The sequence below is a fragment of the Watersipora subatra genome, chromosome 1 (assembly GCF_963576615.1).
Source record: "Watersipora subatra chromosome 1, tzWatSuba1.1, whole genome shotgun sequence".
Classification (NCBI taxonomy): Eukaryota; Metazoa; Bryozoa; class Gymnolaemata; order Cheilostomatida; family Watersiporidae; genus Watersipora; species Watersipora subatra.
In genome coordinates, this window is record NC_088708.1 from 3,997,832 (window position 1) to 4,064,671 (window position 66,840).

Consider the following 66,840-nt stretch of genomic DNA (forward strand, 5'->3'; position numbering starts at 1 on the left):
GCATCTTAATCATTCACTGAGACTAGCTAGAGATATAGCTAGCACCATCATCCTCTACAAAAACTAGCTAAAGATATATAGCTAGCATCATCATCTTCTACTAAGATTAGCTAGAGATATATAGCTAGTATCATCATCCTCTACTAAGACTAGCGAGAGAGATATAGCTAGCACCATCATCCTCTACTAAGACTAGCGAGAGAGATATAGCTAGCACCATCATCCTCTATTAAGACTAGCGAGAGAGATATAGCTAGCACCATCATCCTCTACAAAAACTAGCTAAAGATATATAGCTAGTATCATCATCCTCTACAAAAACTAGCTAGAGATATATAGCTAGTATCATCATCTTCTACTAAGATTAGCTAGAGATATATAGCTAGTATCATCATCCTCTACAAAAACTAGCTAGAGATATATAGCTAGCATCATCATCTTTTACTAAGACTAGCTAGGGATATATACTAGCATCTTCTGTTGGAAGTGGCTAGAAGCTTGCTACATTGAGAGGAGAAACTGAAACTAACAGTAGCAATTTCTATGATTGTTTGCTATTTCATAGCCAGTTTATAACCAACTCCTTTATAACACCAGTTATATATTCAAAATTCACAACTAAAATACAAAGAAAAATCATATATAATCCCAAATATAGATTACTGCCTGTCACATTTCAAATAAACCTTAAAATAAAACAAACATCATACTTGAGTGATAAGCACAAACAAAGGGTATATACACTACAAACAGCTGATGTTATGCAACAGCATAGTCCAAGCTAGAAGGCCTGCACTCATTTCCACATTGCTTAGAGAAGTATATACATGTAATGCTATTAAAGGGTATCAACCACTTGTCATTATTCATTACCTGGCAGAAGTCAGTCAAGCAAAAGTACATTGTATAATGACCCGGCTTATCCCAAGACTAACTCTGCTTCATATTAGTATAGTTGAAAATTTCTTTCAATAAGTCTAATCTTTGCAGCTTCTTTTGCAATGGTAAAGAGTTGCACGGCTCCAGGTGTAAGTAATGGGTATATGAAATGATGCATGCTGGTGGTACCACAGTAGTATTAATTATGCAGCTGGGATGCATTGAAAAGGCAACTTTATTGCCTTGAAACTAAATTGTGTCCATGTGCCACTTGCACACTGTGGTGCTTACGGTGTCAAAATTTAGTTTGTAGAGTAAATAACAGAGCTGTTCATGCTATCCAAAGCCAATCAGAAAAGAAAACGTGGTAGGATGACTCTAATAAAAAATAACTACAACTAAATCCAAATACATGTATGCAGACTGTTTCAACCAAGTCAAACCTAACAACAAAAAGACAGATTATGAATTATTATACATATTAAATACAGAAATCAAAAACATCACCTTGGGTTATAATTAAACTCGAATAAAAATTCCTTTCAAATTGGTGCTATTGGTTATAGAATGTAATTAATTTGTTTAAATTTTAACCTCATCGCAGATTACCTCAAATTGGTTCACTTTGCTGGAAAAACAAATTCACCCACTCGTAATTGAATGGCCTAAAAATAACAGTAGATGAAAAGCTAAAGCTGTAAGGCTATAAAGCTGTAAGGCTATAAAGCTGTAGTTAAGCTCATTACCTCATCTGATATGCCCACTACCCCTTGCATGACAGGTATAAGGAAATCTTGCAAATCATCTGGCTTTTTCATAATCTTGGTCCATAAAGACAGTCTCCCGGATAGTGCAATTAAGCTGAGAGAAGCATGCTTGCATAGAAGCAATGACAGCAAGTCTAGGCTATGGTGAATGGCAGAAGATAAATTGATGTGAAATGGAAACTAGATAGAAATAAAACGGAGAGGGCTGAAATGCTACATGTATTTACTGTGAGTGCTGGTTGAAATTCCGGCCTGCTGTTTGGATGAATGATTGAGCTAAAATTTTGACCATGGTTGACCATACCTGAATTTCTAAAACTAGTGATGCCAAATTATCAGCGTCTTGCCTGACTTTAGGCCTGTTCTAGAGACATTATGCAAGTTCAAACCTAATCTAAAACTAGTGAGTGCCGCATTTAAGGACAGAGCGTGAAAACACTTCGAACGTTACTCTAGCATACATTTATCACCAATGTATTTTATATCCATGTTATATTTGCATTGACAATAAGTAACTCAAAAAATGCTATACAGTAAGTATATTGTATATATACATATATATACTATATATATATATAGTATATTGAGCCTGCTGCCTTCACGAGGCTTACTTGCATAAAGAGAAGACAACTCTGAAAGTTCTTGTTTACTATATTATTGGTTTTCTGAACTTGTATTAGTACTACGTACATGCAAATGAACAAAATCTAAGAAAATTTAACGGCTTACAAAGCTAGTTGCAGTGTCAGCAAAAGATGAGATCTTAAAGTGAAAGACTTCATCTTTATGTGAAGTGACACTTCAGCAATAGGACTCCGTTTTTGTAAATCTTCGCATGTTTAATGCTATGCTGGTAGTACTCCTTTGACATGGTTTTTAACATTTTAGCAAAACCTGTGCAAGTTAATTCTTATTTTTCATATTAAAATGATACATTTTAACAGAAATTTCTTCGTAATTGCATTTATCTCCCTTACCTGTCATATGCGTGTCACATTTTGATATTACCATTAAATTAATCGTAGTCTGTTGTACCTATCAATATTACTTTTAGACAACTGGTGATATTTAGAAAGGAAATTATATATCTTGCAGGAGTGTTAAATTTTCTAATTTGACACTTGGATTGTATTAATTACCCTTTTTACGAATATACATATAATTATAGGCCTTCAAGCATGAACATGTGCTGCGTAAATGTTGGTGATTTTGAAATGGAAAAGGTTGTTATGTCAAATGCACAATCGATCTAAGCTAAATATTCCTATTTCACTGAGGATAGCTCTGCGATCCTGCTGCTAGTGCTTGCGGTGTATATGAGAAGCCGGCTTTATCTGCGTAAAGCTCAATACATGTACACAAACATGATACAAAGACATTCGCTTTTTTCTCTGTAATTACAGCTTTTCAGTACCTCTAATTTAATTGGCTATTTATATGCTTTTCCCAGAATAAAGATTAGCTCCATAATACAAGCACTGGAGTTAAGCCACCATCTCATGCAATTGAACATATTGGTGTGCATTTCAAGAACTCAACATTGATGCTCAAGCTGTCAAAGACAGGATCAATAAGTAACCAGATGCAGCATGAGCTTAGCAACAGAATGACATGACAGGAAGGGCAGTTTATACACAGTAGGAGCCAATGGGCACATTAGTCTTCATTTGCAAAGTACTAACTGGCATGTCTGTGATTGGTCAATTAAGTTAATTTCCATCAAGATATGTTAAGATTAGTGTGTAGAATGAATGCCTAAACTTTACAGCACCAGAATTTTTGAAGAAAGTGAAACTTCTATCAACCATCTCTCCACGTTAATTCAGTCTATCAGGACAAGTCCCCCATGAAAACTCTTCCAGCTGTGTTTGATAGCTACATGTAACTATAGGTATGATAGTTATAACTCATTCAGCTATATGTATGACAGCTGAATGAGTTATAGCTATCATACCTATAGCTACATGTACCTATCATACATATAGCTGAATGAGTTATAGCTATCATACTTATAGCTACATGTAGCTATCATACATATAGCTGAATGAGTTTTCATGGGTGACTTGTCCTAATAGGCTGAATTAACGTGGAGAGATGGTTGATAGAAGTTTCACATTCTTCAAAAATTCTGGTGCTGTAAAATTTAGGCATTCTACACACTAATCTTAACCTATCTTGATGGAAATTAACTTCTTTGACCAATCAGAGGCATGCCAGTTAGTATTTTGCAAATGAAGACCAATGTGCCCATTAGCTCCTGTGTATAAACTGCCTTTCCTGTCATGTCATTCTGCTGTTAAGCTCATGCTGCATCTGGTTACTTATTGATCCTGTCTTTGACAGCTTGAGCATCAAAGTTGAGTTCATGAAATGCACACCAATATGTTCAATTACATGAGATGGTGGCTTAATCACAGCGCTTGTATTACGGGCTAATCATTATTCAGGAAAAAGCATATAAATAGCCCATTAAATTAGAGGTAATGAAAAGCTGTAATCACAGAGAAAAAAGCGAATGTCTTTGTATCATGTTTATGTACATATATTGAGCTTTACACGGATAAAGCCGGCTTCCCATATACGCCGCAAGCACCAGCGACAGGATCGCAGAGCTATCCTCAGTGAAATGGGAACCTACGTGCCGAGTACCACCGGTAGTTGCCGGCGGTCAACGCAAGAGTTCAACGCTGTTCAACTTTCACAAGGAGCTGCAGGCAAAACCTTCCCGAAATGCACTGTACAGGTGAAGGTCAGCACTTCTGAAACGGCATGGCGAGCAGCTATTTTTATTTGATAATCAGTGATGCAGTTTTATGTGAACATAGCCGCCGAGCCTAGCGCCACAAGTGGTTTGCTGTGCGAGCTTACCGCTGAGGTCTCGCAGCCGAGGAACGATGCTTAATGAACATATTATACAAAGATACAAATATCTTTTGGTTCAGTCTATATTGAGTGGGAAGAAATTATTGCCCATTGGTTTGTGTTTTCTCAGCATGAATTAGAAATATAGAGAAAAACAGTGATGAAATGGGAATAAGTATATTATTTGTAACACGTTTGAGTGTGGCCAATGAGTTTCATATAGATAGACAACTAAAAAGCAGAAGTAATCAATAACAAAAGCAAAAAGCTACCACAATACATTAGTCCTAAATGTATGAGTAGATTTATAAAACAAGCAAAAAAGTTGTGAATCACTGAACACAGAATTTTAGATTTTGTGTAAAAAATGGTAAAACTAACAATTACAGGAATGAACAAGTAACAACTTAGTTGATAAACTAATTTAAAAAATAAACGAAATAATCAAACATACTTTAAAACCAATAGAGAGTGCTAAATAGCCAAATTTTATTTTCGCATGTAAATAATTTAAAATACTTGAAGCTGGTGGCTAGCAAAGATAGTATTTTGATTTAATTGAGATTAAATTTAGCAGTTGGAATTCTGTAAGTTGTATTTCTAAAACTTTCCCTGAGTAGTTGCTTACATGCCAATTTTCACTAAATTTGGTGCAGCAGTTTAGAAGTCTATATGAAACCTGGATATTTGAAAGTCTAGCTCATAGAGGAGCATTTATTATATTTTGAAGATCACAAACAAAACTTTAAAAGCAAACTACATGTAACCTAATTAACCCCACTAAATTAAAAACAGGAAAGATCTGTAAAACAAGGTTTTGGACCAGTCGAGACAATTAAAAAAACAATTTAATAATTGGAAAAATTCATATTTAGTAATTTAGTGGTTTAATACATTAATTATAAAATAACTTCTATGACATTTAAATTTAATATACCGCAAAGCCTTCAACTGAACGCTACCTCACCTCTATTTGACAACCAGTATGGGAGAAGGGTTGAAAAATAGAGCGCCACCCTTCAATTGAACGTCACCTTCATTTGACCGCCACTTTGACATTCTTTGATCTTTACGAACCCATAATAGCAAGTGATCAGTAGAAGTGTCCACAAAATCGTGTTAATAATGAATTGCTTACATCAATAACAATTCTCTTGTTGTCCAACTCTAAGGCTTTTCATTTTTTTGCTAAAACTTTGAAAGCAACACTATAGAAATAATTAATAACTACATCAGGCTAATAGTAGTTTCTCGTTTAACGCGGTCTTGATACTTCGATATACATGTATGTAAAAAACAGTTTAAATTTATGATGGTATATGAGTTTTGCTACTACATTGGTAGTTGGTGGTATATGCTAGTTTTAGGCTAAAAGTTGTGCTTAAAGCGCATGCGGCTAAAAGTTTATCACTATTTGTGCGAAATGCAACACATAAAAGCTTTGTTCTGCTAAAAAAACTGTTTCGATGATAATATCGACTAGTTCAGCAGTGCATAAGAAGAGTTGAGGGCAGAAGACATTGTGGAAGGTATTGAACAACCAAAAAATCTTCATTCAATCAAAAGCAACAATTAGAACGCAACTGGTTGAACAGATAAAGTAAATATTTTTGTTTCAAAAACATGAACTTTTGTTTCCGGATGTATTATAAGTATGGTTCGTTTATGTCACTTGCTCATGAATATATATTTGTAGCATTTGATAGATTATTGTTATATAACTTATAAACTTGCAGATTTATAGCATATTATTTGATAGGATCATTGCAGTCATCTCATTTTACAATGGATCGATGGTCGTAACTCCTCTTCCATTGCACATAAAAGCTAGTTTTAGCTGCAAACTGTAGCAAACATATCAATGAGTGCAATGAGCTTTTATACAACATTGTTAAATAAAGATATAAAATAAAAATATGTCTTCAAATTTAGAATGAAAAGAAAATTGCAAATTTTGCAAATTGCAAAACAGCAAATTGCAATCCAGGCTATAAGATCATCATAGGTTAATTGCAATAGATATCAATTGGTAGAGATATTTCTCCGTTTCTCAATGCATTTATCAAGAGGTCTTTGACAAGTTAGAGGTAAAAAATATAGTGTTGAGTTGGGGTTGAAAAATAGAGTGCCATGGCATTCAATTAGAGATTTTACAGTATATGAGAACTTTGATGTAGAAGAAACAGATTATGATAAAGTGATGAAAGTTTTCGATGATTTTTGCAAACCACAGGATGAAACCGTTATAACAAAACATAGGTTGCTGAATATGAAACAGAATAGACAAAGCATCGAAGAATTTGGAACCAAACTGAAAACACAGGCGAGACTATGCAAGTTCGCTACATTAACCGATGACCCAACATGCCATACTTTAGTACAGGGATTTGATGATATTAGATTAAGAAACAAACTGCTTATCTAGGCTTGTGAAGGGCCTCTCTTTAGATGTGGCACTCAAAATGGCTAGGGAGAGTGCTGTTGCCGCTACACACATGAAAGAATTGGGGGTAGAACACCGACAGAGGTGGTACACAAAATGGGATTGTATGATAGAAGAAAACAACCACAAAATAGAAAATACGTACAGCAAAGCCTAAATGAAAATTTCAACACGAGCAAATGTGAATTCTGTGAAACTTAATACAAGAGAGGCTCATCCAGCTGCCCAGCTTATGGAGGCACCTGCTGCTACTGTCAGAAAAAGAATCATTTTGAAAGAGCATGCAAGAAAAGAGAGCAAATGAAATAAGAAAGAAGTCAAACCGAAGTTCATCCTTCCAAACAGCTCAGTAGCGTACGAGGAACTACTAGCGATGGATCAACTGACAGTCAGCAAAGTTGGAAAGATATTGCTTGTCTATCTGACACACAAAAAACAAAAGCTTGATCACTAGCTTGACACAGCTGCAGCCAGAAACATTATCACAGTGAAGGACTATAAGAAGCTAGGAGAGCGGCAAATAAAGCTCAGCCAGGTAGTGATGGTGAGCTACAATGGTGAGCTAATGCCAAGCTAAGGAACAACATCTATTCAATTTGAAGAACTACCCAAACCCATAGATTTTGAAAGTCAGGACCAACAATTGCCCATATCCGGTTATTGGAGCAGATGCATGTTAATGTTGTACAGGTAGGAGTTAGAGTTACTAAGAAATGGCTGATTGAAAACTATGATGACGTATTCAAAGGACTAGGACTGATGCCTGGTGAATACGAGTTTAAGTTGAATAAATCAATACTTCCAGTCCAATACTGATCGATGAAAACTACTGTCAAGATGTAGAATAACATTATAAAGAAGATAAGAGAAATGGAAACAGCAGGTATTATCTCACGCGTAGATAAACTCACAGAATAAACATCATCACAGGTAGCCGTGAGGAAACCAAACGAAGCCACTCATAAATGTAGTAATCCAAAGGATTTGAACAAGGCAATTATACGCAACCACTACCCCATCTCTATGTTAGACGAGGTTTTACCCAGGTTGACGAATGCGAAATGCTTTTCTTTGCGTGATGCTAAGCATGGATTCTTTCTGGTCAAGTTAGCTGAAAACTACAGAGAATTGACAACATTTTGGACAACCCTTGGAAAATACTGCTGAAACCGCATGCCCTTTGGTTTATCATCAAGTAGGAAAAAATAATAAAGAAGACTTCATGTGGTACTAAATACATGTAGGTTAGAAAGAGTGGAAGTCCTAACTGACTTACTTTTACTCACACGTACTGATATATGGAGTGGGTGAAAGTGAAGAACAAGCAAGAGTTGATTATGATGTAAAATTTCTGAATGTCATGGATCGAATAAAGGAGTGAAAATATATAGTTAAAAATGAAACTATGTCGAACGGGGATAAAATACATGGGTCACATAATCACAGCAGAAGGAATTAGGCAAGACCCAGAGAAAGTACAAGGGCAGAAGGACATGGCAGAACCAACAGATGCAACAAAAGTCAAAAGATTTTTATGTACAGCAAACTATCTTGCTAGATTCGTGCCACACTTACCCATATTAGCTGAGAAACTAAGAGAGGCAGCAAGAAAACCTAAGGATGACAGAAATTTACATCTGAAGAGGAAGAGCGAAAGGCGTTGAATGATCTGAAGGAAACTATAAGAAAAGATACACTACTACGATATTATGACCGAAATGGGACAGCAGCCATAGAGTGTGACGCAAGTAAAAAGGAACTTGGAGCAGTACTAACCCAAAAAAGAAAACCAATTAGCTTTGCATCCAGGACACAAACAGAAACAGAAGTATCATCTGTTGGAGCTCGAGTGCCCTGCGGACATTTGTGCATGCCGCAAGTTTGATCAATCTATATATATAAATCTCAAAGTTTGTGTGTCGGTGACTCTGTGTGTCCAGCTACAGCTATTAAAATCTTGGAATGAAAAGCTCGCTTTGCGCTGGATTTGAACTCACAGAGATTGCAACCGCAAGTTTCAAACCGCGCATTTAACCGCTGAGCTGCACAGTCCTTGGAATTCTATCAGTTTTATTGTATACTGTCTACCCTTTTTTCGAATGCACACGCTAAATGATGTATTAATCGATACATTGCACCTACGGTTCACGATGCCCCTATTATAAAATTTTTTTTTCCTGTCTGAAACATGATGCTTTTTCATCCTCGCCATACTAGGGCGAATTTGTTTTTTGCCATTTGATATCAACAATAATTTCTTTCGAAATTAAAATTTGGCGATTGCTATACCGATTACAATGTAATAACAAAAATGACGATATGCTATTTTGCTGCTATCTCACTCAGTTCAGCTTCATTCGTTCAGCTTTAAAATCTGATTCGCAAACAGCTAAGTGATAAAATTTTAGTTGAAAGTTTGAAGTTTAGTAAAATACATACTAAAACTGCAAATCATAACCACAAAATACACTAAAGTTATTGTAGGTAACTATAGTTACTAAGGTTAACATATTGTTTTGTTACTATTTTTTAATGATGACGATTTTGATGATTTTTACCAGGAGATGATTGCATTAAATAACTACTATGGGTTTCTATACGATATTTTCACCTTATGATGCCAACACTAAAACAAACTAAAATCATATAATTGCATACCAAATAATTTTTCATTGTAATCGTAGCAAAACAGACTATATTTAGCCATTACTTGCTAATGATTTCACATTTACATTTAAACACCTTTACAGTTTTATTTTTCCTCCTAATTCATTTGAACCAAACACTTCTTTCATGATATCAAATTCAAAAGTTACAGTTGGTTGAAAAAGTTTGAAAACTTTAACAGTTGTTGTTTTTTTTTCTTCTAATTCATTTGAACCGCACAAAAAACACTTGTCAAATGATATGAAGTTTTAAAGATAGAATGATAAATGTTGTATATGATAAAAAAAATGAATTTTCTGTCCAAAGGCTTTTTTATTACTCGAGCAACGCTGGGTATCCAGCTAGTATATATATATATACTAGCTATATATATATACTAGCTATATATATATATATATATACATATATATATATATATATATGTGCAAGAAGTATCTGCAAATATTCTCTGACCACAAACCATTAAAATCTATATTTAACCCTTTGGCTGGGTAAAAACGCTGCAAAAACAACCGAAAATTTTGTAGTTTTTTTTAATTCAATAAAATCGGTATTCTATGAACATACATAGCTCACACTGAAAATTATTTCTATCGGCAAAATCTTTTTTACATAAACATTCATTTACATATATACTACTACAAAAAAAGCTACGACTATGTACGATTGTCTACGTATGAAATGTTTGGAAGCATTCCTTTTGGCAGAGTCCATCGCCATAGCATAGCCAACACAATGCCAGTAGCATCATCATCGTCCGCGCTACCATAACCGTCACTCTTCTCTGTATATTCAAAGTCTTCAGAGTTTACATCACTACCATTATCTGAATTATTATCATACTGATCAGTCAAAAAATCACTAACGATGGTGGGATCAAATAAATTTTTGTATTTTTGTTTTGAATGTCGAGCCGCATGTTGACTGGTTTTTCTAACTTCCATTTTTTTAAGAGTCGCAATTTCGTGTTTCTTTAGCTTTTAGTACAAAGCAATGCCTCTTAGATAATTGTTTCATTTTGTAATTTATCGACTAATATCTTGCTGATAATATTTATGATTTACTAGCGTTTATATCCTTTGTTTATTGTATCTAGGTGACAGCTTGATAAACGTCTACTGAAAGCGACAGAAAAGTCGTTTCCTCACCGAACCTATAAATGCCATTTTTGTCGTTTCCCAGACAAAGGGTTAAAAAAGAAATGGGAAAATTTTTACTGAAATTACAAAGGATGCTACTATTTTAAAGAAATATGGGTTTGAATTAGAATGCAAACCTGAAATAAAGCAGATAGCGGCAGATATGCCATCCAGGGCTCTTGCAAAGTAAAGTGTTCCGACAGTTGGTCAACACAAGTCAATGATTGAGATATTCATGGTAGACATCGATGATAGCGAGCCAGCCGAGTTCACAAATATGTCAGATGAAAGATTACTTATAATGAAAACATATGGAGCAGAGGATGAGGGATACTTCCCGCTAAAGAAGATGGTAAGAGGGATTTGGCCAGATAGGAGAAATTAATGCCATAAGTTAATCAGAGCCTTTTTGACCTTCAGCAGGGATGAGCTGACTGAAAGAGATGGTTTGATCTACAAAGGACAAAAGCTCGTCATACTGAAAAAACATGATCAAACAAGTTGCAGAGGCGCTGCCACAAGAGTGCAGATAGTATGATGATAAGAGCTCGAGACATTATTTACTGGTCAAAGATGCTGGAAAAACTTCAGAAGATAGCTGAACAGAGCACAGCATGCTCGATGAACAAACCTGCCAACAAGAAGGAGCCTGTGATGTCACAAGAAGTACCTCCCCAACAGCTTATAAAAGTAAGAACAGATGTCATGTTCTACAGGGGCACACCTCATCTCAGACTCGTGGACTATATGACGAACTTAATAGAAGTTGCAAAAATGCGTGACAAAACTGTAAGCACAATCGTAGGAGCATGCAAGGAAGTGTTCGCTCTACATGGCATACCACAAACTCTACAAAGTGACAATTCTCCCTATTATGTCAGCGCAAATTCAGAGAATTTGCCGTAGAGTGGAGATTTGAACACACCACATCATCATCCTACCACTCACAACGCAACGGTAAAACGGAAACATCAGTGATGAAAGGCGAAAATATGTTCAAGGCTGCAGAGAATCCATGAAAAGTACTGTTAGGGTGGCGTGCTACACCCAACAGAGACTTCACAAACCCAGCGAAAAAACTACACTCGAGAAGACTTAAAGCGATGGTACCGCAGTCACATGCGGCACTCGGAGTTCAGACTCAAGACATTGACGACATGGCAGCAGCCACAAAAAAAGACAGAAGAATTGTTATTTCATATAACAAGGAAACAAGAAAGATGCAACAGCTCAAACTCGGACAGCCAGTTCTACTACGTCAGTACAATGACAGAGTTACCAAGTGGAGACCAGCACAGATCTTGGAGCCAGTATCCAACAGGTTTTACATGGTTCAGAAAGACCAAGGCAACATAAGGAGAAATAGAGTAGACATACAGGCCCTACAAGAGTTGAAAAGGAAGAGGGTGAATAACAAAGATAACTGGTCAGAACCAAAGGCAAAAAGAATTAGATGACCAACCGGAGAAAACGGTCATCACGAGCAGGAGTAGACATACAGTGAGGCCCCCAATACCTTGCAGAATTCCAATGTTATTAGATGGAGAATGCAGGGAGAGTAGACATACTCATATTACCCTGCTCAACAGGTCCATACCATATTACTATAAATATGCTTGTAGTTATAAAATCACAGTGTTCAGGATTTGAGTTATTCTCCCATCATTCGTTTTTATACAAATCATATGTGGGCTCACATCCGGTTTATTGTGAATTCTTATTTTGGTAATCATGCGCAGATAATTGTTATATTTGAGTAGTAGGCACAATAACTTTTCACTCTCTGGCTTTAAGTGTACGACAGAAGTTAAGGTATAAACTGTCTGTCCCACTAACTATTAAGTCTTCCATACTCTACAGACTATTCCAAACTACGATGTTCTCATGATGGCTGCGATTAAATGTTCGTTTTTGAGCTTTTAATAGATTGTAGTCACATTTCCACACATTTTGCACCTACAACACAGCAGAGTAAAACTTGGTGAACCTTTTGATACCAAATAACTGTAATGTGAATTTTGTTGCAAGTAAACCTTTAATCTTTGGGTAGACAAAGAATGGGTTAACGTCATTAGTCATGACGATTTTACAGACATCAACCACCTTCTCCAGAAACATAAAACAGTGCTCAATGGAATATTTTGTCTACCCAGCAAATTGGCACACAAGATTGGCTCTAAAAAATCGAATGATTTAGTTTGCACATTGTAAGTTTATATGACTGTATAATTAAATAACTATAAAAAGTTGTCAAACTAAACTAGTAAGGGTCACTAGGTTGGGTCACCTGTGCTAATACGAAGCCTCGGAGGCATTAAAGCTAAGTGGAGTAAAGGGAAGGTGTTGGAAGCCATGTCTGACAGATCATATGCAGTGCTCAACAAGGACAGTGGCAACATTCTCCGACACAACCGAGTGGACCTCAGAAAAGCCCCCATACAAATCGATGAGCCTCTGAACATTGAGCAACATGATATGGATTCCACAGGTGAAATGCACAGAATCACTGTTCCAGTAGTAGTTCCAGAGACAGCAGAAGCTGCAACACTAAGTACCTCTCATTACAGCAACATCCCACCAACTGAAACAACCGCACTTGTAGCTGACACAGCTAACAATCCAGGTCACAGATCTTAACGCAATACCCATAAGCCAGTGACGTACGATGACCATGATATGGGAAGATAGATCTGATCAGATAGCACTTAGACATACATGTTTTTTATTTCATCAATGGGAAAATACAACAAAAAATTGAAGTCATAAACACTTCACATGGTTGTCAACATAAGAGTGTATAATTAATTTTTACTAATGCACAATAAATATAATAACACAAAGGAGGTGATGATGAGGCCTATATGCAATGGCGAACCAGTCAAGGCAAAGCCCAGGTAGACGATAGCAGAAAAAAATAGACTCTCACTCCCGCTCCAGAAGATGAACTCTTAGACTATTTTTAAATTCGGAAATGGTCCTATGTTTTTAAACATATATAGGTATTTGGTTCCATAGCACCGATTCTTGGTATGTTGTTTTTCGATGACTGGCAGCCGAGCTAGATGGTGGAATGGGTAAATTTATAAAACTTTGTCTTGTAATTTTTATAGGTACAGCGTTTTGAAGATAATCTTGAAATGTTAGAAAAGCACGAAGCAAAGTACGATATTTATATAACCGAAAAATGTCAGAAAGTTTTAAGGTTTGGAAAAGCTCTTTAGTAGAATATAGGAAATCTTTTTTACAATTAAAACGAACCAGCCTTTTTTGAAAAAGAAATAAATGATTTAAGTACACAGCTGGAGCATTTCCCCACACTTCAACACAGTAAGTTAGTTTCGAGTTTACATAAGAATTGTAAATCAGGAGTGAAATATATTCAGGAAGACATCAGTGGGAGCATCTAAACAATAACCCTGAAATAGGACGTAATTTTTGCAATATCGAATAAATATGGTGTGACCAATTTAAGTGTTCATCTAGCGTTATACCTAAAAATTTAATAGTATCAGATTTAGAGATAATTTGCGAGTTTATGTTAAAGGTTGACTTGCAACAAAATTCACATTACAGTTATTTGTATCATAAGATTCACCATGTCTTACTCTGTTGTGTTGTAGGTGCAAAATATATGGGAATGTGATTACAAGCTCTCAAAAGCTAAAAAACGAACAGTTAATCGCAGCTACACAAGACCGCCGTAGTTTGGATTTGCTTTCCAAAACGGCTCAAATGGGACGTAGTTGTTACAGGATGGCTTCTGTTTACACTTTCATGCAACCTCATTCGTCGAAATATTTTCACAAATATACTTCACACATTCAATAAAACCATGTCTATTGTTCTTACACGTCTATTTTATCGTCATTGTAATGCTGTCACTTTTAGCACTGATATCTTATAACTTACCGTAAAAATTCATTTAATTTTTTAACCTTACCTCGAAGGAGTACATATCATTGTCTGATAATCATGACGAGCCTGTTGGTCACCTGTGATAATCGAAAAGTGCGGCAAAAATTATTTGCGAAGTATTAGGTCACATGATCAGATTACGACTTGACGATTAGACAATGCCGAAACAAAACTGTAAAGTAGCGAGCATCTATATTTGATACGGGGTCTTAGGTAAAACCCGAAGTGTTTGTCATAAACTAATGCTACGATAAGTTTTATATTGAGCTTTTTATTGGCCTTTCAATTCACGTGAGAACATCACGTGACAAGACGATAACCAAACTGTAAAGACTACGTCTGAGAAATAAACAGATTCCAATCTACGGCGGCTTTTTGTTTTTGAGCTTCTAAGAGCTTGTAATCACATTTTCACATATTTGGCACCTACAACACAACAGAGTAAGACATGGTGAATCTTTTGATACCAAATAACTGTAATGTGAATTTTGTTGCAAGTCAACCTTTAAGGATTTTATCAGTAAAATTAAATTTATTTTGGAGGTTTTGCAAAACAACGTATTGAGTTTTTTCCATATTAGTAGCCAATTTGTTTGAGGTACACCGAGTATATAAACTTTGAAGGTCATTGTTTAGATCATTGGAAATTTTATTAAAGTCTTTTGATTCATAAAACAAATTTGTATCACCGGCATATAGTATACAGCGAAAATGTAGCAAACAGTTTGATAGAGCGTTTATATAAATTAAAAACAATGAAGGACCTAAGACAGAGCCTTGAGAAACTCTATGAAATAATGTTTGCGATAAAGAAATGCTATTTTAAATCTTATTTGGTTGTGTTCGGTTTGTTGAATAACTTTTGAAACATTGACAAGATGTGTGTCAAAGCCAAGTTTTTCAAGTTTTGTTGTCAGAATGTTATGATTGATGGTATCAAAAGCCTTGTTGAAATCCAAAAAATTCCTAACACACACTTCCTTTCACTAAAGGCTTGTAAAGTCTGATTTTCAAACTTTGCAAGGGCATCAGCTGTAAATAGTTGTTTTCTGAAACCGTATTGGTGAGAAGATAAAATGTTATGACTTTTCAAAAAGCATAGCAATTGGTTGTTCACAAAAGTTTCAAGTATTTTATTAAAGATTGTAAGTACTGAAATGGGACGATAATTATCACATAGATTCACATCACCTTTTTTATATAATGGGTTACTATAGCATGTTTTAAATTAGATGGAAAAATATCAGTTTTAAACTTTGATTAATGAGAAAACATAAGGGTGTAACAATATCTGAACAAGGTTTTTGACAAATAAAGCCGATAGTCCGTCTGAACCCCAGGATTTGTTTACATTAATTTGTTTTATTAGTCCTTCTATAGTCCTTATTAGTCCTATATCATTTACACCCGCATATCTAAATGTAAAGGAAATTGATTCTCCATCATCGTTCAACTTTATGTAAGAGTTGGGATTTTTTATTAATAATTGACTCTTATCCAATTGAGTTGCCAATTTATTTTCTATAGTTGTGAAATGCAAGTTTAACGTGTTAGCAATGTCTGTATCACAAGGCGGATTATTAATGGCACTTTGGTTGGGACACGATTTGAGTTCTGTTTAGAAGCATCAAGGTTAAAATTATTGTTTAGCAATTTCCACATAACACTGGCCGAGATAGTTTCTAGCATTTTTTCAAAGTAGTCTGTCTCTACAGATCTGTTTACAGAGTCTTTCAATTGCTTACGATTTTTGGAAAGCTTAAAATTTAGAGGAGCAAGTTCACATCTTTCAAACATATTATTCTTTTGTTGAATTTTGTATAATGGTGTCAAACTAATCCAAGGCTTTCGGGGTGTAGTAGACTTAGCACTTTTTGTGTGTTTAGCCAAAGATGTGTTTTGTTCAAAAATTTCTGTAATAAGACTTAAAAAAATATTGTAATTATAATCAACATTATTGCTTTTTTTTTAATTTCATGCCAACTTATTTTTAAAAGCTTGAGAATAATTGATGGATAAGCAACAATTTTTCTAGTTGCTGTTTTTAAAGCTTGCTGTGACTCGCTATGTTGAAGTGGAAGTCAAAAATAGGTAGATGGCAACTAAGATGGCAAAACACTGTATTACTTCTTTGTTGAATACTAAACAACTTACAACAGTTCAACCTTTTAATCTGCTTATTTCAATTTTACTTGAAAGGAGATGTTCAGGACTTGAGTTATCCTCCCATCATTCGTTTTTATACTATTCGAATGTGGACTCACATCCGGTTTATTGTGAATTATTATTTTAGTAATCATGCACAGATAATCGTTATATTTGAGTAGTAAGCACAATCACTTTCAACTCTCTGGATTAAAGTGTGCGACAGAAGTTGAAGAATAAACTGACTGTCTCACTAATTATTTAGTTTATCAACTTCCATTATCCGTGAACCTAACACAAACAACAGAATACTCTACAAACAGATTTATTATACAGCAACCATAATCATTACATATAGCAAGCTATAACCTTTTTTTGACAATCATATAGAACTTATAGGAAGGCGGAGATGTTAACCTGACTACCTATAGTTAACCTGGATGACCTAGTGTTGACCTTCAAGCAATTGAGATCCTATTCTGACCTCGTGAGATAAAATAGCACTTCCGGTAAAAAATCGATGACTAGAAATGAATCTCAATCATCGCTCTAATCCGCAACAACTGATTAATTAATCTTACATCAGTCGATACGAACGTTTAACTATATCGCTCGTGGAACCAATATTTAATTGAATAATGATTGAACCCGTAGCAAATTTTCTCAACTCTCCACGCATGTACACTATGGCCTGTGATGAAAATAGGTGTTAAATTCATTTGCAGAATTCAATGGTCTCAAACAAACAGTGTAACATGTGCACATGCTTGCTATACTCCATAATAAGCTCTTAAAATTACATAACCTTCCAAATGGACACATTCGCGATAAACAATAAAACCAGGTAGTTAAATCTTAGCTTATCTCCAACGAATGAGTATTCTGCTGTTTTAGCTGTTAGAATGATCATTTAGTATGTTTGTCTAAGGGTTTTAGCTATCGGCCCGTTAATCTTATCATGACTAATAAAACACAAGTTTATGAAATTACGATTTTATCTGCGCCATTCTATCCGCAGTTAGCCTTTTGGCATACCTACACTTCCCGTCGTTGCTAGACAAAGTGAAACGACTTTTTCTTATTGGGCTTCGGTTAGCTGTGCATTTCATAATTTTTTGACTTTCCAGAAGCTAAGTAGCGGCTACTACCATAAATGCAATATATTTTATACGTTTTTGTTTGTACTGATATTATCATTAGTCAGGTAAGCAATGTATTTTGTTTTTGGTCCAAGAGAGCTAGAGGAACCAGTGTAGATATATAAATTCTTCGTAATAAACTTAAATATCAAGTCTTCATTATGGCTATTATGCTGTCAGTTCAAGTTTTATTTTACAGCATTTACAAAGCTTAAGTTGAAACAGGCTTAAAGCACAATCAATGTCTTATGTTCTTTTATTTATTTTGCCTTCGATTCAAATCTTGTTTTGTGCTAATAACAAGACTAAGGCTTTGGGTTTAGATACAAAATAACCAGAGTTAAGGACTGATCTTTCACAAACAATTCAAATCTATTGTAAGAATCTTTTTTGCAAAATCAATTAACGAATATTAAACCATGCAAACTTCTGAAAGAACTAAGATATGTAAGCATGTATGCATGTTTTGTGCATCTCGATATAACGCACCTTTTAAAGAAGGTTGTATCGGTAAAGCACTCATGTCTGGCTTGCGCTAGAGTAGGCTATTCTTGATTGATCATCATCAAATTTTTGTGGCTTACTTTTTTAATTGTGTAGCATACTCAAAGTGGTTTTTTACTGTTTTTCTTAATATTTATGTGTATGCTATATTTATGGCTAGCCCCACGAATGATGCAGAGCTGAGGTTCATATTTACTGGTTTTACTAAACAGTTAATACGCTTCACTTATGTGACTCGCCTTCACTTATCACGGGGATTCACTTCACTGTATCATGTTATAAATTGTGAAAAAGCAGATAATTCTGAGCTTTTTATTTGAACCAGTGAATATTAGTCCACCCAATTTGACAAGCTTGGCACTAAGATTTTGAGAGATGGAATTAGTCTTTTTCAATTTGCTGAAAACTTTTATAATTTTTCAGAGAGCTTTTCTTTTGTCTTTTTAAATTACCCTATAGTCTTAATTGTGTAATAACATCTTTTGTGTGTTTTATTCTTAACTTGTTGCAGCAGTAAGTTTCGTTGACAGTTCTTTTAATCTGTATTTGTTATAATCATTTTTAATCATGAGCCATATAAACCTGTTACAACTTAAATGTAAATTAGTTTTGCCAATGCATTTAGTGTAAATGGAAGGCTAAAGCCTATGGAATCTTTATCAATTTTATCCAGCATTTACGTGTAGATATAAATAACTTGAAGATACAAAGAAATCTAACAGAACATTACTGTGGATGGAACTTGAAAATATTTTGATGTACCTTTATTGAACTTGCAGTTTTTAACATTTTCATGTATTCTGTTAGTAGAGAGAACAAAACAATATGTATGAAAATAGGCAAAAGTCATACTAATGAAATAGCATCATATTAACGCTACCGGGGCTCTTAATGCGGAGCTCTCATTCCTGCATGAAACACTGACAGCCTTTTGTGCCAAACATTAAAGATGGAAAATGAATTTTCATTACTCTTCAATCATAGCTAAACTATTTATGTTGTGCTTTCAATGTTTTTGAGATCAAATCCGCCAATAGGTTGCTGTAACATTGTAGCAATAAACTGGAAAAGTTAAACAATCGTAGTAGATATAAATATGGTATTTATATACTATTCAACTAGTTTCTTATCAATAACTGTTCCAGCCGATGTTCGTGTATATATAGCTACTAGCTGCATTACCCGTCTACAGGAGTAGATTCACGGGCAGCATAAGGTTTATTGAGAGTTGGCTTTCATACCGTAAAACAACTCCAAATATGCAGTTACATCTCCCTCTCTCCATCTCTCCCTCTTTCCTCTCTCTCCCTCTCTCCCCTCTCTCTCTCTCTCTCCCTCTTCTCCCTCTTTCTCTCCCTCTCTCCCCCTCGCTCTCCCTCTCTCTCTCCTTCTCTCCCTCTTTCCCCTCTCTCCGTCTCTCTCCTCTCTCTCTCCTCTCCCTCTCTCCCCTCTCTCCCTCTTTCTCTCCCTCTCTCTCCCCCCCCTCTCCTCCTCGCTCTCCCTCTCTCTCTCCCTCTTTCCCCTCTCTCCCTCTCTCCGTCTTTCCCCTCTCTCTCCCTCCCTCTTCCCCCTCTCCCTCCCTCTTTCTCTCCCTCTCTCTCTCCTTCTCTCCCTTCTCTCCCTCTTTCCCCTCTCTCCCTCTCTCCCCTCTCTCTCTCCCCTCTCCCTCTCTCTCCCCTTCTCTCCCCCTCTCTCTCTCCCCTCTCTCCCTCCCTCTTCCCCCTTTCTCTCTCTCCCTCTTTCTCTCCCTCTCTCTCTCTTCCCCCCTCTCCTCCTCGCTCCCCCTCTCTTTCCCCTTTTCTCCCTCTCTCTCTCCCTTTCTCCCCTCTCTCTTCCTTTCTCCCCTCTCTCTTCTCCCTCTTTCTCTCCCTTTCTATCCCTCTCTCTCTCTCCCCCCCCCTCTCCTCCTCGCTCCCTCTTTCCCCTCTCTCCCTCTCCCTCCCTCTTCCCCCTCTCCCTCTCTCTCCTTCTCTCTCTCTCCCCCCCTCTCCTCCTCGCTCTCCGTCTCCCCCTTCTCTCCCTCTCTCTCTCTCCCCCCTCTCCTCCTCGCTCTCTCTCTCTCCCTTTCTCTCTCTCTCCCTCTCTCTCTCCCTTAGTTCAACGCAACACATGCGGATAGACAACATTTTTGGTTTTTCTGTCGGGCGTATGAAGAAACAGTTTTCGGCGTGTGCCTACTTTTGAGCAGGCGACGTATAGCTGGTCATGGCTGATGCAGGGTGACAGTAAGTCGATAGCAGCTGCTCTCTTTCTTTTCACAATAGCGTATCGCAACCCTCGGAGTACTCGTGAAAGTTCTGTAATAGTAAGTTACAGTAGGCCTACTCATAGCTGGAAAAAAATTAGTAACTCGGCTGCTGAAGGAAATGAACATGACCCACTATCACGAACAGCGGCAAATCCAACGTTATTAAGTAGTGGAGATATCAATCAATTTATCTTTGTATAAGCTATCCTGCATTACTTATTAGAAGTCATCCTCTCATGTAAATTTTCTTTCAACTTTTACACAAATAATCTCAAACTAAATATGAATTGTTCACTACTATCTTGCATTCAGGATTCTTCTACAGTTTCCGTTTTATTGGATAATATGCCTGCAAATAGAGGCTTTTTGTTATTTTGTTATCAGCAAAATAAAAGATTACTAACTAACTAACGATCGAATCGAAAAAAAAAGACCGCCATATACGGTAATTTATTTATACTGCTCATATTTGGGAGTTATCGGTGACTCAATATATCGAGAAGACAACTCATACTATTAGCATATCAGTATTTATCGTCCATCCCTACGATGAATAGCAGGTTACGTATTATAATAGAGGCGTGAACTAACCGGAGATTACCGTTAATGCGCCCTAGCGGTGAAAAAAACCGCAGAATAGACACGCCCTTATATAAAAGTAGCGGCTAATAGTCGGAAAAGTACGGTACTCTATAAAGCGGACAGACACACAGATAGATAGATAGATAGATAGATAGATAGATAGATAGATAGATAGATAGATAGATAGACAGACAGGCAACGATTGCCGTTTATATAGTAGATTTTGATTAACTAATACATGCCAGCAAGGTGTAAGCTTGGAAAATTTTAAAGATCAAAATACTATAAATAACCACGAATCTGAATCCAATTATTTGATTATCCAAAAGGGAATTAGCCAGAGAAATATAAACTGATTTGAATAAATGGCCTGCATGTATTTGTAATACATGAGCTGTGGTAAAGTGAGAGATTAACTGATATTTCTTCTAGGTATAAAAGGAAAGGCTACTAAGTAAGGTTTTGTATAGACACTATAAATACAAGGCAGCAGGATTTCTTCGCCTTGTGAAAACCTGCCGAGCAAGAGAAATACCTTCTGGCTCTAGTATGAGTCATACATGTACCTATAGGTGAAGCGATTAATTGCCTGTTTTCTGTTATGCTATGTAAGAACTTTCATTGATATATTCTGCTTGCTTGTATGTTGTAAATATTCAATAAAATTTCAAGCACTTGTAGTTTGCCTCCAGCATTTATCTCAATTTAACCAAATTCCCTTATGAAATACTTGTGAGTAACAAGTTCTGTTACCCTCAGTATGAATGATAAGTTGGACTTCATTACGTAGGCCTTTGCAGTCACTCGTGAAAACACTCAGTGGCTGTATTTCATAGTTTCCATTTAAACATTGACGATGGATGATGAAGACACTGTCGATGATGATCTCATGGCACAGATAACCCGTGAGCTTGCTCAGCTTGATGACAACTCACCCTTATTAGAAGATGATGATCATGACCCACCTCCAACTGTTACCGAGCTTAGTGTTGTTCCATCTGACAGCAAAGCTTTAGAAGCGTTTGAGGTTCGACTCGCATCCCAACGGGAAGCGTTTGATGAACAACTAGAAGAGTGTGCAAAATTACTTCAAATAACCCAAGGTAATTTCTTAACCATGCTGACATAACATGGCAGCGCTCATTTCAGTCCTGATGATGTGTAACAGAGTTTTCAAGCGGTTTCTCAGACAATTGTATCGAGTCTTGTTTTACATTCAGATAAAATAGATTCCTCTATCACTGTGAGTCTCGCGGAGTTAGCCAATGAGTATGCAGAAGCTGGAGAGGATGAGGATACATTTAGAGCTCGTGTATGTATCTGTAGTCTGACATACCTATAATCATAGTTTCCTTTGAACAACTGCATATGCATCACCATTTTATACCATTTACTGACATCAGAAACAATTTCAAGACAAGCTTATCTGTGTCAACATGACCTATTTACTGTCTCCTTTTTTGTTTTACTTTTGCGTACTTTGCAATCGCTGCATTTCATACAAGATATGCTACAGCTTTATCGTGTGTCAAGATATGTGTCAAAGATGTATTTTATTGTGTTATTGTATTATTATTTTATTATTTATTTTATGTATTCTAAATTTATTATGTATATGTAGATCTTTGCTGCATATAGCAACTAAGGTATGTTTGTATAGGTTTAACCTGCGTATAAGGTTCATGCGTATACAAGTTTATGCTATATGCACAGATCTATGCACATATATGTCTATGTTGTATATACAAGTTTATTCTGTGTATACAGATCTATGCAGAACTGGAAGCTGCTGATGACTCAGATGATGATGTCTCTGACGGCAGTCTAGATGCTGAGGAAGGAGGTAATTTGTTTAGATTTCCTCAGACATCTGAGTGACTCATTAGCTAACTGACCTTCTCTGATGATGTACAGTCACTGGTGCATCATTAATATTTTAAGTTGTATGCAAATCATCTAACAGTCTCTACTGAGATAAACGAGAGATTTATAGATGTGAAATTTTTAGAAGAAAAGACTCTAGCTGGAGAAAGAGACAGAATAGGAGATTCCGCTGAAGTTATGGGTGACACGCCTTCTTTGGCTATCGAGTCAGCACTTTGCTCCCAGACATTGGTCAGTGACCAGAGTCTGGCTGTTACATTGTTTAGAGAGAATGATTTGAAAGCTTTGCGGAGGACGGCGAGGAGTCGAATGGCTGAACTGGAAAAGCATCAGCAACTCATTACGGAACAAGTTACCAAGGTGCTGTTTAACTCAAGTTATCATTTGAAGTTTTTGATAATGCTGATGAGTATCATTGCTGTCAAGATAAATCTGAAACGAGTGAACGGGTGAAATCAATTAAATAGTTATTATAATTTTTATTTTTTAGAAAAAGTGCTTTTTACATGCAGTGCGGATGCTTATATATTAACTTCACACTATTGTTACAAATTGTAACATTGTAACATTGCATTGTAACTTACGATGCATCTGCGAGTCATGAGAGGACATGGCAGTTATTCACACAATAGTGCAAAGGTGCATGAGTAGATAGAAATATGTTCTAGAGGTAAACAACTCCTCATATTGAGCTAAGCAACGCTACTGGAATCCAGTGGAAGTGCTCATTCACTAGGTGTCTCCCTCATTCATCTATAAGAAATGATTCATCGATATTGAAAAAGCAACAAATAGTCATATAATTGGAGGCCAACTGACTCATTTTTACTTTCTGGCAGGTTTGGGAAAAATCATGATTTCTGTTCAAAGAAAGCAGATTTTTTTCAATTGAAGTCGATGTTTTCGACTTGAATTGAATTTTCGATATAAATCAATTTTTTTCAATTTAAATCGATTTTTTCAATGTTTATGAGTTTTTGAAAAATGTTCATCTTTGCTCATGTAAATTAACAGTGTATTGCATTACACTTCAGAATGCTGGTAAACCCAATTTTCAGGATTAGTGACTTACATGCTTAAATTTGGCACATTCTTAGATTTTTTACATTCAACAGTAATATAAAATTATAATGTGCAAACTACATGTACATGTAAGTTAGTGGAGTAGCGTTTCTATCAGTTTTACACAAAGTACTAATAAAAGCCCAAGACATAAAAAGGCACTATGAAATATTTAAGCACATTCTTGGTGTGATCAATGCAGTTGATCATGGGAAATATAAACACTAGCTTGCCGCTACCTTAGCTACACTAGCTTAGTACCTAGCTGGTTTCTTATTTATGAATGAACGCAACCAAAAATGGAGAATACTGCTTTAATGCTTGCGCTTGAGCTGATTCCAGTAAACAGTTTGAGGTCATAATACCATTTATTAAACAGAGTAGTAAAAAAAAACTGTACCAGTTACAGCTGCTGCCTCACAATTAATCTTGCTTTGAGGCTATTAAATCAATAATATACAGCCTCCCCCCCCCCCACATGGGGGGCTGTATACCATTGATTAAGTCAACTCATAGACTCACCTTCAAAGGTCCTTCTGTAACATCGCACAACACATGCAATCTACTATCTCCATCACACTTGCTAATTCACGACAGAGGAGTATTAAAAGATTTGTTACACACACCAAATCAATATTGTTTGTCAAGCAACACTGATTTTTGCAAAATTATTTTAAAAAAGTGATTTTATTCTGAAAAAAATTATGATTTAAATCAACGATTCAAGTCGTTTGATTTTTTCACACCAACCCTACTTTCTAGTGATTGGTTAACTGGTGCCCTAACTACTTGCTTTCATCTGACCATAGTGTGACCATAGCTCAGTAAATGACTCGACCCAGATGCTTCAATATCTGCTCATAGATAGAGCGTGCGCCCCTATTCTCTGAAAATATGCATGGTAACACGCAAGGATATGAGTTCTATTTTCTCCTGTGACTTCTAGAAGTTTTTTGTTTTGCTTGAGGTTCATGAAGTCTTGGAAGCTCATTGATTTACTCTGTTATTAGTTGTTTGCAATGAACAGGCTTTATCTAGTACTGTGTTGCTAGTTTAGGCTATAGTCGGCTAACTCTATGACTCCCTGTTACACACAGGATCATGAAGATCTTCTTAGGTCCTTACAAGCGCAAGAAGACGGAGCCGAGCATGAGAGACAGCGACGACATAAGCTGTTTGAGAAGGAGGCTGAGCAGGTACAACAACTGGCAGCTCAAAGGGAGACAAAGCTGGACGAGGAGCTGAAGAAAAGTGAGAGAGAACTAGAAGACATCTCACAGTACTTTGAGGTGATTCAGCTTGCCTCTGTCTTGAAGACTTGCCCTTGTTCTGAAGACTTGCCTCTGTCTTGAAGACTTGCCCCTGTTCTGAAGACTTGCCTCTGTTCTGAAGACTTGTTTCTGTTCTGAAGACTCACCCCTGTTCTGAAGACTTACCTCTGTTCTGAAGACTTGTCTCTGTTCTAAAGACTTGCCTCTGTTCTAAAGAGTTGTCTCTGTTATGAAGACTTACCCCTGTTCTAAAGACTTACCCCTGTTCTGAAGACCTACCTCTGTTCTGAAGACTTGCCTCTGTTCTGAAGACTTGTCTCTGTTCTAAAGACTTGCCTCTGTTCTAAAGAGTTGTCTCTGTTATGAAGACTTGCCCCTGTTCTGAAGACTTACCTCTGTTCTGAAGACTTGCCCCTGTTCTGAAGACTTGCCTCTGTTCTGAAGACTTGCTTCTGTCCTGAAGACTTGCCTCTGTTATGAAGACTTACCTCTTTTCTGAAGACTTATCTCCGTTCTGAAGACTTGTCTCTGTTCTGAAGACTTACCTCTGTTCTGAAGGCTTGTCTTTGTTCTAAAGACTTGCCTCTGTTCTAAAGAGTTGTCTCTGTTATGAAGACTTGCCCCTGTTCTGAAGACTTACCTCTGTTCTGAAGACTTGCCTCTGTTCTGAAGACTTGCTTCTGTCCTGAAGACTTGCCTTTGTTATGAAGACTTACCTCTTTTCTAAAGACTTACCTCTTTTCTGAAGACTTGTCTCTGTTCTGAAGACTTACCTCTTTTCTGAAGACTTGCCTCTGTTATGAAGACTTACTTCTTTTCTGAAGACTTACCTCTTTTCTGAAGACTTGCCTCTGTTCTGAAGACTTGCCTCTGTTCTGAAGACTTACCTCTGTTCTGAAGACTTGCCTCTGTTCTGAAGACTTACCTCTTTTCTGAAGACTTGCCTCTGTTCTGAAGACTTGTCTCTGTTCTGATGACTTGCCTCTGTTCTGAAGGTTTGTCTTTGTTCTGAAGACTTGTCTCTGTTCTGAAGACTTGCCTCTGTTCTGAAGACTTACCTCTTTTCTAAAGACTTGCTTCTGTTCTGAAGACTTACCTCTGTTCTGAAGACTTGCTTCTGTTCTGAAGACTTACGTCTGTTCTGAAGACTTGCTTCTGTTCTGAAGACTTACGTCTGTTCTGAAGACTTACCTCTGTTCTGAAGACTTGCTTCTGTTCTGAAGACTTACGTCTGTTCTGAAGACTTGCCTCTGTTCTGAAGACTTACCTCTTTTCTAAAGACTTGCTTCTGTTCTGAAGACTTACGTCTGTTCTGAAGACTTGCCTCTGTTCTGAAGACTTACCTCTTTTCTAAAGACTTGCTTCTGTTCTGAAGACTTGTCTCTGTTCTGAAGACTTGCCTCTGTTCTGAAGACTTGCCTCTGTTCTGAAGACTTACCTCTGTTCTGAAGACTTACCTCTTTTCTGAAGACTTGTCTCTGTTCTGAAAACTTGTCTCTGTTCTGAAGATTCACCTCTGTTCTGAAGACTTGTCTCTGTTCTGAAGACTTACCCCTGTTCTGAAGACTTGTCTCTGTTCTGAAGACTGGGCACTTTTCCCTAGCATTGCTAATTACTGCGGATTAAGTAATCTTTTTAAGGCTTTTGATTGTATGATCATACAGATGGTTTTAAGGACAGTGCTGACTCCGTCGTTTATCGTCTGGTGTAAGTTATGTAACTTGAAGTAAGTGATGTTTAGTAATGTTCAATATGTGAAAAGCAGAACTTACTCAATATCCTTCCAAAAACGGACTAAATTGTCTATTTTAAGAGATACTGATTTGTTTCTCAGTTTTTATTTATACTCTGAACTAAGAAACAGCGTGTCTGTTGTCTCCTCACATAAAACAAAACGTATTTTTATGCCAGGCCAAGATTTATAAGTTGGAGAAGCAGACAGAAGCTGAAAAAGGCCGACTGAAGGCGGATACTGAGAGTATTGCTATACGGAAGCAAGTAAAAGAAACGACAGCTGCCACCCTGATTCAATCTGTTTATAGAGGCCATAGGTGTGTTTCATCTATTGGTGTTTTATTTAGTGCTTACATGGTATATATTGGACCAGACATTCAGATGTGTACCATTTTATGCACAATTGTTCTAGTATTGATAAGATATGCTCAGAAGTACGACCAAGACGGCCTATGAAAAGTTTTATTATTTAGTAAAAGAGCTTGTATTTTATTCAAAGGAAATTCTCAAGTTAAACGAGAAGATAAGCCATTGTTTTAGGCTGTAGTTGTATTTCATGCGTGGGTTCACAATTGCTTTTACTTACGCTTACTTAGGGTTCGTCAGAGGCATGGCTCAGCCCTAAAGAGGAAGGTTGAAAAACGACTAAAGGAGATGCATGCTGAGAGAATTGAAAAGGCTAGTCAGCGAATACAAGAGGTCAAGCAACATCAGCGATTGCAGGTGCTCATAAATAATCCTAACTACTGTCTCTACACATAATACGAAAGAATTGTACAGTTATGTATGTACTTGTAGGTGTTATCTACAATCTAGATTTCTGTAGTTTTTACTTAGTAGTGATGTAATGCAGATTATATGGTAATTATTGGTGAACTTCGGTTCTTTTTCACAGGGGCTTACTACTTGTAGTTGTATATATAATATATATAGTACTTGTAGTTGTGTATACACATGTAATATATATAGTACTTGTAGTTGTGTATATATAATATATAGTACTTGTAATTGTGTATATAATATGTATAGAACTTGTAGTTGTGTATATAATATATAGTACTTGTAGATGTGTATATTATATATATAGTACTTGTAGCTGTGTATATAATATATATAGTACTTGTAGTTGTGTATATAATATATATAGTACTTGTAGTAGTGTATATAATATATATAGTACTTGTAGTTGTATATTATCTATATAGTACTTGTAGGTGTATATAATATATATAATACCTGTAGATGTGTATATAATTTATATAATATTTATAGACATGTAAATAATATACATAATACTTGCACGTAGATGTGTATATAAAATATATATTACTTGTAGATGTGCAGATAATATATATAATACTTATAGGTGTGTATATAGTTTATATAATACTTGTAGATGTTTATATAGTATATATATAATACTTGGGTATATAATATACATGTATTATGTATTATGATATAATATCATACTGGTGTATGTAATTAGCTCTCGAGCTTTCTACTTGTACTTTCATCTGAAGGTGGAGAAGCAGCTTCAAGAAAAGGCTGAAAAGGAACGAAGGTTGGAAGAAGCTAAACAAAGAGAACTGGAAGAGAAACTGGCCAAAGAAGACGCGAAGAGGATTAAAATGGAGAAGGAAGCTGAAGAGAAGCGAATCGCTGCAGAGAAAAGGAGAAGAGAACAAGAGCTAAAAGAAGATGAAAAGAGGAGGAAAAAGGAAGAAAAGGAGAGAATTAAAAGAGAAAAGGAAGAAGAAAGGGAGAGAATTAGAAAAGAGAAGGAAGAACAAAAAAGGTTACAGCAAGAACAAGAAGAAGCAGAAAAAATAAAAAGGCTGGAAGAAGAGAAAGAAAGACTTTTCCGTGAAGAAGCTAAAAGGGAAGAGTTGTTACGGCAAAGAGAAAAAAAGGCGGAGCTCAATGCTGACCAACAAAACAGCACTGCCAGCAGACTTCTACTGAAGCAAGAAAAAAACCAGATTGAAACAGAGAAAGCAGGATTAGAGAAGTGTTCCGCTGTAAATAAGGCTGAGACGGAGATATGTCTCGCAACTTCTAACACTAGTGAGATTAAAAATGAGTCAAAAAGCTCACTCGATAAAGAGAAGGGAGAGATGAGGCCAACACAAGTGCATAATGTGATGTCAACACAAGTGCATAATGTGATGCCAACACAAGTGCATAATGTGATTTCAGCTGATGAGAAAGCGAGCAACAGGAAATGTTCAACTTTATCAGCTATTTCAGATTCAAGGTTGCCAACAGAGCTACCAAATGCAGAGACTTCAACATTGACAACTGGAAAAAGGTAAGATAATCTATGATTTATCTCCCCATTATAAATAGACTGTTTTATTGTTAGAAAGCATCTTCCTGTAGAAGGGAGGGGCTTTGGCAATCCAAAACTAAGCAATTTTGGACGATATTCTTCTCTTTCTACTCTTTTGTCACTGCAATGTCTAGTCTGCATGTGTTAGTTTATGATTGGTCAGCTATTACAATAGGCTTGAGCGATTTGAATTGTGACTCTTTATAGCCAATGATCTCTAATATTTTAGCAAAACTTTCCTAAAATCTCAAAACCCAGCGTATGGCAACATTGAAGACTGACTCCGTTGCCAATTTTTGTTGCCCAGAAAACATTTACTAATTTGTAATACAGTGTGACCAAAGCGCCTGTTACCCAGAATGCATCTCTTGTTGAGGAGAATGCTGAAAAGGCACTCAAAATTAATGAGTATAAAAACTGGATGGAAGAAAGAAAGGCTAAAGTTGCTAAAGCCAATCAGAAGCAGGCTCCTAGTTCTTTGAAGCAGCAAGAGCCTATTGACCCGCGTGTCACTGAAGCTAAGATTGAGGAGAGGCGTTTGCGCTGGATTCAAGAATGTACTCCATGGAGGTAGATACAACCACTTCGCGATCATTTCTTTCTGGAACTTTTTACTGTCAAATTAAGCGAGTTGTTTTTCTTTTGCTGATATCAATGATTGTAAGCTTTTAGTTCCCAGCCATTCTCTATAGCATGTGATGATACGGCAGCGAACTATTAAACTGACCTCTTTCCAAAAATTTCAATATATTCATTTGACAAAATACATGGTTGCAGTCAAGTATCAGGGAGGGCTTTGAGCAACACCGGAAAAGCGAGAAAGAGTTACAAGCGTCCAAGTTCTGCTGCAAAGCATCAGAAGCTTATAGAAGAAGCAGTTATACTGCGAGAAGCTGGAGAAGAGAGTCTGTTACAGGTGAGTTTTGTTACAATAGGACAAGTCTGAGAAAAGAGCTCATTGCTGGCCCTATTCTGCATGTTGCTGTAAAACATCTCCTCTGTATGCAGCCTGCTCTGTCATTCACAGGTGGAGGCAGTGCAACTGACAGATCTACCAGGATGTCGACTATCTACCCTCTCCCGTTGTAAGAAACTACAAGCTCTCAGCGTAACTCGCAGTGGCATCAGTGCAATAGACTCACTGAATAGTGCAGCGTCACTAGTCTATACCTACTTCGGGGTGAGCTTACATCAGGACTACTAGATGTGGGTGGTTTATGTGAGTCTCCTCATATTCTCAGGATATGGTGGTCTATATTAGACTTCTCGTCTTGGCTCTAAATATGGGAGGTCTACGTGACACTGATCTTGTCTTTAGGCATGGGTGATCTACAGGAGATTGGACATTTTGTAATTTTGTTGTTTTTTCTATTTTCTCATTTTGTCTTCATGTGTATCGATTTAATGCTTGTATCAATGACACGTTATAACAGGTGGATATTTCTAATGCAGGGCAACGCAATAGACAGTATCGATCTGGCTGTACACTCTTTAGTACACCTTGATCTCTCCTCAAACAATTTGACATCGATGCGAGGATTTGACGGGTGCACCAATCTCAAATATCTTGATATCTCTCACAACAAGATCTCTAAGTTATGTAAGTTAAATAAAACAGTTTTGTAGACATCATTTAGCAGTACTTATGCATGTTGTATTTTTTGCTGTACTTCTATGAATGAAGTCATGCTTAAACGATGACAGAATCTAATGTAAAATACTTGAGTAGTACGTAGATGTATTCTATTCGCTCTCATTTTCTCGACGAAAAACAGAGTACACAAACTGCATCTCCCCTGTGTGTAAAGAAACATATACTAGAGGATTTATACTATGAATCATGAGAAACATGCGAGAGTGTTAGTACTTTGTGTAAAGAGAAATATACATGTATACTAGAATACAAATTGTCTAGTACAGTGGAACCTCGGTTCTCGAACGCTTCAGTTCGGTTTTTAACCAAAAAAATTGAGATTTGTTCGTCTCGGATATCGAACATAAATTTGGTTCTCGACCAAACCGGAGCATGCGCGTTAGAATTAAACGTCCGGAACAGCTCCGGAAACAACATGGAAACATTCGTTAACAAAGGGAGAAGCAAGATACGCTTCATAAATTCTTTACAAAAAGGAAGGAACCATCTGGGATGACGTTCCTCTACCGAAGAGATTTCCTAGAAAAACAACTCTTCCAGTCGAGTTACCCTAAATTGTTTTGGAGAAGGATTCTCCCTCAAAGATGTGAAGTAAACGTTCCATTGCTGTTTATATTTTCTTTTTCACACAGTTTTTAATGTACATGTAACTGATTCGTTGTATTTTTTGCTGTTTCGCTATCAATTTCTACAGTTTTTGGTATTGTATCTTAACGTAGAATGTTTTCGATGTTTTAAGAGCAAAACATGCAAAATGTGTACTTTTTATTTCCTGTTTTTATTATCATAGATAGAAATATTTTATTAAAAATAAACACGATCTATATCTACCCGTTTTTATTTATAGTATACCTACAGTACAGTTTATAATGTAAAAATAATGTTAAAAAATACTCTACCAAAGTTGTTACTTTGGCTTGGAACGGATTAAAATTTACATACATTAATTCTAATGGGATTAATTGTTTTGGATCTCGATCAACTCGGTTTTCGAACAACTTTCTGGAATGAACTATGTTCGAGAACCGAAGTCCCACTGTGTAGATTTTTCCTTAAACCAATCTACAAGTAACTTCATGATTTTTTAAAATCTCCAGCTTTAGTGGTTTTTTGGTAATGTTAGTTATTCCCGCACACTTTCCTTGCAGCCAACCTCTCCTGCATCGCATTCTTACACACGCTCAAGGCAGCCCACAACCAGATCATTTCTACCAAGGGGCTGGGGGAATGCGTCACCTTGCAAGTTGTTGATCTCTCAAGCAATCATCTCACTAGTATTGACGAAGTAGGCAAACTTTGCCTTTTGCGCAAGCTCACTGCATCCCAGAACAACATAATGGAGGTATTTTATACTGTTCATTAATCAGCTATGGCGGAAGGAAAGTTAGGAATTCTCCCTCCTTCTCTCTGCAACATATGAGTTATTTCTATTCTTTGATTTGTTTGTAATATTCTGCGATATTCAGGCTGAAGACTTTTCACTATACAGCGGTGTAAACTGTTGACTAACTCTCATAGTCTGTTTATTGAATGATAGATTCCGAGACTGGTTAATTGTGTTCTACTTGAGAGTCTGGTGCTCGAGGACAACAGCATATCTAGCCTGGATGGTCTAGCGTATTTCTGGTTACCCACCCTCAAAGAGGTTAATCTCACACAAAATGGAGTATCAGCTATACAACCTCTCCATGGCTGCTTCAATTTGAGAACTTTCAATCTCAGCCAGAACCAGCTACTAGGTGAGATTACATCCAGTAGCGATGTTGCTAAGCAACAGATACATAGCAGTAGATACCAGCTTTCACTCAATTGTTTCTAATTGCATCTATTTGAGGAGTCAGCCAACCTTTTCTCCATTTTTCTTATTTACCTCAGCAATACTTGAGAGTCATCTAATGAAGACTTCTAGAGGTACATGTATTACAAAATTAAAAGCGATTGTTTTCCTAAACGAGGCAACTAGGCTTACTTGTAGCTCTGTATTGCAGACTACAAGAATGTAGTAGATGGCTTGAAACTATGCATCAACTTAGAGGAGCTTTTGTTGAACGGAAATCCTTTGAGAAACGCTGACATCAGCAGGTTAGTTAGACCTACAGACATCTACTACTTTTTCAATGGCTCATTATTTGAGACTATCATTATTCTATTGGTACTTTTAAACTTGGAAAGACATCGGAGACTTTTTCACCTTAAATTGGTATTTTATATATAAAATAGTGTGAGATATTTTCTCTGATATGTAGAAAAAGCATTTGTGACGCCCTCCCCCAGCTAAAGAGATTAGATGGTGAAGAATGTGTCAACTCCGAGTCTATTGAGTTGCAATCAGCTGTACTGAACATGGCCAACAGTGCTTGGATTGAGCATGATAATTTAGAACGGAAGTACCAAAGTTACTTAAGGTCGGTAGGCACAGCAACCAATATGATAGGGAAGACTCTTCTGTTATACCTGCTCTTCTGTTATACCTGCTCTTCTGTTATACCTGCTCTTCTGTTATACCTGCTCTTCTGTTATACCACCTTTATTAAATGGCTTGTTATAAAATGGCTTTCCATCTTATCAATAAATTTTATTACCTTTTAAAAAGCATCAGCATTGACCTCACATAATATAGCTTGTGTTTGCAGTGATAGCCTTGCCAAGCGCATCGTCTCAAATGCCGAGTTGCTCTATGCAGTCAGACAGCTTCCTACTTACTATGAGCTCTCCTACCGACTTGCTGAAAATGTCCGATATGCTCATGAATTTGGCTCCAACAGCTTTGAAACACCACACTCCTCCCCTACCATCAGCAGCAAAGAACTATTTCAAACAAAGCTGGCTTCTGTAGAGAATGGATCACATGTGGTGACAGCAGCATCGCCAAGTGCTAAAGATTTGTTCGAAGAGAAGTATGAATCAATTAGTGCTGCCTTTGGGCTTCAACAACAGAGTGACGAAGTATTCAAAAAAGTGCATATTTTGCTTCAACTTTAAGAAAAATTCTTTTTGTATGTTTTAGATTAAAAGCAACCCTTGAGTCTACCTCACTAAAGGTTAGTGCAGACAACATCAAGCTGTTCAAAGAGTGTAACTCACCCCGTCCACATTCCAGACATAGTAAAAGCAAAGACCAGAGAACTCCTTCCGGAGTCAGTACACCCAGATCAGCCCGCCTACGAAGTAGTCAAATGCTATCAGCGTGTAATGGTGAAACGGCTTCTACCACTCACGTACCCATGAGAAGAGAAATGATTGATGCAGCTGTTAAAATTCAGGTACATTTGAATTTGTCTCTCACCAGTTACGGCTTTAAAACTGAGTGTGTAGAGACTGGTCACTAGAACTACATTCAGGACAAAGCCAAGAAGTTGATTATATTGTGGTTGAGTTTCACTCACTAGTAATGAGTAGATGGTAGAGCCTGAGCTTCTTTGGTAGAATGGTAGAATAGTAATGGTAATGGTAATAGTAATGGTAGAATAGTAGATGGTAGAGCCTGAGCCAGCTCTAGATTGGCTAAACCTTGTGTACCTGCTGCTCAATAAGCTGTCTCTTTTTAGGCTGTATGGAGGGGATACTCATTTAGGCAGCGGCTGGCACGAGCACTGCAGCAGGTGAAGGCTTGTAGCGAAGAAAGTGATGAAGATATTGCAGAGGTCGATCTGTCTTCTTTTGATTTCAATGTAGATGATGGCTGGCTGCCTCCTGATGTTCCCCATTTACCTCAAGAGTATGTAATCCTTTAGGCTTTTGGTCAGAATGAGCTAGCACTACAGTGCAATGGTTCACAATTATAGTCGAATCACATCACTAACTATTTTGTTTTTCAAGCCCAAAAAATAGTTGTGGTGATTTTAAACTTCTGGTTGTTGGTGTGATACGCAAGTACCGCTTAGCAGCTTTGTTGTCTTTCAACAGTTGCAGCTTGTGGATGCTCTGGTGTTCTGAGTGGTACAGTGTGTTCAACCAGTTCCGCTTCATTCATGAATATCTTCATATCAAGCCAATCACAAGGCTTGTTCATAGATGGGTCATCAGCACTTTAGATTTTGAAGTAAATATTGTCATGTGCTGAACCTCTCGTCTTAGTTTAGTAATAACACATGAGGGCACCTGTTACTACTTATATATATATATAGACAGGTTTGCAGACGAATGTACCACCAGCACTTACATGTGTCAACCTTATCTTGAGTCTTCACATTTTTCTATTGATCTTACAGGCATGCTATATTGCCCAGAAGGTCAATCCAATTGAAGATCGATTTAGATGCTGCCAGCATACCTAATGGTCGAGTGGCAGCTTGGCTGTCTCCATCAGAGGGTTTCCTTGAATCGGCAGCCAATGTTGACCCGCCACTATCTAGCATGAGCGGTGAAATAAGTCAGAGATCAAAACGAGAGGAGATGATTGCTCAAGACTGGTTAGTCAGGTGTTGGTCTTAGCCTGATAGCTTAAAGTTTGTTTAGATGTCAATAAAGTTACTTCATTAGTTATTCAAGGTTTTAGATTTGAAGGCTTTTCGTTGGAGGCACTTGATAGTGATGATAAATTTTTTGTTGGTGAAAAGTGCGTCGTTCTTCAGAATACAGATATATGTATGGTTTATGGAAAATGCTGAGGTTTTGAGGGTAGATAATTATACAGGAGATTGCATTGGCTTTGATGGTGAGAATGAACTTGGATAGGTACATAAAACGCTGTACAGGCTTTGAAATTATAAATAGATATGTGAACTCTGTAAACGTTTCAAAATACTACGCAGCTTAATCTGTCAAATTACAACAATTCAAAAGCTTTGTCTTGTTAAACGAAATAATTTATAATGATTGGGATTGTCTTACAGTTACAAAACATTGTCATAAGTCACTAGACATCTCCGCGAGTCTTTATTTCACACTCACTCTGTTATCAAATGTATATGGTATGAAATGCACATCATCTTTGCTAATGGCAGGGGATTCAAAGACTCACACACTGCAGAGCTTATGATGAAAAGAGCCAAAAAGCTGAAGTACAACAGTCAGCGGAAGAAAAAGCTAGATAAGCTTGGTGAGTACAGAATTAAATAACATGAGCCCATAAGTAGGTATAGCCAACAGGCACCTACAAGTAGGTGTGGTCAATAGGCACCCACAAGTAGGTGAAGCCAACAGGCACCTACAAGTAGGTGTGGTCAATAAGCGCCCACAAGTAGGTATAGCCAACAGGCACCTACAAGTAGGTGTGGTCAATAAGCGCCCACAAGCAGGTATAGCTAACAAGCACCTACAAGTAGGTGTGGTCAATAAGCACCCACAAGTAGGTATAGCCAACAAGCACCTACAAGTAGGTGTGGTCAATAAGCGCCCACAAGTAGGTATAGCCAACAGGCACCTACAAGTAGGTGTGGTCAATAAGCACCCACAAGTAGGTATAGCCAACAGGCACCTACAAGTAGGTGTGGTCAATAAGCGCCCACAAGTAGGTATAGCCAACAGGCACCTACAAGTAGGTGTGGTCAATAAGCGCCCACAAGCAGGTATAGCTAACAAGCACCTACAAGTAGGTGTGGTCAATAAGCACCCACAAGTAGGTATAGCCAACAAGCACCTACAAGTAGGTGTGGTCAATAAGCGCCCACAAGTAGGTATAGCCAACAGGCACCTACAAGTAGGTGTGGTCAATAAGCGCCCACAAGTAGGTATAGCCAACAGGCACTTACAAGTAGGTATAGCCAACAGGCACATACAAGTAGGTGTGGTCAATAAGCACCCACAAGTAGGTTTAGCCAACAAGCACCCACACGTAGGTGTGGTCAATAAGCGCCCACAAGTAGGTATAGCCAACAGGCACCCACATGTAGGTGTGGTCAATAAGCGCCCACAAGTAGGTATAGCCAACAGGCACCCACAGTTAGGTATAGTCAGTTGGCACCTATAAGTAGCCCTTGCTGATAGGTTGCAGCAAGTCATGGGTAGTACTAGCCTATTGCCAGTCAAAGCCTCAAGTGGCTGTAGCTACAGGCAACTAACTTACAGGCTGCTGCAGACCTCAGGTAATCTTCACCTTCAAGTAAGGTCAAGGTCTCATTTTCATCGGAAATCTATTGTCATTCGCACTCATGGGTCAGTGCATCGGTCTGCTCTGCTATTGCATACACCGGCTTTGTAGGCGCAGATCTATTATACTGTATTGTAGTGAGAATCAAAAACATACCTACCATGTTTTTGTTTGCAAAATTTTGTTACGTTTTCACCTTCAACAAAGATGAAAATCATTTGTTCTGGTCTCTTCTGTTCATGAACTTTAGAGCTTGCGACAAGCTACCCAAGACTACCTTCTCAGGTGTACCTGCGACTGTGTATACTGTAAGCCTGGCATCCCTCATATAACACAGACTACATATGTCTGAGATGGTAGCTCAGGATATCCATTATTGGGCTCTTTTCACTCAATATTTTGTTGTGTTTTTAGGCCCTATGGGACGGTATGAGCTACAACGGAAAATTTTGCAGAACATCGAACCAGCTAAAATTATAGCTCCTGCCAAAAAGACAGCACCGAAAAAGGAGTATTTTAAAGGTTTGTAGAGGGTAGTTAGAACTGGCAGAATAATCAATTGTGAGTCTACATGGCTTGTCTACATTGTTTTTAAAAGTTTCAATCTACTGAGATAGTGATCCTCACAGCAAGCTTAGGAGTTGTCCTCTGTTAATTTATTGAGACATGTTCTCATGTTTACTGGTAGCTCTTGAAGACGCTGCGGAGAGGAGAACAGTGGCCAAGTCAGCTGAAAAGACAGCTGCAATTGAGAGGACCTATGAATGGATTCACACACAAGTTGGCAGCCGTCAGCCAGGAGAGAATGGGAGAGAAGAGAGAATTAGCAGTGGGGAGAGTCAGCTACCTTACATGGACAAACGACTACTAGACGGAGGAAGAACTCAGCTTGTGGTTAGATATTCTCATTTGCCATCGCTTTTTGTCACAAACCTGGTGAGCCGAGCCCTACTCATCATGAATGTCTAACAGTCAATGGAAGCCATTTCTATTGCTCATAGGAGGGCACAACTAGAGTTATATTGGACATTGGCAGCTGAGTGCAAAATCTGATTATCTTTTTTCAGCAGAGTCCACTAGAGATAATGTCTGTAAGCAGCTACAATGGACCGCAGTCAGCAGATAGCAGAGACAGAGGTATAAATTGACTCTTTATAATGCGTTCTTTTTCAGTCTTGCCAGTTTCAGTGAGCACGTCAAACATCACCAACTGGTAGCACCTGGTAGCACCTGCAAACTATTACTTATATTTCTTTAGGTCAAAGCAACTCTTACAGCTCAAAGATGACAGCGCATCAACGCCAGGTAAGAAAACAAGCAGCAGTCACCGCTAAGAATACAGGGCTAGAAGGCTTTGCTGCCTGGGGCTCAGGTAAAAAGAAGAACGCTCGATAAATTCAATGCAGTCATAAATTCAAGCTAACTTTTCTGTAATGACAAATATTTATTTGACATTTTTGCAACTTTATATATTCATTGAATACAATATTGTCTACTGAATTGAATAAGTTTATGTTCACTTAATCATTAAATATTAGTATCTTAAACAGATTTCTATACAAATCTGGTGTAAAATAATAAAATAAGATCATTTAAATTTATATACTATATTAAAAAAACTCTGAAAACAAAGATTCTGACTAAAGGACTAAATATGAAGTAAAGAAATTCTATAAAATACTTTTGACTTGCATCAGTTTGCATCGAATGAAGGATGGAAAAAGTTTGTCCAGATATAATACCATAGCATTGAGCAGTACAGTAAATAGAAAAAAGTAACAAACTAAAAATGTTAGTATAAAGAAAAAAGTACAAAGTGCATAACTTCACCTCACAATCTCATCAAAATATTTGATCTGATACAATGATAACTTGGTTCTTTTGGCTACTGTAAAACAGCTATACATGACTTTCCTTGGCATCTTCCACCTCCTCAGCTGGTATTTCATGTGATTCCTTAACTTCTTTAGCCTGTAGCAAAGCTAAAACACGTGACTCTCTGCTCCGTGACTCCTCCACCAGCCTTTCCACCTTAAGAGTCAAATCTTGAATGACTGTGTCAGCTGAGCTTCGCTTCTCCGCCAAGTCTTTCTTTGGTATCTCTACATACCAGCGGTTTGTAGTGGCATCAAACTCCAAATTTTTAGGTCGGTAATATGAGCGACCCAAGCTTTCCTCAAATTCCAAAGGAAGACGAAGTGAACCAATTTTCCACATGACTTCAGACATCTTGCGAACATCTGCATATGAGTCACTCATCATGGCGATGAGGAGGTTGATGAGGACAATCGTACTAAGGATGATATACGCCGCGTACACAATCTGAACCATAGACTCATCCTTGTTCACTGATTGAAACTCGTCAGAATCAGCTGCAAAGTCATCCATTCCGATCATCCAGTTGAATACAAGGAAAATGGATGAGCCACTGGTGATGCTTAATGATGGAACAGTCTGAACTAGAGCGGCGTACGCAAAAGAGAATGCCAACAAAATGAAGAAGTAGATTAGCCCAAAACGAAGCATGTCTCGAAAAAGTATGTGCTGCAAGATGATTGAGAAATGATGGACCTGTTTAAATCCTCGAGTGAAAGCTATTGCATAAACCCAGCCAAATATGTAGCTCAGGGCCAACAGGTAGTCCTGGTTCGCTTCGCAATACCGGTTCATGATATACCAGCTAATGGTCAGCACGGAATAAAGAAAACCACAAAGTTGTAGAATGATTGAGCCAATTAGATATTCTCCTTGACTTTGCATTCGAAGCAGAACCTTGTAACCTCCCACTCGAAAGCATTTCCACAAGAGCTTTGCCATGTTCACTGCATCTAGCAACAACAAAATAACAGGCCAGCATAAGCTTATAGCCAAGCCGAACTCCAATGACAGGGGTAGCTGATTCATTGCAGAAGTTGAGCTCATGGTTACGTTGCCTGAGCAGGAAAGGGCGGCGATACCGGAATACGAGTAAACTGCCATGACAAGTACATGTATTAGAAAAGCTGCGGCAAAGAGCTTCTGATAAGCTCCCCAATAGGAATCTACGATATTCTTAAGGGGAGATGACTCAAGAACGGAGGCAACTGCGCTATGAGCATCAACCTTGACGAGAAGCTCAGCGATGCTCATAGTGCTTGCTTTGTCAGCTTCGGGAGACAGGAGAGGGGTGCTCTCGCGGTCATCAGGGTTGACTCTTGTAGGCTTATTCTTCTTCTTTAAGCTCTTGGAGTCCTGATGAGTTGAAGTGAATGGAAGCAGATCTGACACATCGTACCGCACCGTTGTTGATTGCGGTGTAGTGAATTTGAACACACGGGGAGTGTTTAATATGGCGATAATCATACCTGTAACATAGCAAACACTTGTAATTACACACTCATAATAATACAGCGCAAGGCCTTAACAACCTTTGACTTCTAAAAGCAGTCTAGAGTCAAGGTATTCAACAGAGCTACATAAACATACTATAAACTTAACAACATAACTGTGCTTCAAATCTTTTTTGCTACTTCAGTCTGTTACTACCTGAACGTAGCATCAGCGTGTTGCCTCATCTGATGCAAATCATTATTACAATTTACTGATGGAGTGTAATCTTACACTCTTAATAAATCACTTCTCACTGCAAACTTTCAAATACTTAGTTTTTCTAGCAAAGTGTAATCCTCAACAAAACAATGTTTATATATTTAAAAGTATGTAAGCTATAACTGCTTTAGCACCAGTAACTAACAGAAGGCAGCCATGATTAGAGCCAGCTAGGATCAAGGGAGATAAGGTCTGGGAGAGCTGGGATCTAGACGAGTCAGAAAAAGCTGAGATCGGGGAGGGCAGAGGTCAGCAAAAGCAAGGGCTGTCTCACCTGTGGCTGCAAGTTTGGCAGTGTACTGCAGTACATTGAGTCCATCCCTGTCATACACACTTGTAAAAAGGTGTAACATTGCCTGTTTCTTGTATTCAAAGCTATCATCTGCCTGGGCACTTGGAACACTTTTTCTGTTCTGTCGGCACCACCAGTGAATGCAGGTGTCGCATATGGCACTAAACACCTAGAGACATCATGTTACTCTCTTATGTCAGGATTGGAATATTACTGGTACGGTTCACTAGTCTGAATGTACAAGGAAAGACTAAACCAATGCTAACAAGGGAAAACTTAATAGCTAGACTATAGTATTCAGCTGGTTTCCTGAGAAGCCTTCTTTTTTATTGATCATGACATGAATTCACTGAGGGATGAATGCCATAGATAAATATCCGGTTGTTATAAACATGGGCACTCATTGAAGTTATCATTGCTAAACATCTAACAGCCTTTTACAAGAGAGAACCTCAAAGTCAAGTACAGTCAAAGCCAAGTACAGTCAGGGCCAAGTATAGTCAATCCAAGTACAGTCAATGCCAAGTACAGTCAAACCAAGTACAGTCAAAGCCAAGTACAGTCAATGCCAAGTACAGTCAAAGCCAAGTACAGTCAATGCCAAGTACAGTCAAAGCCAAGTACAGTCAAGGCCAAGTACAGTCAAAGCCAAGTACAGTCAAGGCCAAGTACAGTCAACCTCAACTACGACTTCCTACTACTACAAACGCATTTTTATAATCATGGCGTAAAATCTTTCAACATACATATACAACCTTTCGAGTGTCTCAAAACATGGCAGTCTTGTGAATCAGCATATATGTACGCAAATTTCCTTCACATATTTTGGTTGTTTCATCTGACAATAATATTAAACAGTGTTTCCTGTATTTGATTGTTTCACAGCTATGGATCTCAAGGAAACTAATGCACCGGTAAAAGAAATAAAAGAAGCAATAAAAGATAAAAATGCTTTCCTTGTAATTAATAAGTTTGAAGTAATAATAATAAACTCGATTGCTATTGATGACAGTTTTTTCTATTTTAGTTTTAATTTTATTACGGAATTGTGTAATTTTGTAATAATTTTTGATACTAAAGTAAAAAACATAGTTTTGGTTGCTTCAAAAAATTATAAGCCAACAATGAATGCTGTAGCAAACATACACAAATAGATTGTTTATAAATTTTATATTTTCACCTGAAATAAATATATTTTTGCATTTTAAAATCAGCAATATGATGATGCCAACTCTTGTAAAACATAACAAGTGCTTTGAGAAACAGATATATCTGACACGAAACTGTGAGTGATTTCAATGAGTGACAGCCAAAAAGTATAACTCTCAAATGTATTATTGACTTTGGTGTTGATGACCAAATTAAATCGCAGTCGGAAATTTATTTGCAAGAAACATGACAACAACACTAGTGTGGCAGTTAGTACCAGCTGTTGTCATGACTACAACATCGAATTTTGATTTATGAGCCATGAACAGAATAAATTCGTAGAATATGCTTTATAAAAGTTATTAAACCAGCTACTATTGGCTCCTGCTATCTATTGGTTTAAAGTTGGGCTGTAGGAGAAGACAACTCCAAATGAAATTTGTGAAAAAGTTACCTGCATGAAGCTGAACTCGTCGGCTCTCCTTTCTGATATTAGCCGTGCGAGCTCATGTAGTACAGTTCGGCCTTCCGAGTTTGTCTTTTCAAGGTCAGCTCCGGAGGTGATCAAGGTTTCGATCATCTTTTCATGGCAGTACTTGGCAGCAAGATGGAGAGGCGAGTTTCCAGCGCTGTCCGCTTTGTTTAAATCTATGGTTCTGCCAACGACTGAGTACGTTCTTATGAGCTGGTCGAGCATCTCCTGATCCCCATTCATGATTGCTGCAAGAAGTCAATGTAAGGATGGCCTAAAGACTGTTTAGCAAACTCTGATGCTGCTGTACTGAGACATGTAAGTAGGAAACTCTGAAGCTGCTGTACTGAGACATGTAAGTAGGAAACTCTGAAGCTGCTGTACTGAGACATGTAAGTAAGAAACTCTGAAGCTGCTGTACTAAGACATGTAAGTAGGAAACTCTGAAGCTGCTGTACTGAGACATGTAAGTAGGAAACTCTGAAGCTGCTGTACTGAGACATGTAAGTAGGAGTTGACTAGTTTTCTACTAACTGTATAATATAAGAGCTATAGGATGCCTACCTATGTGAACAGGTGTTGAGCCATTGGCATCTAGTAGGTTGGGGGAGAGATGGTTGAGCTCAGATATTATCTGAGTATTTCCAGCCAAGACTGCTGAGTGCAGTGCTGACCTTTGATTTACATCCTGGTAATAAAAAATAGAAAAAACATATATTTTTAAAAGCCTGCTTTTTGGTTTTTGTTGTTGCGTAACTCAATTGTAGCCAGGAAGTCAGGGTAGCTATTTGCTACATTTCCACCTGAATTTTAATTCTTACATGTTTAGCGCACAGCAAATTGTTTTATAGAATAGCAAGCAAACTATTGCTTCATACTGCCTAGACTGCATGTTACATCTTTTTAGTATATTTATAAATTGTTTAAAACATCTCAATTCACTCTTACAGAAGTCAATTAGCACGCAACTGATCTGATTAAAACCCATAATTTACCTTTGTGAGTCATTTATAGTCATTTATAAAAATTACTCCATCATTCAAAAACTTCTTATGTCTGATAACAATCTAAAATGCAATTAAAATTTGCTATAATTCATTGGCTGTTTCAACACAGAGGCATTATGGTTGCAGCCAATATGAGTAAATTTAGTGTAAAGAAAATGTACCGCTATTGAAATGGCTTTTGAAAAGCAACTTCTGTTGTTTCTTTTTAATACAAATGCGCGGAAGTGACCTTGGTAAGATTCTCATCCTTTCACTCTTACAAAGGTTTCTACAATTTTAGTTGAAACTTAATGGCTGACACATGAATCAAAACTTCTTCTTACATACTAACTAACTACTCGTATAGCCTAAGAATCCTGCTTTATATATAAGAAAATTGTACGTTTCAAACTACATGAGAACTCATTTGACAAGGTAATAAGATGGTATTAAGAAGAACACTTGCATCTCAAGTTCAATATTTGCAGTGAGCAGTAATCTATCCTTCATTTTTTCGTGACGTCGTTCTATCGTTGTCTGCCATCTTTATGACAACTTTTATCGTTAAAAATCGTTTTATCGCTTCTGCAATTAATTATTGCAAACAACGCTTTTGTTTGCAAATTTTTTATGTTAGTATCAAAACAACACCGAAAAATACTATTAATCAAGAGAATGACGATCGTTTTCTACAAAGACGGCGGCTTTTTCGTGGACGAGCGCATGTGCAAACAGCGTGATGACGTAAAAAAAACACGATGTATATATGTACTGTATTTCTCAAAGTATGTTTGTCGTCTGTCTGTCATTCTGGCTATAGCTATTATTAGAATAGCTGTAGCTGAACAACAATGCTGACACAACATCATGGCCAACCACCATTAGAAGCCAAGCGCCTATTAACTAGCTTACTAGAATTACTAGCTTACCAGCATAGAATTAGTAAGCTTACAAGCTTACAGGCTGATTTTTAATACCCGAGCAAGTTTATATATATTTCTCAAAGTATGTCCGTATGTAAGCATTCCGGCTATAGCTATTAAAATCTTGGAATAAGTAATCCGTACCAAAGGTGATTTGACCTCGGACCCACTGTTCACCAGTCTGACACCCTACCCAATAGGCCACAGAGAATGAATTGATAGCTTGCCGGTATAAGTCGGTATATGGAAGCGCATACCTTACGTCTTTGTATACCGTGCAGGGTGATTGCATAAGTAAGTGATTGTCATTAGTTATCTTACTAAAATTTGCCATTAGCATTCTGCCAGGCTAATAGCAAGTGACAGGCAACTCTCATTACTTCTCATTGTTTATAAACTGATTCTTATTACCAGCGCAACGCTGGGTAGCACAGCCAGTATCTCTATATATTAGAGTGGTTTGTTTCTATTCGATGAATTTTGTTAGAATGGTATTTCTGTTCTAAAATACACGAAGAATGAGCTTTCGATAGAAGATGGATGGGATGTCTATAGGATGATTATGGGATGTCTAAGAACATCTACAACAAATTTTTCATTATTTTCATTGAATCATGACTAAAATTTCAATTGGTGAAGTTATGTAATTTCTCTGTACACACAATTCTGGATTTGGCTGATAACAGATATAATTCCACCAGCAAATGTAAGCCCTTCTATTCTGAACCACTTTATCAAGTTCAGAAGTGCATGTTTATTGATCAATCATCTAATATAATCCTTTATGTAAAGACATGGCTGGTAAAACAGTGGGTGACAGCAAATAATCACCTATATCTCATTGTGTTTAGCACAATGCGTAGGCAACCCTGACTACTATACATAGAAACAGTAAATATTTACCTGCACATGAACCACCGTCCAATCAAGATGAAGTATCATCTCAGTGACCATTTTTTTTGAGTTTAGAATAGAAACTTCAGGAGATCTCGCTGCCAGATGTAGCGCCGTCTGATTATGGGTGTTTTTCTGGCCAAGGTTGCTAAGGGGGAGTAGAATTGCAATGGCCTCATTGCAGGCATGTTCACAGGCTATGTGAAGGGCGGTATAACCTCTGTAGTCCTAAAGCAAATACAGCATACAAATGTCAATAATGTTCTCAGCCGGATACTTTTTATAAAGCTCATGTGTATCAAGTAAGTATCTGAGCTAACATCAAAATTGATTTTGTACAGCCATTCATTCTCCCTCCCAATCAGATTCTACAAAAACCATTTCTGCTGAAGTATTTTGAAAATTACTCAGTGTATCTGAATCATGTTGTGATTTAATGATGGAGAAAGATATTTGATAACCATCGTTACCATACCATATTTGCATCTTACAACTACAGCAGATCTTCGTAGCCTACTAATAACTATTCTATCTTGTGATTGGCTGTGCACTAACTACCACACGTCTGGCTTTGTTCTACTATCCTTAACAGGTTCTGTATAACTTGATTATGGTTCAGCCGTTAGAAACTACTGAAGTAGTGCTGGAAGTAGTGAGTGCTGTAGTGCTGGTGAGTAGGCTGGAAAGAACACCCTGCAGTAATAACTTCTCAAACTACCGGAACTAGCAAAGTGTAGCTATTCACTAAAGCGCATCTCTTTTAAACCCCTTAATTCAGGGCTAGTCGTGCTGGTTATGAACTCGGCAAATGCGCATTCTCGATCCAATTGAAAACACACACCCAGCTTTGTAAGACCAAAATATTGCATGGTCAACCGTAGATGAATGCCTGCATGACTAATGCTATTCTCAATTGGTGCATACCGGTAGCTCAAATGATTACATAATGCTTGTGGCAACCATTCACAGCGCAACGACCTTATCAGATAAGCTGAGAGGGACGTTTTACCTGGGCGCGACACAGGGACTCCGTGGCATACTTTCTCAGTGTCACAGCCTGATTATGTTTGGCGGCTATATGAATAAATGTACTCTCATCGTCGTCTACACCAAATGGGTCAATGTTCATCTCTATAAGGAAGTCTATTATCTCCGTATCACCTATGAATGAAACACATGATCTTAGGGCCAATAGAGTGATAGATGAGAGTTGTCTACTGAACAATAAGTGATTTTGTTAATCTTATGGTAAACTGAGTTTAATCAACCCAAGTTTAATTGAGCAAGTAATAACTCACCCATCGATGCTGCCGCATGAAGCGGTGTTATACCCGGTGGTAAGACAAGTCGTAATAACTCACCCATCGATGCTGCCGCATGAAGCGGTGTTATACCCGGTGGTAAGACAAGTAGTAATAACTCATCCATCAGTGCTGCCGCATGAAGCGGTGTTATACTCGTTGGTAAGACAAGTAATAATAACTCACCCATCGATGCTGCCGCATGAAGCGGTGTTATACCCGGTGGTAAGACAAGTAGTAATAACTCACCCATCAATGATGCCGCATGAAGCGGTGTTATACCCGGTGGTAAGACAAGTAGTAATAACTCACCCATCGATGCTGCCGCATGAAGCGGTGTTATACCCGGTGGTAAGACAAGTAATAATAACTCACCCATCAATGATGCCGCATGAAGCGGTGTTATACCCGGTGGTAAGACAAGTAGTAATAACTCACCCATCGATGCTGCCGCATGAAGCGGTGTTATACCCGGTGGTAAGACAAGTAATAATAACTCACCCATCGATGCTGCCGCATGAAGCGGTGTTATACCCGGTGGTAAGACAAGTAGTAATAACTCACCCATCGATGCTGCCGCATGAAGCGGTGTTATACCCGGTGGTAAGACAAGTAATAATAACTCACCCATCAATGATGCCGCATGAAGCGGTGTTATACCCGGTGGTAAGACAAGTAATAATAACTCACCCATCAATGATGCCGCATGAAGCGGTGTTATACCTCGTGGTAAGACAAGTAGTAATAACTCACCCATCGATGCTACCGCGTGAAGCGGTGTTATACCCGGTGGTAAGACAAGTAATAATAACTCACCCATCGATGCTGCCGCATGAAACTGTGTTATACCCGGTGGTAAGAGAAGTAATAATAACTCACCCATCGATGCTGCCGCATGAAGCGGCGTTATACCCGGTGGTAAGACAAGTTTTGGAGATTTGGTGAATTTTGAAGAAGCTAGATGAGACAACTCATGCAATGATTTCTTATGTCCAGCTTCTGATGCACTTTCAGCAGCCATGTTGGTGGCTACGTGGTCAACGAGAGCCTAGAAGGATAAAATATTTATTATTTTTTAAAGATAAAGATTGACCTTTCTTGAAACAACATTGGTAACAGTTCTCTTACCATCATTAGCTTGGCGTTCTTCTGTTCGAGCGCGTAGTCCCAGACACCCTTGCCAGCAGCATTTCTGTGGTTAAAATCAGCACCCCATTGTGCTAAAAAGACAACTACACGATGCTGTCCGTGGGAGGCAGCGAGCAGTAGTGCGTTGTTTCCTTGGTCATCGAGTGTATTAACTGCAGCACCTGCAATATGCCAGATAAATGATCAGTTTGTAAAGCTAGAAAACATTTTATCTAAGTCGGTCTACAAGGCCAACCTATATCCTATAGTGAATGGGTAAACCTTTAAAATATGATTCTTGTAAAGCAGAAATAACCTCCCTTATGCTGATCTCCACTTCATGCCTGAATCAATTACAAAATAAAAGCTCAAAAAATGATTGAGATTTTATGTCGGCAGCTGATAATACTGTCTCTCCTTTGACCTAAGGCAACAACTATGATCACCGGGCAAAGGATTGAGTCATTGTGGATTTCGTGCTTAATCAGGTTACTATTAGTTGGTGTATGTAAACTCTATTCTAGATGAGAGCCAGGCTATCGATTTATGTACTCAGTTATGTATCATGAGATATGATTTTCAAGCTGAATTGGTGAGACATGATGGATAGAAGTGTTGAAGCAAGCACCAGCGTACAAGACAGAGTACCAGTTCTTTGGAAATGTCTGCTAAACACAGCAGAGGGTACAAAAGAAAGACTTTACCCGTGTTGTCCAAGCTGCTTAGCAAGAGTCTAGTAACTATCATAGACAGGAAGTGTTGGCAGGTATTAATAAGCTCTTTCGTTGAAACATGTCTTACAGATTTCTGTTCCTAGGAAATAGATGAAAATTAGTACAATGACTAACCGGCATCGAGGAGATGTGCGACTATGTCAAGGCAGCCTTCGACAGCTGCAAAGTGCAAAGCTGTATGGCCACTTTTCATTCGCTTGTTTATGTCAGCCTTATGCTGAATAAGCAGTTTGACTATTTCTGTGAAACCCATAGCGGAGGCTGCAATTATCGGGCAAACAAGTCCAAGACGCCGTTCTATGTTAATATTGATGCCTTTACTCTTTGTCAGTAATATCTACAAAATATATTATAGTAAAATCTTGTGAGTTCACACCCAACCCTTTTAGGTATGCTATACTAAAATCTAAAAATGCAATCAGGAACAATTGGATAGATAATATGACAGCTGACGTAATAAGTATAACCAGTAGTTGTCGGCATCTGATTGGCTTTCGGAAAAGTTAATTTTAAGCTGATTAAAACATCAAGACTAAATATGGTTAGAAAACTTCAATTTCACAAAGCATTCTCAACCATCTATATATATAAATCTCAAAGTTCGTGTGTCGTCTGTGTGTGTTTTGGTTTCTCCGGCTACAGCTACTAAAATCTAGGAATGAAATATCCATTTCATGCTGGATTTGATCTCAGAACCTCCCGTTCACCAGGCAAATATCTTACCAATTAAGCTACATGAGATGCATAGAATTGTGAAGGTATGCGGGTGAAATGCTGCGCGGCATGTCATTTTATGCTTGCTCTCATGGCTCTTATTAGTAAGTTTAGCAATACTAGCTCACTCAAATTAGTCATTGGCAATGTGCTAGACTAATGGCAAGTGGCAGGCAACTACATCACCTGCCAATCTTTATAAGCCATTTTTATTAGCCAAGCAAGGCCGGGCAATTGGTGAGTTTAATATACATTATATACATGTATACTACATCCACACCTCAGCATTGACCTTCAATAATGCCCTTGGTAATTATTCTCTTGCGTCCTGTTTAGTAAAGTTTAAACTTTCAGGAGCAGCGAGTTTGAAAAAACAAGTAGCCATTTTATATGACCAAATAAATCAAATAAATACGGTTGACAAAATAATAACTATTAACAATATATTACTTACCCTCACCACTTCAGTATGCCCGTTTCTACAAGCCCAGTGCAAAGCACTTGAACCTTTGTCGTTTTGCCCATTCACATTAGCCCCGAGCTCAATGAGAAGCTTTACTGTCATTGGTCTGTTATCATTAGCTGCCCATAGTATGGGCAGGTCTCCTTTCTCATTGGGAAGATCAACGGGCATCCCACAGTCTTGGATAAAGTATCTGACCAGCTCTGCATGTACATTTATATATACTAAAGAGATACTATCTATGTCTGTGTCAATTCATTACTTTATAGGTTGCAGAAACTTTATCTAAATGCATAAAAATGTAGCCGTTATTAGTTTAATATGAAAGCTTGCGACACACTCTTAGCTGGTAAATCAAGGAGATGATTAACTCAGTTTAAATCAGCCATCATGTAAGCTCACCTAGCCTGGGCATGGCTCTCTTGGGGGTGGGAAGAGAGAGAGCCATGCCCAGGCTAAAGCTCACACGTTGTAGGACTTTTTATCAAAGCCTCATTTCTGCTGAACAATTTTATTGGTCATTATCAAGGGCTTTATGAAGATGATGAGCAAATTACGTTATAAATGAGCTAGATAAGAGAATGGCTGATGTTCATTAATGAATGACGTTGACAATAGATGAGATAAGGCACATTATAGTAAGTAGCCCATTGAAACTCAACAAACTTGTCCATTGAAGCGAATTATGTAAATATGCAATGTCTTCATGAGATGTCACCTGATGTACCAGTGATGACAACCTGAGCAAGGTGCTCATCAACTATTTCACACAACCAATCAGCCCTAAACTCAATTCCTCAGCACTGTAATAAACAAGCATCTACTTGCCCTCTACACATAATAAGCTGGGCTTATAAATATATTATTATGCAACTGCAGGATTATCACATAAAATTAAAAAGTTTTTTATCTTTTTCACACCATTCTTTTCTTACCATTGTTGCCTTCCTTGGCTGCCATGTGCAGACAGGTGAGAGGACGCGGGCGCTGACCTTCAGGCACTATGACTGTTTTCATATTCAACAGCTTCACCCTTAGGTTCTTATCACATATACTGTTCACCAGGAGCTTTGCTGCCTCTACGTGCCCTTTATCAGTGGCCATATGTAATACGGAGTATGACGACTTTTTACCACCAACTGTCACCTAAAGGAGAGGCAGTAAGAAGAGTGACGATGGTTGAAGGTGTATGGAAGCGTGTCATGGGAGAATAACTAAAATCACGAACAGTTGCGCACAACAGCTTTATAAAACTAATGACTGATGCATTGATTCTATGGAACAAGAAATTCTTATCGTATTCGCTGCTGCCATTAAACCAAAAATTAAGTTAACTAGCGGAAAACGGACAAAAATATTCTGAGGAGAAGTTATTGAAGTTCTATGAAGCAAATTAAATGGTTAAATTTCTTCTTCATAAAACTGCACAACTCATAGAAGAGTGTGAGACGAACCCGCTGGCAAGTGCATATCTGATCATCTCCCAAAGCCCGCACAAGCAAGCTTATCATAACCATGTTGACAGTGTCTTTACTCAGAGCGCGGTGTAAAGGCGTTTCCATTGTTTTAGGTTCTGCAAGCTGATTCATGTCTCCCCTGCTCTTCATGAGATCCCCAATGACTTGCTTAAGACTAGAGACATCTTCACTTTCCACCGACTGGAAGACTTTTAACCGTATCTGAAGAGAGAGAAGAAAGTGTAAGCAAGAGAGAAGAGGAAAGCAACAAAAATAAATGAAATGCTTTAAAAATGACGCTCTAAGGGCAAAAGTAGACAAACTTTGATACTCGTTAGTTTGACTTAGAAAAACTGTAAGAAATTATTGAAGCATTTGATTTTTGGCATCCAAATTAAGAGTAGGGTCGCTGCCAGAGCAAACATATTAAAGTCTTGTGCTCATTCATAGGATGTGCAGCAATTGCCTTTTGCTAAAAACAATTTATAACTGCACCATTCACCGGCAATAAATAGAGGAGTGGTCAAGTCGTATACCATGTTCTTGCTGTCAGTTTACGCATTCGAGTGCCTAGCAACAAAGAATTTGAAAAACTGTGTTATACAATGAGAGTTGCTAAAATATTTACATCTTGTTCATCTACATCTCACTGGTGAAAGTGAAAAGCCATAGTATGCATGTACATGTGAGTGCAATAGAACAGTGCTATTCTCAAGTTTGAGAAGTAAGTACAGACAGCATGTACTCAATCATGTTGCTAACAGATGTATGTCTCGTCGGGTGTCAGTGATCTCGTTGCACTCTCATGACATTAGACTATCGAGTCAAATGCGGTCACAACAATCTTTGCAGTGCATATCAAGGTCAGGGACACCTCATGCTATAGTCTTATAGCATTTAAGTGGGTGTGAGCTAATACAGCATTCTCTACAAATAAATCACTCAACCTGTCAAGATCCGGATTCCGTTGCGACACGGATCTTACCTATACAACACAACATACCTGCTCATAATCAAGGCCTTCTTTCTCGGCAACTTCACTGACTGTGGTTGAGATTTGTGGCAGCTGAACAGCCATTTTTTTGTTCTTGTTGTCAATAAATTTTTGCATGGTTTTCTCCATGATCTGGAAAAGACACCCATCACTAATATACCATACAATGTTGTACTATATTTACACAATGCCTACACGTATCAACTGTTAAATAAAGAAATTCCCAGCTGACTACATATAAGCATATGTAAAAAGTTTGACCATATAAGGTAAAAAAGAATTTGGTAGAGTAATTTATAAATAGACAGGACTATGAAGAACAGTGTAGCTCTATGGTGTATACACTAGAGAAATGAGAGCGGTTTACATCTTATGACTTGTGAGAAGTAAATACTGTCACAGTCCTTTCAGCGGTTGCTTCACAATTCACTTAGCCTGAGGGCAAACAAGGATTGTTGGTGTAATTTGAATAGCAGTTCACAACGCAAAGGATGCATTACTTTGCAACAGTTAAAAAATTTGTAATAAGTATCTCTGCTAATCAGCCCAGTTATTGGGCACCAATGGAATACATTATCATAAATAATGGAGATAAAAGGTTAGTGAGCAGCCAATCGTCTTCTACACTAGCACAGCAAGAGTTGATGGAACAGAGAACTATGCACGTGCAATGCAGAGTTTAAACTAAGAAAGCTTGTGAATAAGCGAAGTCATTTCACTAGCACCCAAACCTGAGCTTACCTGACGTTCCTTGAAGGATAAAGCAGAGCAATTTTAAAGCATATATATGTATTATATATATATATAAACTGAGAAAAAGAATAGTGCAATATAAATCACTGTTACAGAAGTGCAAACTATTCTTTACCTTTTCTTCTTGCTCTGTTATTTGAGACTGTCTGTTTCTTCTCATGGCGAGCAGAGCCTTAAAGTCTCCATCTAGACTGTCAGGGTTGCTAGTTGTGAAGTCCTCCATTGCGAGTCTTTTAAAGCAGTAATATAAAGATGAAAAAGCTTTAAGATGAAACTACCTAAATGCTATTCAAACCATAATCAGTTTTGGTAATAATTATTGCGAAGACTGTCAAATATTAGAACTGCACTGCATCATTGCGGTGCAATACGCAGTAATTTTGCAGTGCGTTGCAACTTTCTAATGTGCAATTGATATTTCCTGCGACTGCAACTGTGCTACTATTGCAAATTTCCCAATGTGATCTACTGCACATTTACTTCTAAAACACATAACTTAGCAAATTCTGCAAACCCAGCAATTCAGGCATACTGTGAATGCGCATTGTTCAAAGTTTGAAACTGCACTTGTACTGTAACTGTGCATTAATATAAAGTTGATAATGTGGATCAACCGACACTGTTGACTTTCCAAGCATTTGTACTGCGAGTTCATTCTTACTGTGTTACTATACTTTGCTCAAAGTTCTCATCACAATTAATGATGCTTGAAAATTTAAAACAGAACTGGATTACATACACAGCTTCAGCTTTGATTGCCTCTAGTAATTACCATCGACTAATTGAATTTGTGCTCCTATATCTTGTAACTTTTAACTCTCACATCATTTCAAAATAGGGAGTCGGGCACTACAATTATTCCAATAAAAATGGGGTCCTAGTAATGTATTCTCATTGCTATTATAAATTAGAACCATAACAGATTTGCATTTTAAACATATACCACAAGCTCATGGTGATCAATTTGTTTGCCGACTCATACTCAAGTCTAAGCAGTATTCACATCTTGCAATTGTTCTGTGGTTATGTCAAAGTCAACTCAATATTTGATTACTTGATGAGTTTTTTTGTAAATGTTATCAATGATATACAGCCTCCCTAGGGGGCTGTATATCATTGATGTTATGTGCATGCATGTAGAGTATAATGCAAACGTTTCTACTGTATCTAGCACTGCTAAATGCGCATTAGCAACACTTACATTGCCTCCAGTGTAGTAGGTAATACCACTGCACCAATACTTCTTATTAGGCATTAAAAATAGTTACCCTGCAGGTATAGTGCATACTGCACAGTAGTAAAAGTACACGATGCGCTTAGATCCCATAGGGACCCCATACTGCATGACTCGACATGCTTGCGACTGTACTGCTAGAGATCTAAGCAAACATTTACAGGAACTGAAAAACTCGTTTTACATTTGGGCATTGGTGAATAGTACTTAATGCACAGCTATGAATTTTTTAATAGCTGCAACTCTGATTCTTGCATCAATAGCAGTTTTAAGCTCATTTTAGACCGTTATGCCTTTGTTGACCTTGGCGAGGTTTTTTGTAAAAATATATTTAATGAAATTGATTAGAGTAAGCTGCTTGTTTTGTTGGAACATTGTACCAAAAACACAAATGTATTATAAGATTAATAAGAAGCTTTTTCATGTAAACTTAAACTAAAAAGCTGTTAAAATCAAAAGTAGTTTTAAGCGGGAAAATAAGTTAATATTTATATTTTATTAGCTCAAACAATTGCGTGAAAATATACTTAAACATTACCCAATACTGTATAGTTGCCAATGATTTAGTCCCATGAATGCTTGAATCTGACGCTGCATATATACAAAAAGCTACAATACGTTCATCAATATATGCGTGCAGACCAATAATAAATAACAGCAGTGTTTGGCAGCAAGCAATAATAAAATACAAACCTGATTTTCTGATTTCCCTACTTCGAAAAGCTTACACCTTTTATGTTAAGCATCACATCTGCAAAACAATTCCGATTGCATCTTTAACTTCCTCACATTGGCATATTATACATATTTGTCGCCATTCCCGGAAAGCCGCAAGTAAGAAGATAGATCTAGCGCGTATAGGTTGCTCTAATACCATAGCAACGTTGCAACTGAAAACTTTTACAACTGACCAACTTATTGAACAAGACTAGCCAATACAATCAATACACAAACTATACGTCAATGGCTCTTCAAAATTCCCTTAGCAAATAATTCATATTTGTTCGCTAAAACATAGTTGCTGGCGGAAACTATTCCTACGATCGTCAGGCACACCATAGACCTATTAACTATAATTACAATCGTATAGTTAATAGGGGCTATAAGCCACACGATCAATATTCGGTATAGAACTAAGCGCGAGCTAACTAAACATAACCAGTGCGAAATGTTTTGCATGAGAAGATAACTTGAAAGTTTATCGTTTGAGTTACTTCCCAGCATGAAGTTTTAAGAGCTCTGGAAACAACACTACTAATGACAGGATTCTCAATATCTTGGATTTCTTCAAGGCAACTCAAATATCACATGTAATTTTGAGTGTGCTTTCAAACTTTCTAAGCGAAAATAAACCGTTTACATTTGATAAAGTAACAGTATACCGATAGTGGTGAGGATGAAAAGATTTGTTAATGATTATTATTCTTAGCATCAACAGAAGTTAATAAAATACATACAATTATAACACATTTAGTTAAAATTAGTTAAATGTCTTAAAAAATGTTTACCTCATGGTTGTTATTAAAAATTGAGAGCTTGGCATTAGTAGTAAATTAGCTAAGAAAACTGATATACAAATTAGAATTGCTCTAAATTATTCTCACAGCCTAAGATTGTTTTAATTTAAAAAAATATTTCTAGTTCTATCACATCACAATTAAATAATAGCCTTAATATATGGTACTAGATGGCAGTGAATTCATGACACCTTATTTTCAAAAAACTAACAAATAATTATGATCGGAGAAACCTCGGCCAGACACACTATTATTTTTTGGCTCACTCAAGCATAGCTGCATTTTTCTTCTCTTTTTGACTGCAGGATGGTCTAAGCGTTGAATTCTTTTAAAATCTGTTTAGTTGTATTGTTGGGGCTGCCTACATAGTCTTTAGCTGTCACGCCAAAAACAAACAGTTTCTAGCTGTAAGGCTATGGATGAGTTTCCATGACTGCCTATAGAGTTTCCATGACTGCCTTATTTGCACTTCTATCTACACTCTTGCCATTGCCATCTAGCCATGCGTTATCCTAATCAGTAAAGTTCATGCAAAAGTCAGTGGCTTATCTACCTATAGGGCAGTTCTATCTTTGCCCTTATCAGCCTTATTCACACCGACCAACTATAAAGAAATAATGCTATTGAAATATGTTTCTAAATCACCACATATGGACTTTCTGAGCACGTTATATTTGCAAACTTTTATCCCTTCTTAATGCCAATGCTCTACTGTTTAGAAACATGCATCAGAGGTAAATAGCAGTGCATTGTTATAAGTATTGCATTCATTTAGCTACTGAGTGATGTATAGTACTGTGATTAACCTTTAACGAGGAGTTGTGTCACCGATGTTTCTCATTTTCAATATAGTTTTAAATTGAGAGCAATATCTTGTGCATGTGTTCTGAAACTACAAAATTTTTTATAGGATATAGGCCTACAAAAAAAATTTGTAGTATGTTGTGCTCTATTATTCTATATTATACTATGCTATAGTATGCTATGGAGCGATGTACAATACTATGTTAACCTTTTCGCATGACACCGTACTATAATAGACTGCTGTACTGTCCCGCACTGTACCGGGCTGAACTTTACTGTCCTGTACTGTGCTGTATTGAGCTGTACTGCGCTTTACTGCGCTCTACTGCGCTTTACTGCGTTGTATTGCTCTGTGTTGCACTGTGCTGTACTGGACTGAACTGTGCTGTACTGTGCTGCACTGTGCTGTACTGGGCTGAACTGTGCTGCACTGTGCTACTCTGTGACATACTGGGCTGCACTGTCCTGCGCTGCACTGTGCTGTTCTGTACTATACTGTCCTGTACTGTGCTATGCTGTGCTGTGCTGCACTGTGCTGGTCTGAACTGTGCTGTACTGTGTTGCACTGTGCTGGGCCGTACTATACTGTCCTGTACTGTGCTACGCTGTGCTGTACTGTACTGAGCTGCAGTGTGCTGCACTTTGCTGGGCTGAACTGAGCTGTACTGTGTTGCACTGTTCTGGGCTGAGTTGTAGTATACTATTCTGTACCATGCTACACTGTGCTGTACTGTGCTGGGCTGCCCTGTGCTGGGCTGTACTCTACTGTCCTGTACTCTGCTGCATTGTGCTGAACTGCGCTGGGCTGTACTGTGTAGTATTGTGCTGCACTGGGCTACACTGTGCTGTACTGTGCTATGCCAAACTATACTATGCTACTTAATGCTATACTATGCTACCCTATATTAAACAATGTCATTATTCTAAGTTTCCATAATCTAAACTGTAGGATTCGATACATTAAAAATAGTTGAAGGCAAAATTCAGATTTTTGCAGTGACATTGAACAAAAGCTACTACTGCTTAGTAAGAGGCCAACTTCACACTTTAGACAGATCTAAAGTAACTGTAGGTCTACAGTCTACAATTGAAACCCGTACCAAATCATACTTGTATGTTTTTAATATAATCATGTATCTATGTACTGAATATCTCTCTTATCCTAAGGGTAATTGGGTTGAGTTAATAATCAGGGCTAATAGTAAGCACACTGAAGGTCAAGGACTTAAGATAAAGAAACTAAAAGTATATTCTAGTAAAAAAAGCCACATAGTAGATTGTAGAACTCATGCTATCATAATGTTCATTACTAAAGTGTGAACTGTGTGTTATACCTTTTGAAACATGCAGTTAACATGAGACATAGGGCATATGTCAAGGAGGATAGTCTATGACAATACATAGCGTGCGTATACAGCCCCTTTAATCATCTTCTCTTTCATCATCAATCCAGCAAATGTTTTTCTATAGATTATTACTCTTCCCCCCCACAACTTTTTGCAGTCTGAAATAGCAATAAATATGTAGGCTCCATATCTATTTAATATTTATTTGAAATAGAGGCATCTTTTTTAATTGGTAGACAAAATAATTAACTTTTGAAATAAGTGAATGTGAAAACCTTACCTTAAAAAACATACATTTACTCAGCCTTATGACTGGTGACATGGCTACTTATGACTACTTATGGCTACCTACCATCAGATGTAAACCTCTTCTATCATTGGATCTCTTCTGTGACATCAGACCTTGAACTGTGTTATTAACTAGGCTGTTTATCACACAAGTATTATTTTTTATATATTTTTTTTATATTCTAGTCAATCTTGGGACAAAAATTACTTCATAAGAACCTGTGATAAAGATGCTTAGAGCTAATTCAACACATTCAGAATACATATTTTGGTAGTATGTTTATTGTGTTGAAATAGTAGACAATTATTTGAAATGCATGTTTTTTTGTGCTAGAGACCAGTAGGGATTAGTCATGTCTGAGAGGTCTAGTTTTATACTTATGTCTACTTCATCTACCAGACATTTGTTTAGTGATTTGTCATCAGCTCACAAATCTTTGGCCTTTCATTGGCCATTAAGCTGTTATTATCTTTGGTCTATTCAAGCGCATTGACTCTTCTCAAAGGTCTGGGTAAATGCTTGCATTGCACTAGTTGACAGTTAAACTTACACAGCACCTGACCTATTTATTTTAGAGAATGTTAATATTCTGTCAGAGTACTTTGGATTCGAAGTAAAGTGTAGCCCAGTAGGGGTAACAGGGGCGAGGGGGGTCACAGTAGGCCGTTTTTGACCTTATTTACGATTTCCTCTGCCCATAGTCGATCAACTAACTTTAAATCATTAGAACAGCAAAATAAATATGTTCTCTAACACACATGGAAGCCTCTGGCTCTATGTCAATCCTTGTACAATATATTCTCCAGTGGGCCAGTACTGAGAATATGTACTTCTTACTTTATGAATCAAAACGTTTGCAGCTGTGACAGAGAATAAGTCTGCTAGCAATGAGCTAGATGGCATGATATGGTATACATGTGCATCTTATAGTAAAACAACAGCATTATATGCTATACATGTGCATCTTATAGTAAAACAACAGCATAATATGGTATACATGTGTATCTTATAGTAAAACAACAGCATGATATGGTATACATGTGTATCTTATAGTAAAACAACAGCATGATATGGTATACATGTGTATCTTATAGTAAAACAACAGCATGATATGCTATACATGTGTATCTTATAGTAAAACAACAGCATAATATGGTATACATGTGTATATTATAGTAAAACAACAGCATGATATGGTATACATGTGTATCTTATAGTAAGCATGATATGGTATACATGTCTATCTTATAGTAAAACAACAGCATGATATGGTATACATGTCTATCTTATAGTAAAACAACAGCATGATATGCTATACATGTGTATCTTATAGTAAAACAACAGCAATGGTATGGTATACATGTATATTTTATAGTAAAACAATAGCGGGCTACACAGTGCATTGCAAGTCATTCAGAAAAAGCTCAACTTATATATCTCACAGATATTAAAACTAAAACTAGACAAGGATACTAGGAGAGGTTTTTGTTAAGCTTCTGCACACTTGATAGGCCTACTTCCTAAATCACACTTAACACTGATTAGAAACCATTACTAAAATAGGTATTAACCTACATGTATGTAAGCAGCTGTGCTTAAGAAAGTCTTCAACACTAGCCGCAAGCCTCATAACTTTATAATATTGTTGATTACACTTGTTCTAACACAGACACTGTCTTCTTTCGTTGCCATACATACATGAAGATTGCAAATTAGCTTCACCCAATCATATTTCTAAACAACTCTTGTTTAGCCTGAAGAGGATTGTATCTCAAGGGTACAGCACGACATTCTATTCTGATGAAAAGCCAACTCAGTCTATTTAGTATGCCTAGTTTGACCTTTATTAGCGGCTCCCGTGTGTTTAATGTATTTAGAATAGCCACCTTTCTAAACAAGCCATTGTAACACACTACTATAAATGACTCGTTGAATATAAGCAAAGCATACACACATTGTCTAACATTGGTCCTTCTCAGCTCTCTCAAGAGAGAAAGAAATAAACGACATCTGAGAACTGTGGTAGGATTATTTAAAGGGTTGTTGCTGTACCCGCCTTTCCAATTCAAAAGATAATCGAATTATACTACCTTCAAGGTCATCACCATCCATGGTCAGCTTTAGACACCTTCAGCTTGTTCATCAGCCAGCAAGCACGCTTGACGCAAACAGTTAATCTAAAAATTAATCAAACATTGATTTTACGCGTCTGCATAATTAATTTTGCTATCGCAGTTGGCGTAATCGTGACTTCAGCAGTTTGTCTACAGGAAGTACCGCATTCAGTTATTTGTATGAAAGTGCACAAACTTTTTTGTAACAATCATTCGGAAATTCGAATGCGAAATGGGTGTCAAAACATTACGTCGAATGTTTGCTAGGCTTATGTCGAACAGCACGAGCACAAATAAAAAGCACTCCGCTGTACCATCGAAGGTATCAGAGATGGAGTTGGCAGCGTACGACGCGATTGCTTATGAATCTCAAGACTTTTCAGAAGAACAGATTGCAGCTTTACCAGGTCAGCTCTCATTTATTACATAACAGTCGGACACCGAGAGAATTTTACATTTTGTTCAACAGCAAACTAGTTAGTTCGAGCCTTAAAACTACCATGTGGCAACTAAACTCTGATTTTAAGCCTTTTTATAGTTGAACATATCAGAGAGCCCATATATATAACTGTTTATATTCTTCTTTGCTTATTACCAGTAATTTTTAAGCCCCTTCAAATTCTTTATATAAATAACAATAATATTACTGTATTATTATCTAACATCAATGCCTAGTTATTCTCGTTAAAAGCGTGCATATCTTGGGCTATATCTCAAGCGGTAATAAATCTTACTGCTTTAAAAGCCTCACTTGTTCTTCACCCTATGCATTGCGACATTGTCATTGGTGTCACCTAAAAATCTTGACTCAAATTCATTACCTTAGCCAAAGAATCAAGAATAAGAATTATACTATAATAAACATGATTGGCGAGCTACATTTTAGGAGTTCCGGTCATCTCTTTAGACAGCACAAGTGCCTGTCAAAGCAAATGTTACCTCAACTTACCTTGATGCACAGCCTCCCCTGTACATAAAACTTGTATATAAAACTACTCACTTCTATTGAACCTTCTATGTTTTCCTTCATGTTACAAATGCATATCAAGTATTAATTGTTTATATGAACCAAGAGCCCATGACTCCCACGGTACCAACAAAGCCAAGGAGTCTGTAAAACCTCCTCAGAAAATTAATCTCTGTTTTACGGCGTATTTCCATTTCACTGGTGTTTATTATTACATTGTGTTTATACGTATTTGTTGTTCAATTGGGTTTATATGTATGTATTATTCACTTGTACTAACATGTATTTATTTTTTAATTATGTTAATATGTACTTATTATTTAATTGTGTTTATATGTAATCCAAAATTCTTTTAGAGATGCCATCTGTAGTTTATAAATTGGCTTCGAGAAACCCACAATGAAGAGAACAATGACTGCAATGTGAGGCGGATAAAATAATTCCTTGTAGTGAAAAGGTTGAATTTTTAGAACCAGTTGGTACTGTTTTGATAGGAACTCGTTATAGCAATCCTTGCTTGAGTTCATCACTTTCTCTAATCTAGTCCTTCTCCATACGCATATGCTACACTATGTTTGTTATGACATTCATTATCAACATTATTCTTTCCTCCAACCCTAGTTTGCGCCTAGCCGTCCTAAACTGCTCTCTTTCTCTCATGTTATGTCATGTCAAACTGTTATAGTCATGTCAGTCCTGTTATGGAAGTACACTGACTCTAGGGCCTTTTGTTATAGTGATGTCAGTCCTGTTATGGAAGTACACTGACTCTAGGTCCTTTTGTTATAGTGATGTCAGTCCTGTTATGGAAGTACACTGACTCTACCGCCTCTTGTTATAGTCATGTCAGTCCTGTTATGGAAGTACACTGACTCTAGGGCCTCTTATTATAGTCATGTCAGTCCTGTTATGGAAGTACACTGACTCTAGGGCCTCTTGTTATAGTCATGTCAGTCCTGTTATGGAAGTACACTGACTCTAGGGCCTCTTGTTATAGTCATGTCAGTCCTGTTATGGAAGTACACTGACTCTAGGGCCTCTTATAGTGATGTCAGTCCTGTTATGGAAGTACACTGACTCTAGGGCCTCTTGTTATAGTCATGTCAGTCCTGTTATGGAAGTACACTGACTCTAGGGCTTCTTCTTATAGTCATGACAGTCCTGTTATAGAAGTACACTGACTCTAGGGCCTCTTGTTATAGTCGTGTCAGTCCTGTTATGGAAGTACACTTACTCTAGGGCCTCTTGTTATAGTGATGTCAGTCCTGTTATGGAAGTACACTGACTCTAGGGCCTTCTGTTTGAAGAAGAGAAAAAGAAGGACACTTTGATGCTGCTTATCTTCAATGTTTCACATATTTCTAAAATAGATTAGCAGTAATTCTGTGTAACCCTTCTTGTTGCATTAACATATGTAGGTCTTCTGGTCCGTACATGATGAATAGTGTTGAATAGCCATTGTTAGCTAGGCACACTTCGGGGAAGTTACTGCGGAGCAGCTTCATTGCTTCTGCTTATTTTCCAAGCTTCTGGTGTAAGTCTTTTACAATAACAAAAAAGCAGTTGCTGATGGTTGTTGACGGTTGCTGACGGTTCAAAGACGTTATGTTATGCATCTGTTTATTTGCTATCTTGTCATACACTGTTCGGTGAAGCGCCCAAACAGCCCATCCAGGTCAGGTCAAACGAGGGCCTGAGGCCACGCTGTTCCAATATGAGCTATGATAAGGAGCATATAATTACAGCAATTATTTGCTGTCAACTTCTATTTAATTGACATGAGAAACTGCGAATGCATTCCACTGATAGCCAATAACCCTGATAAACATAACTATAAGCTGTCTTTGATGAAGTGACTATTATATTAGCGCTGGTCCATCAGGTCAGAATGATGAACATTGGCGAGACGGTACGGGGTATGTAAGCCTATGAAGATAAAAAGAATGCTGGGTTTAACACACAGGATGTTCTATATTGGCTAAAGAAATATTACATCAGTGTGGATATGACAATGCATAGTGCATTGCCAACTATCAGAAGAAACACTAATAATAAAATGTATGCATATCGCTGTCAGCTTCAGTTTTCATGTAAGCACCTGCAGCAACTGCTGAGTGGCTAGGCATCCTTTACCTACTGATCGCGCTAGCAAAGGGGTTACCATTCAGCAAGTGCTGAAATACTGAGTTTTAGTTCTCCTGTTTGGGGAGTCATGCTGCGACAGACTAGCGATCGATCGGAGGAGAATGGTATGTATTCTTCTCGTTGGATTCTACTGCAGTTGTTACTGTTCACATTGTTACTGTTATTCACATTGTTACTGTTAATCACATTTGTTAGTTCTGCACTATCACTATACTGCTGATGTAAAGATATTCTAAAAATATTGTTAATAAAAAGTATTTTAGACTAATACAACGCATTGTATAATTTTTAGAAAACCCTAACATAACGTTAAAAAATACACGGTTTTTACATTATAAGGCCAGCTGTAGTAACTCTTAGTTTTTGAAATTTTTCTTATCTGCCAGGCTGCTGATTTTCTGCTATTGCCAGATGACCTACGTATCAATCAGACGTTCATTAGCAATAGCAGCAAACTATTCATTAAACGCTAATCTGACAAAACAGAGAGGGAGAGCCTAGCGCTTTCAGCGTAACCAGGACCCTCCATATAGCCTAGAATCGTGAAGCCTGTGAGAGGAAAGAACTATCTTTAAATTTAGTTATTTTAGACTACCACCTTCCGTACTCTGAGGCTAGATTATAAACAGTGCCTGTACATTGACAGACACAACTTCTAGCAGATCTCTAATAAGTAATAATGGTATATTGATGGTGCCTTTGTACAAACTTTCCTATTAGCATACCTTCTGACCCTGGACAGTAGACCTAGCTGTCCTCTACCCTAGTACCACAGTTCATAAGGCCATGTCAGCGTGCAGGCTACTTACCTAGCTTATGTCAATCTCTCACTCCAGGGTGTGGAGCCCCCAGAGCCTTTCCTATGTTAGCTTCAGAAGGATTTACCACGGGTATAATATTCCAGCCTTTTCTACCAAATAACAATACATAAAGTATATGAAAAGTCAATCTAATCCAACTGGTTTAACAGACTCTGCACTGTCATTATCTACACCATATTTAGTTCCTTCCTCAGCTTAATTTGAATACTCGTACACTGGACACATGTATAGTGAATGTTCGTACTCTAGACACATGTACAGCGAACGCTCGTACACTAAACACATGTATAATGGATGCTCGTACACTGGACACAAATATAGTAAACGCATTTATGCACTTGGAAATTTGTACACTTAACAGTCATACACAAATACTCAACAGAAATTAACAGAACCATATACGAATGAGATAGCCTTTCAATACTGTCTGGACATTTCAATCAGTTGACTAAAACATTTTTTTCCTGTTTCTCATGATTTCTAAGACGCTGATTTATGCTTGTTACTATTTGATAAGGTCATTAGGCTGGTTGACCAGGGTTCTTGTTTACTCTGCAGACTCTAGCATCATCATTGCCGGTCACTAGCTGTAAGCAGTAAGCCACTGCAGTATCCCTCTGGGTGTCACTGATAACATCATTAATGCAAAAATAGCTGCCTTTTCTGCAAAAATGTGCTCAGATGATTCTGTCAAAGCCGGTCAACCGATCTCCCGTTCATCTCCTCTTTCTTCCAACCTCATACCTACCGATCAGTGCAGCTTGCGAGGCGCTAAATTAGTGCTGGGCATGAGTACTTCTTGGCCAACGAGTTTAGAATCGTCCCTTTCCATTCGGGTCTTTTGAGTATCGGGTAGCTAGTAGTGCTTGGCACGAGTACTTCTTGGCCAATAGGTTTTTTCGGGTATGGGGTTTGTTGATACGGATTTCATGTCTAAACTTTCTAAACATCGAACATATCTTAAAATTTACAATGCAATTATAATTCTATTCAATTGATTATTTTTTACTATTTTCTATTGACTGATATTCGTGCTCGCAACGTTAACAGGCAGGTCATTAAACAGTGCTCATAGCGCAGTACGCGATAGACCGAGTTTTTGTCCACTCTACTCGACGGATTCGTGTACCAAAACTCAAATCGCAAGTCAAAACCCGAACCCGCAAGATCAAAATTTCTATTACCCAAGACTTAAGAGAAGATAAACCTGCGAGTTCACTGAGTTTTATTACCCGTGCCCAGCACTACCCTGAATGCACTGGTAACATAAGTGAACCATGTAACAAAATCTAATTGCAAGAAGTATCACATCACATGCGGTTTCTCTCTCCTAGATGAAGTTGTTGAAGATAAGGCAATAATAATTAGGTTACACGAGAGCAGATGTTAATATGGATACGAGAGAGCTGTCTGAGACCAAGTGCTTGATGCATAGCACTTATATGATTGTTTGGGTAAGTGCTGATAGGTTACAGTATTTTACAGGAGGTAGATCAAGCACAGACGGCACAATGCCTGGTGACGTTCTGGAAAACACGATGAAACTGGACAAATTCGCCTACATAGCTGGAGATCTTGTGACAGGTACAGTTAGCGTACGATGCAGAAATGCGGTCGAGCTAATCTGCATGCATGTGAAGCTGATCGGAGAAGGAATGACGCAATACTTTAAAGCCAAGTTCAGATCAAAAAAGCTGTGCGAAATAAAAGTTCCACCGATATCGGTCAAAGAACATTCAGTTGAGTCTACGAAAGCGTGGAAGATCCCATTTTCTCTGCAGCTGGATAATAGCTTGCACTCATCTATAGACTGCGGGAAGAAAGGAAAGGTTTGCTACTACCTGACTTGGGAGCTGCAAGTAAATGTTGGAGAATCAACTAGGAGCAGCCAAGAGATACGCATCTTAGCCAATCAGAGTCTTAATAAGATATCGAGACGCGAGATGGCAGGAAGTAATGCCGAAGAAGAAGAGTTTGATGCGATGAAGTTGCAGTTGTACTCCCCTGCCGACACTTACCTAGCAGGAGAGAAGATTCAATTTCACGCCTATATTGAAAACCATAACAAAAAACTGTTAAAGAAAGTTGCAGTTTTGTTAATCCAGAATGTTCTTTTTTATAAATCTTCATCTCGAGACGAGATGAAAGGGCGAACGAGGTCATTTCTTATGAGTGCTATTGATAAATCAGTTCAACTTAAACAGCATGAAGACATGGAATGGAACGGTGAGATACAAATTCCTGACCCAGTTGCTCCCAGCGAGGATGGATTTCATAGAATCAGTTATGAGTTAGTGCTCGTTGCACTGATTAAAGGGAAAAAGTCAAGTATTCGTGCTGTTTTTGATCAGGCAAGGTACCACTTCGACATAGCGCAATACCAAGATGATTATTTCAGAGACTTCCTTCCGCATGCACGTTGTGATTTGTTTATCGGCAGTCACCATGGAAACAAGCGGTCATCATGTATGGGTTCCAACCAACCTCCTATCAAAGCTTT

General features: G+C 37.7%; 4 protein-coding genes and 1 pseudogene across 4 annotated transcripts in view; 3 read left to right on the top strand and 2 right to left on the bottom strand.

Annotated features, from left to right (window-relative positions):
* The first annotated feature begins 22,146 nt into the window (after positions 1-22,146).
* LOC137390531 (uncharacterized) lies at positions 22,147-23,449 on the top strand. The gene is made up of 5 exons (XM_068076885.1): positions 22,147-22,393; positions 22,511-22,602; positions 23,058-23,133; positions 23,299-23,405; positions 23,441-23,449. The coding sequence occupies exons 1-5, from the start codon at positions 22,147-22,149 to the stop codon at positions 23,447-23,449; spliced, it is 531 nt and encodes a 176-aa protein (XP_067932986.1).
* A 1,965-nt stretch (positions 23,450-25,414) lies between these two features.
* On the top strand, positions 25,415-38,669 carry LOC137390601 (leucine-rich repeat and IQ domain-containing protein 1-like). Its single transcript, XM_068076961.1, has 21 exons — positions 25,415-25,525; positions 27,419-27,558; positions 27,838-27,964; positions 28,762-29,549; positions 29,904-30,140; positions 30,348-30,486; positions 30,598-30,750; positions 31,023-31,170; positions 32,373-32,566; positions 32,762-32,963; positions 33,213-33,306; positions 33,471-33,629; positions 33,858-34,121; positions 34,232-34,487; positions 34,773-34,942; positions 35,436-35,636; positions 36,171-36,265; positions 37,670-37,777; positions 37,944-38,149; positions 38,323-38,392; positions 38,514-38,669. Exons 3-21 carry the CDS (start codon positions 27,896-27,898, stop codon positions 38,648-38,650), a joined length of 3,690 nt encoding a protein of 1,229 aa, XP_067933062.1. The 5' UTR covers positions 25,415-25,525; positions 27,419-27,558; positions 27,838-27,895; the 3' UTR covers positions 38,651-38,669.
* Positions 38,670-38,808: 139 nt separating this feature from the next.
* Positions 38,809-53,326, bottom strand: LOC137408164 (uncharacterized). The gene is made up of 14 exons (XM_068094567.1): positions 53,219-53,326; positions 52,360-52,482; positions 51,354-51,578; positions 50,835-51,045; positions 49,891-50,102; positions 48,837-49,059; positions 47,989-48,170; positions 47,740-47,908; positions 46,569-46,720; positions 45,569-45,787; positions 43,321-43,444; positions 42,739-43,004; positions 41,118-41,304; positions 38,809-40,599 (listed from the first exon to the last, which is right to left on the bottom strand). The coding sequence occupies exons 1-14, from the start codon at positions 53,324-53,326 to the stop codon at positions 39,155-39,157; spliced, it is 3,846 nt and encodes a 1,281-aa protein (XP_067950668.1). The 3' UTR covers positions 38,809-39,154.
* Positions 53,327-56,970: 3,644 nt separating this feature from the next.
* LOC137390686 (sperm acrosomal protein FSA-ACR.1-like) lies at positions 56,971-60,405 on the bottom strand (annotated as a pseudogene).
* Positions 60,406-63,401: 2,996 nt separating this feature from the next.
* The window catches only part of LOC137406869 (uncharacterized), a 3,976-nt gene continuing 537 nt past the window's right edge, over positions 63,402-66,840 (top strand). Inside the window, exons 1-2 of the mRNA XM_068093475.1 lie at positions 63,402-63,623; positions 65,826-66,840. The exon at positions 65,826-66,840 is cut by the window's right edge and continues 537 nt beyond it. Of these exons, the coding sequence (XP_067949576.1) occupies positions 63,587-63,623; positions 65,826-66,840 (1,052 nt within the window). The 5' untranslated portion in view covers positions 63,402-63,586. The remainder of the gene's footprint in view (positions 63,624-65,825) is intronic.

Bases quoted from the DNA above. Each gene is read 5' to 3' on its own strand.
- LOC137408164 (XM_068094567.1), bottom strand. From the start codon at position 53,326: ATGGAGGACTTCACAACTAGCAACCCTGACAGTCTAGATGGAGACTTT. The intron at 48,171-48,836 runs GTTAGTCATTGT...GGCATATTGCAG, and splicing joins CGCACATCTCCTCGATGCCG to GTGCTGCAGTTAATACACTC. The intron at 46,721-47,739 runs GTGAGTTATTAT...TTTCATTCATAG, and splicing joins TCATGCGGCAGCATCGATGG to GTGATACGGAGATAATAGAC.
- LOC137390601 (XM_068076961.1), top strand. From the start codon at position 27,896: ATGCATGCTGAGAGAATTGAAAAGGCTAGTCAGCGAATACAAGAGGTC. The intron at 30,751-31,022 runs GTGAGCTTACAT...TTTCTAATGCAG, and splicing joins TAGTCTATACCTACTTCGGG to GGCAACGCAATAGACAGTAT. The intron at 37,778-37,943 runs GTTTGTAGAGGG...GTTTACTGGTAG, and splicing joins GAAAAAGGAGTATTTTAAAG to CTCTTGAAGACGCTGCGGAG.
- LOC137390531 (XM_068076885.1), top strand. From the start codon at position 22,147: ATGGATGATGAAGACACTGTCGATGATGATCTCATGGCACAGATAACC. The intron at 22,603-23,057 runs GTATGTATCTGT...CTGTGTATACAG, and splicing joins AGGATACATTTAGAGCTCGT to ATCTATGCAGAACTGGAAGC. The intron at 23,134-23,298 runs GTAATTTGTTTA...TGAAATTTTTAG, and splicing joins TCTAGATGCTGAGGAAGGAG to AAGAAAAGACTCTAGCTGGA.